Source organism: Cupressus sempervirens, chromosome 3 (genome assembly GCF_028749045.1).
Source record: "Cupressus sempervirens isolate cs-2001-9-10 chromosome 3, ASM2874904v1, whole genome shotgun sequence".
NCBI classification, from domain to species: Eukaryota; Viridiplantae; Streptophyta; class Pinopsida; order Cupressales; family Cupressaceae; genus Cupressus; species Cupressus sempervirens.
In genome coordinates, this window is record NC_143120.1 from 126605775 (window position 1) to 126677863 (window position 72089).

The following is a 72089-nucleotide window of genomic DNA, read 5'->3' on the forward strand; positions in this document are numbered from 1 at the left end:
GACATACCATCAAGCAAAAAGGCGGTATAGAGATCATGAACAAGAAGCCACATAAATTATTCAATCATCATATATCATTGATAGAATGCCTCTTTGGAAAAATGAAAAGAATGTAGATATGACAATAGGTTATATGAAGGATGATATCAAATATTCTAGTGCTCCTTAGCAAAATCATGGGATTACTAGTAGTGGGACACCTAAACATATAGATGGTACACTTCATTGAAACAATCAGAACAACAAACATTGCAATTGACCAAGCCACAATTCTTAGTGAGAATTTAGATGAATGGCTGGTGGTGATAAAAAATGATCTATGGTTTTATATGACATCTTACTTGGTTTATCTATTAGTAGAAAGAACTACAGATTACCCATGATTTTTTAAGAGAGGCAACTTGTAAGATGTTGATGCATGGCGTTATGTGATATACCCCTAGATGGTGAAGAAAAATCTCTCAGATCACAACAAATAATATAGAATAGTGAATGATGCTTTCATTTTTGCAATTATCTAGTTCAATTGAGGGAGACTATGCAAAAAGGACATGAAAAGAGGCAGTAGAAAAAATTATAGAAATAGGTGCCTACTACATCCAATTCAAGACTTTCATCTACTTAAGGGTAGTGGGTACAACTATAAACCCTAAGAAGATCCCTAGGTATCCATGTGATACACTAATTTTTCTAGAGATCGCATGACAACTCTCATTTGCATATGACAGAGCAAGGAAGCAACATAAGAAGACCTAGGTAGAGCCCATTGCCATAGGTCCATTTGGTTTCAAGAATTAGGATATTACAACTTTTGAGTTAGAATAGGATCAGTATCCTTTGGGGGATTATAACTCCCCTCGTCCATATTTTGACAACATTGGTAGAGTTTAGTACTTGGCAGGAAAATAGTTCAAACACAAAAATTCCATAGAGGATCATTGGATGAATGTAGTAGATGACTACGATATCCAAATAAGGCATTATTTTAGGATGACTCTTTATTTGGTGAGTAGTGCCTTGAAAATAAAGGTCCCATTAAAGATTGTGCAACAAGACACTGAAGAGGTCTTAGATCCCTTCTATAACTAAGATAAGATATATGATCGACCTATCATGAATGCAGAATTTGATAGAGAAGAAAATGATGATATCAATCATAGGGTCTGACACATCATCCAATTGACATGACAATGGATTAAGAAGCCATTCAAATTGGACATTGTTCCTGAAGTAGTCATCCCACAGGCTACACCTCACCCAATAAAGGGAAGGGGGGAAAAAGTGATAGTGCCAACATTCATAGCTCAACCTCCAATTAGGATAGAGAAAGTGTATCAACACGATAGGGAAGTTGGGTACTTCAAGGCATAGAAGGGTAAGAATAAAAAGAAAAGAGCTTCCCCTCAGTAAGCTGAGCTTAAAGAGGAGGCAACTCAAGCACCTAAGAACCAAGGGGCATAAAATGTAGAAGTCATTTCAACTCAGGATAATATGCTAGTCCCACCACTAGAACAAGAGCAAGAAGCTAAGGAAGAAGCATAGGAAGTGTCTTTGCCTACCCAAGAGGAAGAAGCCTCTCCATCAAATCCCAAGAAGAAAATGATGAAAACTCCAATTAAAAGGAAAATGAGATAAAATATGGTAAGAATGGTTATTCCTTTTCCATCAATCCCGGAAGTTATTCTAGAAGAAGAAGAATAGGATGACAAAGAAGAAGAGGATAATCTTCCCTTAAGTCAAAGGACTCATTTGGCAAAGGCTACTAAAGTAGAACAAAGAAGGAGTTCCATGATAACTCTACCTTCCATTCCTACACAACCTATTTAGGTTACAACTTTGGAGGATGAGTTCCAAAAGTGGATTGATGAGCAAGAGGACCAAGGGGCTAATGTATTTAAAATGTTAGATTTTGATTTCATGCCTATAGACACTAAACTTGTTGGCAATAAGATAAGGGATACACCAAAAAATCAGCCTTTGGAAGGATATTGGAGTCAATTTCCATCTTCTCCACAAGGACATCTAGGTGCCCTAACATCACTAGCTCAAGATGTATCTTTAGTGGATAAAGGTTCAACCACTCCTCTTCCTCTACTCAACGAAGAATAGGTGCAACTAGTACAAGAAGAGGAGCCACAACAAATACCCACTGATGAAGTATCAAAGGATTGGAAAACATATGAAGAACCCCAATAAACTTCTCAAGATACAAGGATGCCTGATATATATACCTCATAGAAAGAAAGGACTCCAAAAAAAAGTGATAAGAGAAATGGTCTAGCAGAACAAACTCCCTCTTCATCTAAGTCTCAAATGGAAAATACTACAAGATGGTTAAGAAAAGAGGTGATGGTTAGGCATAAAAGGAAACTATATTGTACTAAGGAAGAGGGAATGAGAGAATTAGTTGAAGCTCTCAAGAAGCTAGAGTTACCTAAGGGTGATGTGCATACATTGGCCTTCATTATGAAGAATCAAAATTAGGACTTATTCGCTCACATTGCTATCCATCCTCCACAAGTAGATATTGAAGATTTGAGCACAAATGATTATCAAATCAAAGAAGTCTTACTTGGAAAGGCAACTGTGGACACAGCTAAATTGATGGTCACCACAGGAATTAAGGAAGTGTTTAACAACTTAGAGAAAGATGAGGCTAAATTGGTCAAGTTGAGAAAGTAGAATGAAATCATGAGGGGATTTCTGCATGAGTTAGTCAATCCTATTAACCCAGATAATCTAGAGGCCACCCTTGAAGTAGCTTTAGAAAATAGAGATAAAGAGAGGGCAGTTATATAGGGAGATCCATTTATGAAGGCCTGTCAGTTATGGCACAAAATTTTTGAGGAAAAGGGTGTGCAAATAATACGTGGGAACCTTAAGTTATTGCACCATATGTAGAATAGTGTGGAGAACCTAGTTGCTATTTTTAACCAAGATTTTGGATTGATGGATGAGATACATACCTAGGGTAAAGACCTATAAGCGTTATAGTCAATAAAGGGTCAAAAGTATTGGATGCTTGTAGATGTCTATATAGGGGATGAGTTAGATAAAATAGATGATTGGATTAAGAAGATTGTAGATGGTAATAAAGTAATGGGGACATTACATGAGAATATTCATAAGCTCAAGGATCAAGCCCAAGAATAGATTTTGGAGGCAAAGAGACATTACAACAATGCTTGCCTTGACATTTTTAAAGATGAGTCAAGGGATAGACTCATGACTATGCAAGAAGTTGTTGAACAATTTCAAAAGACTTTTGAAGAAGCTTCCACTAATGAGGATATTAGACAAGCATTTAAGATTGAAGAGGCATGGCTGGAATTGAATGTAAAATTGGGAGATTTTGCAGAGACTCACATAGAGGTGGACAACTATTGACAAAAAGTAAAGGATAAATATGATGCTTTATATTTTCTGGATGCAAACCAACTAATGAAGATCATAGGGAAATTCAAGAGTAGATACCCAGACATTGCTCTCGTATAAAGGAGAAGAAAACCCAAAATCTAGAATTTTGGTTTTGACACTTGGTTAAATTTTGCATTTTTTGAACCTACCACTAAGGTACGCTTCTCCAAAAGTGCACTTTTTCAAAGATACACAATATGCACTTCTCTCAAGGTGCACTTCTTCAAAGGTGCTTTGATAGTTAACTACTAGTTCTAAATTTAGAACTTTCCATGAATTAGAAACACACTCTAATGGTAGTTTAACTCCTACAAACATCTAGAGAAGGTTGAGTTTCTATTTTTGGCATCTTTAGAGACTCCTACAACATCTAGTGGCTTTCTTCTTATTTTCTCATGCTTTCTTTGTTTTAAGACAAATAAAGGATCATGCACCCATTAAATGATACAAACAAGAGTGGAGTCCTACTTAGCACCAATTAGAGAGTCAATTTTTACATAAATAGATTTGATTTATTAGTTAAGAAGCATATAAATTTGCATGAAGAGATCTCTCACTCTCAACACAAATTGAGGAGAAAATTTCCTATAAATTGAGGAATTAAACATGTATTCTAGTTCATTATATTGATGCAATAATATATGTTGTTGGTGCTTTCATTTAGAGTTTAGTTATTCTTTCCTGAGTGTGTTATATTTTGTGAATGTATTGTTGAAGTTACAATAGGAAAGGTAAACTTCTGAGACGGGGGGGGGGAGGGGGTGAATCAACAGTTAAAACTTGAACCCATAAAATTTTCACCAGACATCCATATCATGCACTCAATAAGTAAACTGAAATAACATGTAAAGCATATACATCTAAATCATGTAAACATGTAAGAAATCACACACATAACACTAGATATGATGACCCAGAAAACCTCCAAATGAGAAGGTAAAATTGAGGTGGGGATGACACCGATAAATCTTCACTACTGTAGTTGTAAAATGTATCCAATTAAGGTTACAATGTTTTGACCATGAATCATGATCTACCTTGCGAAAGGTCTCCCCTGTTAAAGGCTTATAAAGACTATTAGGTCTCACCTTGTTAGAGGATTTCAACACCCTATTGGAAGTGTGCCTTGCTAGAGTACTTCAACTTACAACTAAGTAAGCACCCTGTTAAAGGATTTCATATAGCCAATTAGGACTACTCTCTTTAAGAGATTTAACTCAAATCGCCTGCAAAAATGTCTCAGCATAGATCCTGTGGTTGGCACTTGCTTTCTTGATAATAGATCACCTCTAAACAATAACTAATTGATCATTCACAATAAGATGTCTCAATGTTGTATCCTTTCCTTTTTCCTCTATTCTTCTCTAACTGATTCTCTAATTCACTCTCACTTCTAAGTCACCATGAATGCTTTGTATGCAAACTATATTATTCTCTCCTTCAACTAATTGAACATTCATAATCTCTCTATTGTCCATAAAGAGTTTACGGCTTCGTCCTCCTTAAGAAGACTTAGGTGGCTTAGGATTAGTATGAATCTATGGCTGAGATTCATCCATTTTGCTACTTAATCCTTCCCATTTTCTAATTGGCTGCATGTAATTGCATAGGGAATCCAAATAGAGATTCTTCCTTATCTCCAAAATATCAAAATCTATCTTTAAGTTGGCCCAAAAATGGTTTACATAGTTATTTGTACTATTACAAACAAATATGTCAAACCTATGTCACTTGGCATATGAAGTCCTTAATGCTCGGCATGCACTATATTTCTATTGTGACTCGACACCTGCACTGCTCAACATCCACTATTTACTTAGCTTCTAAATCGCTCAGTGTGCTCTATTTGCTTAGCACTTGAGTGACTCGACACATATGTAACTCAACACTCATTGCAACTTGGCATGGTCTAATATTTACATATTGTGCTCAACATGTATTACTAGTTCAATATGAACTAAGTAAATGGTTTAGGTGTGTTGACACTCACTTGTTAAAACCAATTTGAGATTAACAATCTCCCCCTTTGACATGAGTGTCAAAACCACTTGAATATTCATGATCAACCTTAATCCCTTGAGGATAACATATCCATGACTCAGCATATATACAAAACTTCAAATTTTCAAAATTTTGTAATAACTTAGACACCTCAAAATTTGATAAGTCCCCTTGAGTTAATAGATCTATCCAATATCCAAAATCAGTGCTCCTCTTTGAGTAAATGTGTCTCTGTTGATACACTTTGACTTCAATGCATTGATACTCTTCCATGCTCTCCCTTAGCTGATATCTTTTCATATTATTTCTCCCCCTTTCATATATCTCCTCTTTTCTTTATGCCCCTCATATTCTCTATCATATTTTCTATCTTCCCCATATTTATATTCTCTATCTCCCCCTTTTTGATACTTATGTCAAATGGGCTATACATTTATAGTGTGTTTGTCCAAAAAAGATTTATGGAAATCCATTATGATCTTGATTGTTGCATCCCAGTAATCAAAAGCAACATCCAATGATTTAATTTGGATTGCAAGCTTGGCAACAAGGTGCACTAGACCATCTAAAGTAGAATTATTGGGGTCTTTCTTTAGTAAAGTCTCAACATAGCCTAGCTCCTTGTGTAGTATCTCCATTTGTGGCCTAAGAGATGCTTGTATGCATGTCAATTTGGCTCTTATGCTAGCCTCATCTACTATCAATATAGCTAATTGACTTTGTGTCTGAAGTAGTGTCCTAAAGTGCTTCTCACTTTGAGATGGATTTGTAGGTAGGCTGGCACATGATGTAGTAATTCTATGTTCCAGACTCAGAATGTGACTTCTAGTCTCTTGAGTGAAGAGTGTAGGATCACATAGTTTTGTGTACAAAGAGAATATATTCTCAAGTACCTTCTTCACCTCTTCAACCTTAGTTGCCAATGCAACTTGAGTTAGTGCTATCTCACTAGATATTTTCCCATTCACCTTATTTTGAAACTTCTTTTCTGAAAAATTCTAAATGTTTTGCAATTGTAACAAGGTCTTCATTGCCGACCTTCTCCACTATATCTATCAATTGTTCTATTAGTGACTTGGTCTCTTTAGGAGTTTGCAAACTAAATGCATCTAGAAAGATGTCCTTCATATCCTAAAGTGCTTACTTCTACCTATGTTCTCTCCTAAGTATTTCTTGATGCTTTTTCCTTTCTAAGGCCTACTATAATATGCCTATTCATTCCAATGTCATAGTATCATAGTCATACTTTGGAATTAAAATTTCTTCATCAAGAGTTATATCTCCATAATGTATTACCTTTTATACCTTTGATGAGCTTGGGATTGGCACTAAGATTTGTAACGGAATGGCTTCTGTGCCTGGCTTCTGAAGAGCTTGTGTAGAAGGAGTGTCAGATGCTAGTAAGACTACTAGTGCTTGGATGGCCACTTGTACCTTCACCTTGGTGATATCTCACTCTCTTCAGGTTTTCCCTAGTCTATCACTATGACTTGGCGAGCACCTTGTTCCTATGTTGTAAGTACAAATGAATCTATATGTCCCATTTCCTGTTGTCCTATAGTGGTGTCTTTCTCTTCTGATTTCTTCTTAATGGAATCAATTTTAACACTTGTATCAACCTTGGTGGATGTGTCTACTATTGTTTGAAGCAAAGGTTCTACATGAGTAATTGAAGGGATGATTGAAGGTGGTTCTTGTGGATTCACCTTTTCCCTTGTGACATCAGTCACTACCTTCTACAATTCCTCTACACTAACCAAAACTGGATTACCACATAGTTTGGCTTGTAATGTAGATTGATCTAAGATCTTCTTTAAATATTCTTTAGTAAGTGGATTGATGTTCTGAGCTAATGGATCAGAGATATCCTTTATAATTATGGTTTTTGGTGTCTTGGTTGTGCCATGAGGAGGACTGACACTTGGCACTTGTGTGTCCTACACACTCTATTCTTTTTGCTATTGCTTAGTTATTGCCTTGTCATCATCTTAATTTTTTAAATCTCTCCTTCAATTGTGTTTTCTTTGTCATCATCTTTCTTATCATCATCTTTACTCTATAAAGGGTCAACTTCTGCTTCCTTGACAGTGGTTAACCCATAAATAAGTTTCCATATTTGAGTTGATTTCTTGACAACATCTTCAATATTATTTTGGAGAATGCTAAAGGCTCTGTATTTAGGTGTGAACCTAACTACATATTTCTTAACAGCCTTAGCAATATGTCCCTTAGTTCATTCTGGCATTACTTGGGCTAGTATTGTTTCCCTAGTTTGTCTTTCCAAATTCATACAATAATGCCATTTTTGCTCAACTATGTCATATAGAATTTTAGGTACTAAATTGGAAAATTCTAGTGGAGTTGTTTTAATCTTTGAAATCATGGCATACAATGCTTCATCCACTTGGTTTTTCTCTATATTACCCAATTTATCAAAATCAATATGTGAGAACCCTAATAAATCTACACTATTCTTTACATTTTCACATAAGCTCTCAATATCTGAGAGAGGATTGTGAGTCACCACCTTGAATTGGTTATTTTCATCTAACTCTATCTTCTCTTCCTCAGAATCTAGTTGTACCGCATATTTTTTTCTTGGTGTCTTTTGTTCTTGGCCTCCTTGTTCTATTTTCTTTGTCTTTTCCTTGACCTTCTAAGTATTTACACATGTGTTGTCTCTAGTGGTAGGTGTAGTGGGCTTGGCTTGGCTAGATTTGACATTCCTCTTTGCCTTTGCCATAGGTTGGGCCTTAGCCTTCCTTTTCTTTGTCTTAGTAGGAGTAGGTGCTTCCTTAGCTTCTTCTCCCTCGACACCTTTAGTCTCCTCTTCTTCCTTGTCTTCTTCCATGCCCCTGTGTCAATGCTAGAGGTGCTTGAGTTTGAGGTTCATCTTCCTCTTCATCCTCTTCTTCTTCTTCTTACTCCTTGGCACCCTCTCCAAATTTGGCTTTCAATTTCTTCACCAACTTATCCTTCTTCTTAATGGCTGATGCAGTTTTCAACTCCATGGTAATATTAGACTTTACCATCTCATAGTTTCCAAAGACTTTTATAGCATTATCTACTTCTTCTACAAGTAGAATTGTGATGCTTGTAGAGGGTTCATCAACATTTATCTCATACCCTAAGGTTCTTAACCATCTTACCCTTGGTGTGGCAACTTGTACAATTGTATAGTCAGCATCAACAAGAAAACATACATCATTATAATGTTTCTCTACTAAGGAAACTACTATCCTCATCCTTTCCTTCATTGACTTCTTGAAATCTTAAAAAATAACTTTTCATCAATGACTCAAAGTTTTCTCCTAGCTACTCAATGTACTCATTAACGTGTACTCCAATTGATCTATTTGCCTTCCATCCTACAATACTAAATGAAGGGAATCTATTTTGTACATAAAAGAATATACAAGCTAGCATGGAACCAAATTTGCATTGTGCACACTTGGTTTTCCTGATTACTCTAAGGTTCTCCAACAATTGTTGCAATTGCAAATCTGCCAGATCATTTGTATGATCTTTCTTTACAATTTTGTAACCAACATCCAGATCTCTACAAATTACACTATTCAATCTATTAGATTGATAAAATTTAAATGAGATTACCCTTACAACAAAGTTTAACAATGGAACAACAATTGTATCTATTGTCATGCCTCTTTTATTCCATTTTTCTCTAGTGTTCTTTTCAATGACTTCCTTGGAATCACTCCTAAGTATCTTGGGTTGATCTAGAGTTGGATATCTAGTAACCCTATGGATTATTCTCTTGGATATTTTTATAGGTCCTCCTTCTAGCCACAAAGAACAATCATGAATTTGGCTTAGTACAATACGTAGCCACTTAGTTTTGAATACATTTGGAAAATCTAAGGCTCATGTTAAACCCTTTTTCTCAACTATTTTGTATTCTTCCTTCAGAAAACTGTTTTCACACAACCTGTTATATGCATCCCTAATTTCCATGTCTCCAATGCTACCAATTTTGTAGTTATAGAATCTCCTCACATCTTGCACCATTATTACATTTGGTGGGATCATTGACAATGTGATAGAAGGGTCTTGTTTATAAGTGATATTATGAATGGCCTTAAACATGGGTTGTTTAGGTTCATTACTAACAAGATGAACATTTAAAACCTCTTTCCCTTCAACATTTTTCAAACTAGATGCCATCTTGTCAAACTAGGGTTTATGAAAATTGACATTGCATAGCTCGGCTCTGGATAAATAGCTTAGAATATCTGATGAATTGGCATGAAATCATAGCTAAAATCTTTACAAATTCTTTGAACAAGTTTTTGAATCACCTTCTACTCTGCTCACTCTTTCTCAAATTTGAAATGATGAAGAATGAGCAAAAATTGAACATATACCCTTCGAAAACCTTGCATTTAATGTTAAGTGCTTACACAGTTGTAAGCTCAACATTAACCAATTTTAGGTTCACTCAGCATCCATTCATATTTCCATTACTTAGTAGCTCCTATGTGCTCAACATCAACTAGCCAGACTACTAGGTCGACATCTTCTTACATTGCACTCGACATACATAAGAAATGTTTCATACTCGGCAACAACATGAAAAACTTAAATATTTGTCTTGGATTTCTAACAACATCTTGCATCTTTATTCATGCTAATTTAGTCTTTTTAGTGCTATATCCTTATGGAACTGATGAGTGATATAACCTTTAAATATTAATTCCACATACCTCTTGATTGCCTAGTTTGATGAGTTGTGATCACCTAACCCATTGGGTGAAGTGATCCCTTCTCCATTTGATGTGTTGCAATCATATTTCCTTTTCCATGTCTTTTTCATCTCATCTCTAGTGTGTTCAATATTTGTCTTGCCTTTGTCTTTATCAAATTAATAGCTTTTTTCCTTTGACCTTATTGGACAATATTTACTGATGTGACTAGTCTTCAAATAGCTAAAGTGTGTGGTTTGACTCAACCACCTTTTTTAGTTAACATTGAATTTTTTCCTAATATAATTCTCAGGATCATGTCCATATTCTTGACAATAGTGACAAATATATCTTGTATTATAATCTCATTATAAGAGTTTCCATTGTTCCTTACCTTTGTTTGCCTATTTGATGACCACATGGATTTGGATCTGTATTCAAAATCTCTATGTCAATAATTTTGATAGTTGTAGTAATAACCTTCAAATATTTGTGTGTTCATGGTCCTAATTCTGCATTCATGTTCCTAATGACATTGCTTGTTGCACTTATAGCAATGAACTTTGTTCTTAGGCTTAGCATTTTGATTTGTACTTTTTCTCTCCCACACATTAGCAATATATCCCTTCTTACCACAATTATGACAAGTAGGTTTGGATTTCTTACCTTTTTTGTTCCTTTCTTTTACACTTTTGGATATGACTCCTACTTCAGTGCTTGTGTATCCCAGTCCAGATGTATCATTGCTGGATCTAGGGGATCTCAATAATTGCTCAAAGTATTTGATGGCTTCATTTGGTTTTTCAAAACTTTCAGAAAATTCATTTTCTTTCTTTAGGTAATTTTGCAGTTGTTCATTCTACAACTTCAATGTAGTTATCTCAATATCTTTGACATTCAGTTCATAGTTGGAATTGATCATTTGACTTAGTGTATCCAAGTGCATGTTGGAGATATTGGTGAGTTCTATTGATTTCTCTTCTAGTCTATTGGCCAAAACTCTTTTTTCTTCTTCATTCATGGATTTTTCTTCCATGGCTTTCTTCTTTTGTTCAATCACCTCACATACTAGTATGGCTTGTGATTCTTGTTCTGACTTGAGATTTCTGATTTCCTCAGCTTGGATTCTATTCTTTTCCATTAGATCTACAACTGCTGCATCAAATTCATTTGAGTCTCCATCTACAAATAGCATTGTAGTGTCTATCTCTTTGTATTGAGTGTCATTCTCCACAATAGAAATTTATTTCCTTCTCTTCAAGGTACTCTTTAAAGCTTCCCTTTCTTCATTTATTTAATGTAGTGTAAGATGTATTTCTATCTCCTAGTTCTAAATAATTTTTTTGAACTTGTAGACTTCCATTTCAAGATATTTTCTCAAAGTTGCAAAGCTTCTCTTTTAGAGAATGAGGATCTGATACCAATTGTTCAAGTTACAATAGGAAAGGTAAACTTTTGAATTGGGGGCAGGGGGGGGGGGTGTGGGTGTGAATCAGTAGTTAAAACTTGAACCCATAAAAATTTCACCACACATCCATCTCATGAATTCAATAAGTAAATTGAAATAACATGTAAAGCAAATACATCTAAATCATGTAAACATGTAAGCAATCACACTTATAACACCATATATGATTACCCAAAAACCCTCCAAGTGAGAAGGTAAAATTGGGGTTGGGATGACACCTACAAATCTTCACTACTGTAGTTGTAAAGTGTATCCAATTAAGATTACAATGTTTTGACCATGAATCATGATCTACCCTATAAAAGGTCTACCCTGTTAAAGGCTTACAAAGATTATTAGGTCTCACCTTGTTAGAGGATTTCAACACCCTATTAAAAGTGTGCCTTGCTAGAGGACTTCAACTTACAACTAAGTAAGAATGATGTTAAAGGATTTCATACAACTTGTTAGGAATACTCTCCTTAAGAGATTTAACTGAAATCACCTACAAAAATGTGTCACCATAGATCCTATAGTTGGCACTTGCTTTCCTAATAACAGATCACCTCTAAAAAATCTCTAATTGATCCTTCATGAATAGATGTCTCAATGCTATATCCTTTTCTTTTTCCTCTGTTCTTCTCTAGTTGATTCTGCAATTCACTCTCACTTCTAAGTCACCATGAATGCTATACATGCAAACTATCTTGTTTTCTCCTTCAACTCGTTAAAAATTTATAATCTCTCTATTGTCCATAAAGTGTTTAGGGATTCATCCTACTTAAAAAGACTTAGGTGGCTTAGGATTAGGTATGAATCTACAGCTGAGATTCATCCATTTTGCTACTTAATCCTTCCCATTTTATGATTGGTTGCATGTAATTGCATAGGAAATTCAAATAGAGATTCGTCCTTATCTTCAAAATATCAAAATCTATCTTTAGGTTAGCTAAAAAATGGTTTACATGGTTGTTTGTCCCATTACAAACAAATATGTCAAAACTGTGTCACTTGGCATATGAAGTCCCTGATGCTTGGTATGCACTATATTTTTTATATGACTCGGCATTTGAACTCCTCAACATCCACTGTTTACTCAGCTCTTGAATCACTCGACATGGTCTATCTACTAGGCACTCGAGTGACTTGGCACATGAGTGATCCGACACTCATTGAAACTCGACATGATCTAATATTTACATGTTGTGCTCAGCAATGTATTAGTAGTTCGGTATGAACTAAGTAAATGGTTTAGGTGTGTTGACACTCACTTGTCAAAACCAATCTGAGATTAACATGTATGTTTATGAACAATAATGGAGCCAATTTTTTTATTTTGTTATTTTGATTAAGCGATCTTTTAATTTTAGTTTTTCCATGTGTTTACAAATTTTGCTAATGTACTTAGTTGGAGAAGAGATTACCTATTGTTCCTATATAGCTTTTTGTCTTGCATGAGTGCATTTTTGGTGGCCTTGCGATCTAATAAAAGGTGAAACATCTCACGATTACAAAATTCCCATCAATGATTGCATCAATGGAATTAAGGAAGTACTGCTCCAATTTTTATTGTTACCTATCGATCTTTTCGAAGGCTTAACTCATAGACATGTTGTTTCTGTGGCTTATGTACATTAAGGATTTACTTTTCAATTCATTTTCTTAAATTTCTTGTTACCTTATCTTCGATATTTTCTTTTACAAACACTTGGTTAATTTAGGAAATCATATAGTTTCATAGTTAACACTAAATTCATTATAAACAGAAAAATACATAAAAAATATTTCTTTTTGTGTGGTTTTTCTTTTCAGATAGCAAGCATACTCAACATCTTATCAAAAATTGGTCAAACCAGTAAAGGCCTCCTCATGAACATGCATATTTATCTTCTACTATGTGGATTCTAGTAGGTCACAAGATTGTCTGGAACCTTGGAGTTGATCCCAGGTTAACTTTTCAAGAGAGTAGTTTGAAAGGATTCCTACCGTTAGGAATCGTGCAAAACTACAACTCAACAAGCAACATCTATGTAAGAAATTTCCTTTATCTTTGCATTCACTCTCACATTTTTGTGTCTATGATCAACCTTCTTTTGTATGCGCCTCTCTCTCTCTCTCTCTCTCTCTCTCTCTCTCTCTCTCTCTCACACACACACACACACACACACACACACACACACACATACATACAAGCATTCATTTATCTATATCCCTCTTTTAATAGGTAATTCTTTCTTCTTTTCCACAATCACCATAGATCTTAGGGTTTACGATCAAATTCAACACAATTCATTATATCTGTCCATCTTTTTTATTATCCTCAAGAAAATCCTCTAGAATCTATCTATTAGGTCTTTACCTAATCTTCACCTTGAATTTAATGATCCAACTCATCAATCTTACCTTGATCACGGTTTATGTCTCCTAAAAAATCAAGTGAGTCAGCTACACTAATACATTTGGCATCAATTTGTGATGGCTATGTGTCACAATTATGATAGCAATGTGTCGCCACTACGACAATAATAGACATTGTTGTTTTTTAGTCACAGATTACAATGTGTATCCTCTGTCGTCGCAATTACAACGCATATCCATTGCTATACAACCACTCTATTATGACATCAACCCCGTCACAATTCTTGTGGCTAACTTCGCAACTACGATGGACACCTTGGCAATTGTCCTAGTAGTTGGGCATCGCCACTATAGCAAGCCTGTTGCAATGCTTGTGGCTGACATTGCAATTGCGACAAACACCCTAGCAATTACGACAGTAGTTGGGTGTCAGTGCTACAGCAAGCCCATCACAATTGTGATGAATAGCCTAGTAATTGCGATGGTCATTTGGTGTGGCGGCTACATCAAGCCTGTCACAATGCTTGTGGCTGACATTGCAATTGCGACAGATACAAAGTAAAACAAAAAAAAAAAAAATTGTTGGCTTTCAGCTACGTCGAACCAAATCAAACCTCCTAAACCCTATGTAACTTCATTTGGTCACATCTTATATTTGAGCAGGATGGTGTCTTATTGGTGGTCCTTCTATTATTTCATGATATATTATTATCAGGCCATCCAATCGGCTATAGGACAAAGATGATTCCTGAACAATCAAATTAGCAATACGGTCGATCTGCATTATATTTGGACACTTGGTTTGAGGTTCATCTCATCGATTCCCATTCATTATAGGATCTTTATCTGATTAGACCTCAATAGAAAACATTGAGATTTTTTGATCCCCAAGCCCAAATTGTGTAGGCTTCAATCTCAACATATCATAAAGCTTGTATATAGAGTTGAGCATCCCGTAGCTAGAAGCTTCACCTACATTAGCTCTCGAATGGTGTGAAAATTCTCAACTCTATATACAGGCTTTATGACATGTAGAGATTGAAGCCTACATGATTTGGGCTTGGGGCTTGGGAAATCTCAATGTTTTCTATCGAGGTCTAATCAGATAAAGATCTTGTGATGAATGGGAATCGATGAGATGAACCTCAAACCAAGTGTCCAAATGCAATGCAGATCGACCGTATTGCTAATTCGATTGTTCAGGAATCATCTTTGTCCTATAGCCGATTGGATGGCTTGATAATAATATATCATGAAATAATGGAAGGAGCGCCAATAAGACACCATCCTACTCAAATATAAGATGTGATCAAATGAAGTTACGTAGGGTTTAAGACTCTTGATTTGGTTTGATGTTGGAGGTAGTTGAGAATGGTGTAGCTGGAAGCTTCACCTCCCTTGTCTCCTCCCTTTGCCTCACTCCTTCTCAGGCCTTAATATGTCATACTTATGATATAATGAACAACTTACCAATGGATGATAGTCATGCCCCCCTTCAATGTGATCATTCTCCCTACAATGTCTCTTAATTGTTTTGATTAGTAGTCTTCTACTGTTTAAGCCCTTACAAACTTTGCAAGGACAATAACATTTTCTATCACCTTTTATTTTCAAGTTAGACCACAATCTAGCGATTGTCTCCCTATTTTTTTCTTCACTTATATTATCTGACATGGTCGTTCTTCGCATGAAGCAAAAATTGGGCTATGAAAACTTCGGTCTACAACTTTCACAAACTAAGAAAAACTATCAAAAGTACACAAATCTTCTTAGACCTAGCTAAATGCTTTAATATTTTAAAAATACTTTCTTTGACTTTATTCCTAAGACATTTAACCCAATCACCTTTTATAACATTCAGTCAATTGCTCTAGGAAAATTTGTGGATAAGATTATTTGTAAAACTTTGACCAACCAACTGAAGGTATTATTTCAAGAGACCTTACAACATTAAGCCACTAAAAGAAATTTCAAAACATATAAGCTAAAAGTCTAGTTAAAATATACATTAGATTAAAAAATATACAATTTTTATACCTGAGCGTGCGGCTATAACTCATGCAACAGCCTTCTTGCTTAGCTGTAGAAGCTCTCCAACAATCAAATTATACAAGCTACAAGGCCTAACAGCAATTTCAAAACATATAAGCTACAAGGAAAGACATATTACATGACATGGCAAAAGGAACAAAATTTACAAGCTTTAGCAAGACATATTAAACGACATCATAGTGCTAGAGAGATCACAATTATATGAGTCAAAAATAGTCATGAAAAACACATAAATTAGTTATTATATGCAATTAAAAGATATATAGTTAGATAGGGACATCCATAGGGCATATTGAAGAAATGAAATAGTTAGATAGGGATAGCTAGAATTTTTCTTGCCCTCTAAAGAAATGATAGAAAATTTAAATCAAACGTCTACAAACTTGGATCAAAATTCTCAACAGGCATTTGTAGTTAATATTTCTAATGCACCAATGCCAGAAAAAAGTTCTTAGTAGGCTCGGGGAGTTAACATCACCAATGTTCAACTGGATAATGATTCACAGTAGACATTAACAACTACTGATTGAGATGTAATTGTTGAAGATAAAAACAAGGCTGATGTAGGAAGCACATCTAGTGAAGTGGTACAATGGTGCAGGGGCACCCAAGGGACACATGAACCTACAGGGTACACCAAGAGTCATGAAGGAGACCATGAAGGTACCAAGGGAAATCAATTCCTAATGAAGACATTTTAAGTCATTTGATGATGGATTATGGCTATTGAAGCCATCAAAATGTAAGGAATTTCATAAAGTTGTCAAATTGTAATGTATTGCCAAGAATAGGCAATGTGATGTAAGAGGTCATTGTGAAGTCATTTGAAGTCCTAGAGTGTCCTAGGAAGACTTATAGGTTGATGGAAATGAATAATATTGTTTACATAATGTAATAAGGCTCTAACTAGTGTAAAATGCACTAAAAGTGCAAGATCTTGTAAATTACCAATGTTGGCAACATAAGCCAAATAAGGCTTGAATGGGTTAGTTGAGATTATAGGGGTATGAAGGTTGTTTTAAAAGTCTTTTAGAAGTCCCTAGGAATGAAAAAAAAGGTTTTATAAGTCCTTTCCATGAAGGATAACAAAACAAATAATGAGTTCTATTAAAAAAGTGTTTGTTATTGTCATGTGACAGTTGGCGACCAAGGGGTCTTTGGTTTAGTTTTATGAGTCAATTAGATGGGGAAAAGTCTACAAAAGAAAGGTCTTTATAAGACACAAGAGTAGTAGTTGAGGGAGTAGCAAATGTATCAAGAAAAGAAATAAATAAAGGAATTCTGCTATTCACTGTCACAGTGACAATTTTTCTAGTTTTTTAAGATTCAGTTTGGTATCAAATAAGCTTCTTTCTTATGTTTCTTATATTCTAATGTTTTGGAATTATTTAGAAACATCTAAGAATTTTCTTAGAACCCTTTGCAATCATTTCTTAACAGCTTTTGCTTTCTTTAAGGTGACTGTCCTGAAAGAGTGCACTGTTTTGTATTGAAAAAAACATGTAATTGGTTGGATCCATCCACTTTCTGTGGTTACTGTGGTTGTGGGATGGATCCAACCCCTGTATAATATGTAATTGGTTCTAATAATGTAGGGTTTTGAAGAATAAGTAACGTGGCTAACTAAATTTGCAAGTTGACATGTTGAAGGGTGCATGGAACATGGGTCATGGGTATAGTAGTGAGTGTTTGGGTTGGAGTACAAGATGTAGGATCAAAGTTTGCATCCCAAAAGTGAGTGTAGGATTATTTGTGAGAAAGCCCTAGTTAAAATCTTGAATTAGAGAAGAATGGTGTGCTGGGTTGTAACCAAGGGTTCCATGGCCCAAAGGATGACATCCTTTGTTTTGCTTCATAACTAAGGAATTTTGAAAGTTATAGGGTCAGAGTATATACCCTTGATAGGGTTGCTTTGTAAATGGAGAGCTAATTAGGCCTAGAAGCATGTAGGGTTAGCCATAGAAATGTACACCAGTTAAGGGTTGAAGGATTGAGATTCATAGGGTTTCAAGAAATTAGTAAAGGGTATTTGAAAAGGTGAAGAGGTTACTAGGTTGTTTGGGAAGTTTGAGAGTAAAGCACAGATTACTTGTAGGATAGGGCTAATTGGGCAGGCCTATTGAAGGCAGTTTTGAAGATTGAGATAGAACCGATGCTTGGTAGGGGTTGGAACTCCTTACTTATGTTGTTTGAAGGTTATTGAGGAATTATAAGGATTAGGGGAATCCTTGAATATAGAAATCAAGAGTTGGTTGGATGAAGGGTGAACTAGGAGTGTTCCCAAAGAGAGGGAAGCTGAACAAAGGCAAGGTGAATTGGCAAGTTAGAATTTTAAATAAAGGCAAGGTGAATTGGCAAGTTTAAATAAACCTTAATTCCTAGATCTGATTAGTTAGAATTTTCATTTCATGAAAGACTCTTATACCATTGTAATCACTTCAACTTTTTTCTTTATTTCAACCAAGTATTTTTATTTTAAAGTTCTAATTTCTCTAATGTTTATATATGAGATTTTTAATTTTGAAATCATTAAAATTATTTTAAGCTTATTTCATTGGCAAATATAACCATTAAATTTTTATCTTTACTACTTTATCAAATTGAACTGTTATAACTTTAAGGAAAATATAGGTCACTACTTTGATTTAACTATATTTAGTTGAATATTGATCCAACTATTTTGATAAATTTCAATATTTAAATTTTTGAATCCTCCATATATAAATTGATTTAAAAAATAAAAAAATAAAGAATCCAACTTTCATCTAAATAAGACGGAAGTGGAGGGAATGAATTGGCAATTGGCTGTGGTGATTAATCAAAATTTGAGATGTGTAGCTTTTCGGTCTGGCTCAAGGGAATGGAGGAATGGAACAATGTGGCCAAATATCTAGCTAAACGAGTCTCTTACGAGATGGGGCTATGCAATATTGGGGATTGAAATGACATATCTTTGGAGTACTCTAGGATTTTAAAAGATCTAGTGAGAGTCTTTATTGGGACTATGGCTTGATTGGTTGGATGTTTCTTTTACTATTTTCTTCAAATTTCAAGTCAAAATTGGTCAATAATATATTTTTTACCCTTTTCTTTTAAATAAACCATAATTCTCAGATCTAATTATTTAGCATTTCCATTTCATTAAAGCTTCTTATTACAATTGTCTTTCTTACCCTTACTTAAAAATACCACTTGTTATAAGTCCTTGAATTACCCATCTTTGTTGTTAGGTTTGGAACCAAAATTGTAGTCTCTTTTGAATAGACCTTAACACAGCACAAAAATATATATAGTCACTCTACACACAACTATAGTCCAGGTGCATGGAGTCCCCAGCTCCTGGGGTTTCATTATACATAGACCATGTCTCCTACTCTACAGAATTTAGACAACAGTATATAATATATGTATACCCAAGAAGAGTATAGGCTATCATCAACGTAGGCACCATAGCAATACATCCATAACTTCATTACTAGCAAGCATTCAATTTTTTTCAAGCAAATTCGGCAACTTTGGCTTCATGAGAATGGTGATCAAGAAGGACAATGATTTGTTAGATGATCAGTGGATTTTAACAATGGTGGAAATGTTTATCTTTAAAGGTAAGAAATGGATGCAATATGAGGAATATTTTTTAAATTTTCCACTAAGTAATCTAATGAATGTTTGCATCAACTCTTTCATCTCTTCGACTAGATTAAGATACTTGAAGAAAAACTATCTTTAAATTGTTAAATAACTAAGATAGAAACCTCAAGAATGATGTAATTCTTGAGTAAATTTGGTTCTTTTGACTTGATAGTGTTGATCAAGATACGAATTTGATGAAATTCAAAGCTAACAGGAATGTTTATCTTTAAAGCTAGAAATGGATGCAAATTTAGGGCCTGGAATTTACAAATTACAAACACGAGGAAGCACTCCTTCAAAAAACTGAATATTGGTGGGACAAAGCTAGATATTTTTGCTCCAAAGAATTCACTAAATGAGAGCCAAAGAAATAATCAAACACATAGGTGCATCAATTTCATATTTTCTCAGAGGCTAACATGTGTTCTTTAATCTATGCAAATCTACAACCTCCAAACTTAAGTCTTAACAACACAATCAACTTCGAAAGAGATTTAAGACATTTTAGCCGCAAACCTGAATTGAAAGAAAAAAACTACAAAAAATGCCAATCAAATCCTCTAAAACCAGAGAAACAAATGAAAAAAGATTCCATTACAGCACTTGGAGTCGACGCAGGCAAGGATCGGTCAGCCTTCATGGTGATTTTGAAGATTAAACACATTTCTTTCCTTCGAATAAAGTCACAACCTACATAGGTTACAAGACGGTCACTTTCTCCATAAAAACTTTGCATGCATGGTATGATTTCGCGGCCCCCTACTCAGACAAATGAAAATATATTTTTGGGCAGTCTAAATACTAGCGATTGTACCTAAGGTTGCAATAAGGATGCCAAAGATAAATATGTTATGTTATAATTTTGGTAAGAAGTGACATTAAAAAAAAATTGATTCCATATATTTGAATAAAGATAAGTAAAAAATTTTATGTAGTGTACTGATAGCTTTCAATGGAACCATTGAATTCATGTTGGGTATTGCTTAGTTATTGATAAAGAGACTAATAACACATGCAAGAATCAAAACACATGTCTGAATCATTTGAAGGAAACTAAGTGTGATGTGTAAAGAAACATTTATATATTATCTTCCATATATTTTAAACTGAAAAGTTTGATAATGTATTGCTCATTTTTTACTAAACTAAAATAAAATAAAATTTAGAAAGTTTGACCCACAGACCATGAAAATTGTGAGTCACATTGGTATAATGACTCCAAAGATGACCTTGATATAAGAAATTTTTGAAATTTTGACTACTATGAAGACCATGGTAATAAAATATTGAATTTAAAAAATAGAGTAAAATTTACAAATATTGGTTATGTATTTTATATCAACATGGGGAAAATTGTTGAATGAAATGAAGTTGGAAGCTCCATATTTTCTTTGATTGAGAAAAAAATCTAGTAGTCATGTGGATACAAGTCCTTGTACAATGAATCCCAAGGAATGGACTTGGAAATCAGATTCACCAACACGAGCAGAACAATGCATTTCTTCCCAAAAGAGCATTAGAAATGAATCATGATATTACACCAAAATTTAGAGCTCATATGGAATTCAATGTTGAATTAAATATTCTTTCCCATCTATTTCAAGGATCCAATTCCTCTAGCTGAATACTACTCTTGAGAGACACATATTTGTCAAATAATCTTAAAGATGAAGAGAAATTGTAGATTTATCAATGCTTTGATAATGCATGATATAAAATTGTCTGCACAAGTAACATTAAATGAACAGCTACCATAGACACCACCAAATTTATTCATCAAATCCTCTTGAGACATCCCACTCCAAGAACAACCTTCTTTTCAAAATTGCAATTAACAACTTGCTTGTCAAAATCGCTATTAATATTTGCAAACATCACAAAATATTGGAACACCATGAAAAAAGCAATGAACCTCTTCCCCTAATCAAATCCCGCTCTTCTAAATAGAAGCCACCCCATGCTTATCTCTAACATAGAAATCATGTTAACTAGGTGCCACAAAGTATTGATATAAACAGTAACATTAAATGTACATTAAAAAAACAAAAAAATGCTCTAGAAGGCACTTTAATCCATGAATATCCTTGTTGCTAGAGGCACCATTAATCTTTGTGAACACCACAAAACATAGGAGCACTATGAGAAATGCAATGAGCCTCTTCCCACTCTTCAAATCCCTAATCTTCTGAGTAGAAGACATCACATGCTATCTCTAGTATAGAAATCACAACTACTTAGATGCCACAAAGCATTGATACAATAGTCACGAAAATACCTCTAGCAGAATGTCCAAAAAAAATTGCCAATCTAGCATACAAGCAAGGAGCAAGTGGCATTGTGTCTAGGCTTTGGATGGACCTGTGGTGTATTATATCTTGAATAGGAATACAAATAGAATATTTGAGAGGGATTTTGATTTTGTGTTAGGTGTAAAATGTGCGAGTTCCAAAGATGAGTCGGTACAAGGCATGCATGGAAGTGTTGGTGTATTTGGAAAGCATTGCAGGTGTTATAACTTCAATGGTCACTCATTGAAAAATCCTCAGATATCAACATCTAGATATTATGGTTTCTATTATCCCACAGTTGCTTCCAAAAATAACATGTTTGCCTCTGCAAAAATCAGCTTAATCAATACACTGTGGGTGGCTTCAAAATGGCATTGTTTGAAATACTTTGAATCTTGTCAAAAATATGATGTAGTTGTAGAAAAGTAAACATTTTACCGAATTGCAAATAAAAATAAAATCCATGACGAAGATTGATCAATTTTAGCTAAAACAGGGTAGGAGAAATCCAAATGTAGGGATGGTATATCATAATCCAAAATCAAGGAAAAATTGCAAATATTCAACCAAAATTGAGCTACTTTCAAAGAAATGCATCATATCATCCACCACTAATCTTTGTTCGAAGCATTCATTCTTAGACATAAACAATCACAAAAATAGAAATAATCTATTCACTAAGAAATAAAATGGATTGAGAAATGATAATAACCTTTGTTCCACGAATATGGGTTTAAACGTAGGGAAGGTAAATTCTTTTGCACTTTAAATGGCCCTAATTCCAATGCCACACCATAGCCAATAGATGAGCAGCCGGGCCTTGCAAGGGTTACAAAAGTCCCAAATTAATTGTCAGTATTAGAACCCTACTTTTTAAAAAATAAATAAATTGAAGATGTTCTAATGAATAAAAACAAAAGACATTAATTAATAAGATTGAATATACCTCCATTCCACCAAAGAACAAGAGGCCTTTCCAATGGATCCCTCACAGCTTCGAAGAACTAGTAAAATAGGGCCTTCCTTTCATTAATGCTCACATAACTAGCATACTGAGAAAAACCTACAAGGGGTTGGCCTGGGAGGCTTTCCACTTTGTCTGCTTCTTTAGCGGCTCCATTGCTCCCTTTCACCAGCAAAACCAAAGCCAACTCAACTCAAAATGTGAATAGGAGTCTGAAGATGGCCTTGCCTCAAACTTGCCCTAAATCATCCATCCATCTAACATTGCATTTGGTAGTGGAGAATAAGACAATGGTGAGCCCCACCTTTGTAGCTGCAGAATCAATCTACGAACACTTGACTTGCAGGGTGGATGGGATAGGAATCATGAAAGAAAGTTCCTCTACATGTAGATTCATGACCAACCCTACAATCGAATCGATCTCAGTGGCAAGGCAAATGAGTTGTTATGTATAAAGATAGATCGATATCTGACACGCCCTCCTATATTATAGTCCAAGATAAATCATTTTAGTGTCAATGCAAATGAGCAACATTTCCTTCTTCTTTTTTCTTATATCCCGTTAGCATCGCAATTGCGATGTCGTCAGGCTATAATTGGAAAAAAAAGCCAAAAACACATTACATTTTTCTGCTGTCGCAAATTGACCCCTAATGTATTAGTGCTAGGAATCAAAATTTCCTCAAATTCATTCTCAACACTATTACTCAGTAATCACTAAGTTTTGACACTCAATCATCACTTAATCACTTGGTCACTGAAAAACTTCTAGTTCAGCATTAACTATCTTGCCTAGTTGATACTAATGCTTGGTCAACACTATATTTTCTTGGCACTTACTATGGATCAGTTGACACTAGCATCACTTGAAATTCTTTAACCATTTTACTCTATTCCTTGGCTTAGCTTAGATTTCGTGATATAAATAATCACTTTGTCTTATCAAAGTCTATCTATTCAAATGTTCATTGGAGCTTCCTTTTTATAACTCAACCTTTCCTCTAGGTGTTATTGTTATGAGAAATTTCTCAAATCATCTTCATCAATTAAATAGATCTAACATTTAGATTAGGTAGAAATGTATCTTATCAATAGTTTTGACATCAGTGACAAAACAACAATTGTTTAAATTGTACATTTCCATCAATTGCCCTCATTGGCATTGATGACAACATCTCTACATCTTAATATATCTAACTTGGTTACCATATAATCCAAAATATTTTACTATCATTCAAATTCTCTTTACTAATTTTCTCCCTCATGCATACATCTCTAAATGAGAAGAATCAAAAATGAATTTTTTCCTCTCTATAAATTCCCCAAACATGTATTATGTCTTCTTTTTTAGTAGATGTATCCATGTTTTTGGTTTTGAAACATTGCCAATGGCTATGGCTTTTAATTTAAATAAAAACCTCAATTTTTTTTTTGCGTTAGTGTGAAATTAAAAATTTATTTATTGTCACTTTATTCTTTATAGTTACTCCATACACCAATAGGGATTGGTAGCACAACATTCTTTTTGTTTTTTTTTTTAATAGTTACTCTCATATGGAAAATCTACTAGGTTGGAGTTAAATTTTGTTACATAGTCTAGTTGGGATATATCAGCTCATATTCTTAATTAATTTCCTTTACTACATTGAGGAGAGAAATGATGAATGATTGTCCACTAAACTTATTGGGAAGATAGAGTGGCTATGTTTCATGCCTATTCTTCCTTCTTTATCTTTGGCATTAACAAACTACTAAGTCTTAGATGTGCATTAAGCATATTTGATTTCCTTGGAGCAACTTTTTATGTCCCTTGAAAGTTGTGAACACTTGTATAAACATATGTAATTGGATTTCGACAACATAATGATATTACTTTCCTATTATGAATGAACAATCAGATGGAAAAATATGAATTGTTTCCTGATTTCATTTATATATTACATTATTATATGTTTTCATAGGGTAATAGGTAATAATAAGTTTGGTGGGTTTAGAGAAAATAGATTGTGGGATAAATGGATAGACGTAGGGAACTTTTAGGCAGTACAAAATTAAGAGAATATATTGCTCATTCTAAGCATTGTTGGATAGGTAGTAGTAGACAAACTATCTTATTACTATTCCAAAATTCGTGTATCCTTACAAAAAAAAATTGTAAATCAATCCTCTTCTAAATTTGCAACACATCAATGCATATCTACAACTAGCAAGCCATTGTTGTGGTTGGGAAAGGTTTGAATGGTAGACAAAGCTACCATTTATTAAAATATTTATAGAGCCCCCATTTAACCTTAAAAGAATTGCCAAATAGAAAATATGGAAATTAAGACATAGAGGATTTATTATTAAGTGGTAACTGTAACTGTTTCATTTTCATGCTTGTCTATATCCAATTCCAATGGTCTATTTCAAAAATAGTTGGCAGTGTTGTTTATTATACTCTTATTGTGTTGGATCTTTGTGATACATTTGTTGAGAATCTGTCAAGATCTATTCTCCCTATCTCAAAATGACTACCATATGCATGTGTTTCTACTTCATATAATATGTGATCAAAACTCTATTGAAAATGATTTTCTAGTATATATATAACTTTTTGGGATTAAAGATAGAGTAATTGAGAGGAGGGGGGGGGGGGTGAATCAGTTACTAACAAAAATTAATCCACAGATCCCTTAGATGTCTTAAAGATCTAGTTACTACTGATACTTGGTAAACAAATTCTATAACTTGATAAATTAAACTATTACTTATCTTCAAGAATTCATGTATATAACTAAAAAAAAATGAACACAAGAGACACCAGATTTAACGTGGAAACCCAATATGGGAAAAACCACCAAGTAACTAGTTGCCAAATTTTCACTCTTCTAAAGTGAGGCTTGTTAGGAGCCAACCCTGTCAAAGGTTACACTACACACTGTTAGGTGTGACCCTGTTAGAGGATTTAATCACCCTATTAGGAGTGTTCTTGCTAGAGGTCTTTAGAACAATTCAACTAAACTGTCACCTTGTTAGAGGATTTGCAAAATGGTTGTTAAACCAACTCTATTAAGAGATTTGAAATCACTGCTACAATGGTTATAAAGCAACAATGAATTGACCTGAACAAGATGCAACTGAATTTGCTGACTATAGGTCTCTGTTCAGCATCATTAGATCCTCTTTGATCAAATATAGCTTTGTTTCTCCTCAATGATCTCTGATCATTCTTCAAATTCACTTCCACAATAATCAATCCTCATATCACATTAAGTCCACTTCCACTTCACTCACACTTAGAATTCGCAACTTGACCTCTTAATTATACCATTCAAATTGTCAAGTCAGCCCATTTAAAGGTTACATTTACCAATAAACCATACATTAGTCAGCTACAAATATTACTTTAAACAAATAAATGTTATTTCATAAACAATGAAATCCTTTAGTGGTCGACCCTGCTCACTAAATATTGCTTCCAAAAATTTCCTAAGTTAACCTTCTTAACTCGGTTAACATTGCAATATCTATAAAATCCTTTGGATGCCGAGTTTACTCAGTAAGAACTAAATTCCTTCATGAGAGTTCGGTAAGAACTGTTTCTGCCACATTTCCTTTAACGACCGAGTGGGCTCGGTAAGAATTATTTTTGCCATATTTCTTTTGATGACTAAGTGAGCTCGGTAATAATTAAATTTCCTTTATTAACCTTGAAAGCTCAGTAACAACTGTCTACTCAATAGACACTGTAAATCTTCTTTACTGACCTTCTGAGCTCGGTAGACTCAGTCCTTTGCCTTTTTGACCAACTGAGCTCGGTAGACTCTATTCTTTGCCTTGCTGACCATCTGAGCTTGGTAGACTCTGTCTGATGATTGATATGACATTTGTGTGACATCAAAGAAAACACAATTTAACAATTGTATCTAACATAACCTTGTTAAGGATGTCATCATTTTTCCTATAACAAGCACTAGTAGGATTTTACCAAATAAATGACTATGTGACCAAAAATTTCAGTCACAAGACTAAAATATTTAGTCATGTGACTAAAAGTGATCAAATTATAGAAATATTTTGTAATTTATAAGTATGAGTGACTAAATAAATGACTAATTTGGTCATAAGGTAAAATTACAATGTTTGAAAAAATAAGTGACTAAATAAATTATCAAATAAATGACTAAACAATAGGTCAATAATAATTGGTCACCCAAAAAATGACTACATGAATGATAGATGGTTTTTTTTTATCATATGAATACATTATAATGAATTGTACTTTTTTTTAAATTTATAGGTATGCATGACTATTACACATATATTATTTTTTTCTTTCAAATTTGATCATAATTCATAGAGCTTAAGTCCTCTTATGAGAAGCCTACCTATGAAGTCCATTTGGCCACCTAGGTTGCTTGATACACAAAAAGTACCTATTGCACTCAATAATAAACTCTAAAAGACACCAACTAATGATAAAATAAAAAAGACACCAATTGATCATAAACTAAAAAATACACTAATTGTTAATGAACTCAAAAATATACTAGTGATGACAAATTATCACAAAAACATTGTGAGTCCCCTCAACTATTTAAAAAGAACAAAAATCCTCTCCCTTAAATGAGGACATTAAAAAAATAATCAACTCCTCATTTCCATTAATCTCATCCATGGTGTCTCAAAAATAAAATCACATGTCAAATGCCCTTCAAAACACAAACATACTTTTCTATTTCATATTTAACAAGTTAATTTTGCCTATTAATTTGCAACACATCAATTGGTAAATAGTACTTATAGCATGGTAATCAAAAATATATTTTTCTATGTTTTATATTTTATAAAAATTAATGAATAAATATAAGTATAATTGGTTTACATTTACTAAGAAATAAAGTGATATTGCTTAGTAAATGGTGAAGGAGGGAAATGAAAAAATATATGAATCCAAAGCCTCCCTAGAAAAACCCCTTTCCTTGAACTTGAACAAATTCCCCTTCCTATCACTTTTGGATGAACCATTGAATAAAAATTTGTGAACATCCATGGCTTTGAGAAATGAAGAAGGAATATTAATTATTATCATAGATTTTAAAATGGTTAATTATTAAATTTTAAAATTTAGCTCCTTCTTTAGGTCACCTTTTTTTCTCTTTTTCTTTCATTCTCTTTTTATCTCTTATATAGTTACAATTTTACTCTTTTGCACATTACTAGAATTCTCTTGAATAACCAAGAACAAAGCCATCACTTATACTCACTTTTGATTTATCATTATATCTCTTATTTCTTTTTTATAATTTATTTAAATAACATCAAGGTTCTCCATATTCATCACATGTTTTAAAGGTTTCCACATTAAATAATCTTTGTGTATAAATCAAGTTACCATATTGTCACCTTTGTTATGATATAATTTCATGTATCAATGATTACCATTATTTGAATGAGTACTTATCTAAAGATCCTATTTAAAGATAAATGATGCTTTTGAAGGGTAATTTTTCATTCATCACTTGAAAACTGAGCAAGAAGAAATTAGAATTCAATTATTGAAGGTCTAGAAGTTCTCCATGTGAAACCAAAATTTGTCCCTCAAGATAAATGTTTGAAAGGTACCTATAACTTGAATTATTCTTCTCATTGGTCCTAATCCATGAAAAAATCTAACATTTCTTATTGTTAATGGTTGAACTACTATTTTCTTCATTTCATAATCGAGTCATAAATTTCTTAATTTATTTCTAGTTTATGCTTTATTTCTTACAATTAAATCTAACAATTGTCATCCATGATAATAATCTTCTTTTTGGAGAGTGGTCCATTTCCTAGAACTTTGCATATCTGATAAGCTCCTAGCCCTTTCTCAAGGTTTCTCAGCTAGAGCTTGGGCTAGTTTGGGAATTTCCCAACTTATAAACATATTTGAACATGATAGGCTTATAATTTTGGACTGTCTTAATTCTTCTTAGAACATTTTGATTTCTCAAAAGAAGACCTATAATTTAATTTCCAAAGCCTACAAGGACCTTCCTACTACTTGCTAAGTTAACTCTCAAAGATTCCTTGATATGAAGTGGCTTGATGAGATTGTGATTACTAGTATTAAGGCTAAAAATATTTACAATATTTTGTCTTATAATAACAACATTATTAATCATATCAATACACTTTGGTATATGGATTTAGATGTCACTATTTGGAAGAATTCTTTTGAAAATCTTTGGAAAAACCAAGTTGAGCCAAAAATCAACTACTTGAAATGGCCCATGCTTCTTCATATCTACCGCCTCTTAGAAAAGACCACAGTATCATGGAATTTTTTAATATCTATAGACTAGGTCTTATACTTGTAGGGATATTCTATTTGATTGTACTATTGCTAGAGAAATTTGGTTAGTTTTTAGCATATCATATCTACATAATGTCTCTATATTTGAAATTATCACTGACTATATTCATGGTTTAAACAAGGACTCTAATCTTTTTTGGAATATTCTTTCGTCTAAAATTTTATGGAAGATTTGGAAAATAAAAAATGAAGACAGGCATCAAAACAATGCTAGAATTCTTATTGAGTCTTTTCAAAGACTCACTCTCTTTAAAATTGCTTCACAGGTCATGGTTTCTATGATGATTGATCATAAAAAACTGAAAAGAATCCTCAAAGTTGGGCATACCACAATGTTAAAGATGAAGAATGGCTATGACTAGAGGAGAACCATGGACAACCTCTCCACCTTTGATGATGCGATGGTAGATCAAGAAGAACAAAAATGCTTTGGAAAAGAAGATTCTTATGCTAGATCAGATCTAGGATAGAATGAATAGCATTTGGATGGAAGGCCTTAAAGGGTAGACTAGTTGGGCTCAACCTTATGGCCATCGGATCTACTACTTTTACTTTTCTTTCCTCCTCTTTGTATATTCCTTAGCTATTTATGATGGAAAATCATTTTTTTTGATACTTGATGTATTTAAATACTTGATGGTCATTTGATATGCCTAGTATGAGGCCTCACCTCCTTGAGCATTTTTAATCTTTGTACTTATCTCTTTTTGAACTCTCTATTTTTAATAAGAATAAAAACAATTTCAATACAATATTTTCCATAAATTAACTAGAATTAAATCTAGTTGTAGTATAGAGCGAAAGTATAATTAAGTTTATATTATTAATAATAGCATTATAAATATAAATATAAATAAAATATAAAACATATTACACTATATTAATAAAAAAAAATACAAAATAAATTGATAAATTTTTATATTGGATACTAAATAAAATAAAAAATAATATAAATGATACAAAATGTTTTTAATTGAATAAGTACAAATATTATCTATAAATTTATTTTATTGTCCTATATATTATAAGATTAGGTTATAGGATGATGCTTGGATTTTGGATCATCCTCTGATAGAGGATTTTGAGGATAGAACTTAGATTGATAGATGTAAAAAAATGTTTGGCACTCTTGTGAAACATTATTGGATTAATAATAAATCGGTAAACCTTGCTGAAAATAATCAGTTTTTTCATAATACTCAGTTAATTTTGAATACTTTAGTCTTTACCCTCATTTAGAAGACAAAATGGTTTGGGGTGATGATGCTAGTGGTTGTTTTAAAGTTTCCTCTATGTTCAAAACTGAGCAAAAAGAACCTTGCCCCTTGTGGACTAAAGCTTGGATAAAAGGTCTTACTCCAAAAATTAATATCATTTTGTGGATTTTGCTTCACACTGGTTTTTTTTTGGAAAATTACCCTACCCCATCTCTAGTGGGGAATCTAGACAGAAAGAAATAATAGAATTTTTAGAAACAAAGAAATGCTTGAGAGGGCTCTTGGCCATAACATAGTTAGAGCTATAAAGGAAAACTTCAATTCTTAGAGAAAATGTAATGATGAATTACAAATTAACAATCCTACATGGACTAAAGGATCAAAAGTTAAGAAAGATGATCAAAGAAAACATGTTAAATGGAATTCTCCTCCTATGGGATGGATCAAACAGAATTTTTATGGTGATGCAAAAGGTAATCCTGGCAAAGCGGGTTATGGAGGGGTGTTGAGGGATCACGCTTTTAGAATTATTGATGCTATTGCTATTCCTATTGGTATCTCTACAAGCCATAAAGCTGAGGCAATGACAACACTTTATACTATGAGGCTTGCAGTGGAAACTGTTTATTAGAATCTTTGGATGGAAGGAGATTTTCTTAACATCATAAATATGCTTATTAAGAAAAAGCCTGACTACTTGTTCTATTGAAGCTAGTTTAATGGAAATTAAAAATTTAATGAAAAAATTTGACAATGTTCTATTTTCTCATTTTTTCATGAAGGAAATTATGTGGCTGACTAGATTGCCAATCAAGCTATACTACAGGTATGCAAGTTGATGTGGCAGACTGATCTAAGCAAGAGTGTGGAGCTGACAGAACACATGTGAAAGAAGGAAAGATTTCCTAATATTGGAAATTTGGTGAGAAATAGTGGTGGGATTACGGAGGACAAATTGAGAGTCCCAAGGAAGTAGCTAAGAGCTAATATGATTTGCACTTGGCACATAAGTATAGTTATGAGCTCCTTGGCATTATTCAATACATTATTTCTTTTTCTTGGTGATGCTACTCTGGTTTTCTACAGATATATTTAAGTTCTTGAGATGGGAAAGAAACCTAGGAAGCAGGAACCAAGCAATTGTAGGGCTTGGAAGGCTAAGGTTTTTGTATGGTAGATTTTGGAAAAAGGAAATGTGACAACCTATTTGGAGTGCCTCCATGGATACAAACCTCACATTATGGAAGCTTTCTTCAAAAATTGGTTTGAAGAGAGGATAACTTTGCATGGGTTCATGGTTAATTTGATAGAATATTTTATTACAGAGGTTATTGGGCTTCCAAAAGAGGGGTTAAAATTCAACAAGGAGACCAACATCTCCAATGTGGCCTTCAAGAAATTCCCAAAGACTGAAGCCAAAGAGAAGAAACTGGAGAAAAAATGGGGATTTCTATGAGCTGAAACAAATTAAAGTTATCTAGAGGGATGTGCTATCTTGTATCCGTGAGTACATTATCCTTGATGGTAAGGCTAAAAGGGTCCATAAATTTCACTTTGTCATCCTAAACCATTTTAGGCACAAAGATAGGATTTCATTCCCATTTTTTCTAAAATACTCTTTGCTTCTTAGCCTTTATGCTCATAGGAAAAAAAGTCTCATCCTATTTTGCATGAAGGGATAATTTTATTAATTGAAAATTATTGTAAAAGTAAGGCTATAAAGCCCTCCCTGGTCACTGAGAAAAGGAAAGGGTCTAGTCATAAGACCTACCCTAAAAAAATTAAGGGTGAAGAAGGGGATAGTGTTAAGAAGAAGGTTCTAAAATAGGAAAAATCTCATAAAAATGTTGAGGAAATCTTGGAGTTTGAGAATTCGAACAACAATGAGAAGATGGATACAAAAAATGATGAGAAAATAGAAATGGGGCACTTAAGTTCTAATTTGGATGGGTACTCTGGTAGTAAAGGGGCATCTAATAAAGATGAGGTGGAGGCGAGCCATGACCGAAACACAGAGTCAAACTGAGTGATCTCCCCTCTCTAAATGCCAGTGAGGAGAAAATGGTGGAGGAAACAGGAAAGGAGATTGAAGATATTGACCCTGTTGGTAAGGTTAACAGTGAGAATAAAGGGGTGAATAGGGAAGGTATGGTGATGGACATAAATACTAATTCCTAGATTGATACCCAATTTAAGATTGTTACCTCTTTTGAGCCTAGAAATGTGGATGAAGGGAGGGATGATGCTAAGCTTTCCTTTCTTCATACTACAAAGCTCAAGGCCAATAGTTCTCTTTAGGGTGACTCATGGATATATAATGAATTAATGGCTCTTAGAAAAAAAATGGGGAAAATGCAGAGAGACCAAGATGTGTTCATACTCTTTTAGCTTCATACTTTAGTTGGAAGTGCAAATTGGTAACATTCCACATAAGCTAAAAGAGTATGAACACGGACTTCACCATATGATCAAGGAAAGTGGAATTAAAATGGAACAAGTCACTTCCAGTCTTTGCATAGCGACAACCAACTTGGGAAAGAAAAGTAATGAAGAAATTATGTCACCTGGTAATTCTATTGCGGGGAATCCTGCTGGGCCAAGTAAGAGAACAAGGCAAAGCACTAGGAAGAAGGTTGTTGAGGCTCTCAGGGTTCCTGTTCCTTCACCTACAAATATCATCCAAAGTACTATAGAAGCAGGTAAAGAGGTGGCAAGTGTTATCAAGGAACTGCTATACTCACAAGCTATGGTTCGAGTGTGCTGGTTTCTAGTTTGGGTGTTTTTGCTAGTTTTTCTTTTCTCGTTTGTTTTAAACTATAGGTTCTAGGTCCTTGTAAAAATTGGTTGTTTTATTTGGTTTAAACTTGTGGTTTTAGGTCCCTGTAAAACCTAATTTTGATATTTTTTAAAACTTTAGGTTTCAAGTCCGTCTAAAACCTAGTTGTGCTTCAAAGTTTTATCTTTTGAATTTTGTAAAGGGTTTCAAGCCCCTTCAAAACTTGCTTTTATTGTAATCTAAAAAAAATTATTTGCATCTTACATACATATATAATGAATTTTAGTTTTGATATCACATTTTATTTTCACTATACCCAATATCTATTACCATTTCAATTTTGCAATATATCGGTGGACTCATCATGGGTTTCTTGGTGAGGCAGTCCCACTCTTTCATAATGCAACAAAGAGGGTTAAAATTTGACAATTCACATTTTCCAATGTACTCACAGCCTGTGCCAAAATGAATTGTCATGCTTTTCGCTAAAATGATGTGCAATTCTAGTTTCATTTGTTCATACAGGTATGTACTCATGCCAATCTTATGTTTAATTTTGATTTTGACATCTCGCTGGCAAGATTATAATATGGTAAACAAATTCAAATTCTGTCATTGGTATGGAACCCCTCACCGTCAAGAATGAACACAGGTACAAAACCCCTCACTAATGGATGAATTTTTCAGTTCTGCCATAAAAATAGCAGCTGACCAAGACAAAAAAAAATTTATTTATTAATTTGAAGTGTCATATTCTAATTTCAGGAATGCATAGTAGTGTTATGGCACTAAAGTATATACATCTATCAAAGCATGATAATTTAAGAGGATTTCTCTTGGATTTTATTATTTCAAGTGCCTTGGTAGAGATGTATGTTATTGTTTCAAATTGGAGCTTTGGAATAGAGCATAAAAATCCATTAATACTTAATAGAGAGCATATTTTTGTTAGATTTCATTGTTGTGAGTGCCTTGATAGACATGTATGCAAAACTTGGAAGCATAGATAGGGCATGAAAACTATTTTGTAGAGATGTGATCTCATGGATTGTCATGATTGTTGGATAAGTACAAAATAGACTTTTGGAAATATGGCCAACAAATATAAAGCCAGACACTACAACCTTCGCTAGCATCCTTCGAACCTGTGCCAAAACTAGAGCTTTGGAACAAGGTACAGACATCCATGAGAACATAATTGAAAATGGGAAGTTATTACATGCCAATATCTACACATTAAAAGTAGGGTTTAATTTAGAGAGACCAACAAATTCTTAGGTTCTAACAAGTATATTATCTACAGACCTATACATAGGATTTTGTTAGGTTTTTAGATCAATTGATTATAATACAAGATGTGTTATACAAATTATCAAGTTACATTTAGTTCTCAAACTCAACAAAGGGCAAAGAATAAAAATTGAAGTGTCTTTCCATGGTAAACAATTAGATCTCCAGGCTGTATTGTTACTGCTATAGGGGCTTGGTGAGTTCAAGTAACTTGATCCTTGAGTTTATTAAATGAACTTAATTAATAGATATTATAGAATTAATTTTGTGGGGGAACTCAAAATAAGAGTGACTATTGGATAATGGCATAAAATTAATCGTAAGGTTTGTGTTATGTTATTATAAGGATCCTCGACACACAACTAATTATGTGAATGATCATCCTTGAGACCTTGCATATATAAAATATCTTGCTCCACATATTCTCCAAAGGGATTTTTCACCAAGAATATCAAGTTTATTCTTGAAGGGATTCATCCCCAAAAGTGCCAAGTCCATGCCTGAAGGGTTTGTCCTCAAGTGCCAAGCAATATGTTGTAGTAGCATTATGGTCCTGTAGTTAAAGCAGAGTTTTTGGGTTCATAGTTAAATTAAAATTAGGTAGTGGGTTGCTAGCCTATTTTGATCCCTCTTGGGCTGGAGATAAATAATTTTACATTTGTCAACTAGGATTTTAATGAAACTCTCTAGAGGTAGGTTCTAGGGAGTCTCAATTATCTCACATAGGAACAAACATTTTCACAAAATGTTTAATTGGGAGGCAACTTGCAAGCTATTCAGATATGTTCATCATACCCTGAACCTTTTAACTGGAATGCATAGATAACAATAAGCTTTATTGAACATGTAATACAAATTAAGATTAGAAAGTCTTCTTGATGAGAAAAGCTGACATCTAGGTTTGTGTTTCCCACGAGCTCTGTTATAGTTTCTAGGTTGAGTAAGAAGAAGTTGATACATGTTATTTATTCCAAGAAGGCAAAGTGCCATAGAGTACAACAAGTTACATGCAAAATGATTTGATCTTAAGCCATCACTTTCACCAACAATGAAATAAATTCAACTTTCTACTCATACTTTGCTTGTCTGAAGGCATATATCATTAATTTCCAAATCTAATATTTTTTCCAAAATGATATCACATATGGTTTTGAAAAAAACTGAAAACCATTACAAACCTATACCTATTCAAATCAAATCTTCAATTCAAAACCTTTTTGTGACTCATTCAAGCCAAATTGGATTAAAAACTTGGGAATCTTGAATCTCAATCAAAGTCTTGTATCTGTCAAAACTCCATAATAAGTTTAGAATGTAGAACCATTAATTACTATCATAATTGATGCCTAATTGAGCATTGAAAATGGGTTTAAACAAATATTACTCAGTTTATTCAAATAAACCATGAATCATTTAAGACAATCAAGCCCAATGTAAATGAAATCCAATCGAATACTTTATCTAACCAAGAAAACTGATGCCATTAAAAGCTAACTTAAATAAAAACTTGTCTGCATAACCAAATACACTCATTCATTCTAGTTTGTAAATCATTTCATTGGAACCCAAAACGATAGTAGAGAGAATTAAATAATAAACTTAGATTTCAATCTGCTTAACCGATCAGAGTCTAAACAAAATTGTATTATTCCATTTCATATATTACAATCAAACTGACTCTACAATCCTTTTTTAATTCCTATTCAATGTGTTCCTTTTGGATGGCTTTAGCTGTCAACAGTAAGAGAGCCTGTTATGCATTCACATTTTTCTTTCCCCTCTCTCTATGTTTTGTGTATTTTCACAAGATTCTCTAACCTTTTAATATTTAGTTTCTTGGATAGTTACAAACTACCAATGACCATTTAACTTCTTGGGTTTATTTTGGGATTTTACATTGTTTAATAAACCATCATCCTGGACTCATTTATATTTGTCATTTTATCTTATAAATACGTACATTATAATTTTAATACAAATTAATGACTTTAATTCATCAATAACACATAATTTATTTTATATATGGAGATTGTTTCTCAACTTTTTTTCTAGTGCCCCTTTGCCAAACAGATTTAGCACTTATGGTGGAGTATGTGGGGATGCACATGTTGGCATGTTTCCTCTCTGTCTGAATTCTGGGACCGTTTGGGCCATCCCCTTCCAAGACTTCTTTTCTTCAGGTTGCTTGGACTATTGGCCCTTCCTTTATATTATGACATGTTTGGCTTGAGAGGAATATGAGGATATTTCATGACATGCAGCTTGAGATCAGGCACCTATGGGGGAAAATTATTAATTTTCTTCATGAAACACTCCTAGCTAAATGTGACATTAGTGGAGGTTTGGATCCTAGAGATGCTAGTATTTACTCATGCCTGTCCTTTCCTCTTTAGGGAAGCACTCCCTCGGTCCCCCACATCTGCTTTGGGAATAGAGTTAGGCAACACTCTCAGCATGTTAATCATGAGGGGAATTGGTCTCCTCCTAAGGAAGGCATTCTTAAAATAAAAAATGATGGCTCTTCTCAGGGAAATCTTGGTCCAGCTGGTATTGGGGGAGTTGGGTGTGATAGTTCTAGTGATATTCAGTTTTAGTTTTCTATATACAAGGGTCACCATACTAATAACCTCATGGAAGCCCTAGCTATCCTAGTTGCAATGGAATAGTGATGTCAACATGGCTGGAAAAGAATTATTTGTTAGACTAATTCACAAGTGGTTGTGAATTTATTGAATAGTCGAAACCTTGTGCATGTGGATTAGTGTTTGGTGTTGGTTATTCAGTAGATCATTCATTTATGCAATTCTCTAAATTCTATGTCTTTTATGCATATCCCTCGGGAGTGGAACGGTGTGACTGATTGTTTGGCTAAATGGGCCTCTGAGCATGAACCAGATTGGAACATTATTGATCATATGATGCTTTCCCTTGATTTATCTCAAATGCTGGTTCAACTTGTGGACTAGGATAAAGCTTTGTAGTTCTCTTTGTTTCTTGTGTTGTTCTACTATCTTTGGTATTCAATAAATAGTTTACCCCTCTTTTAGTTCTAAACATTACCTATTGTCTTCCTCTCCTCTGGAAAAGTATTTTAAAATAGTAATGTTCCTTTTCTTGGTTATGGTTCATGTGACCTATTAACTTGGAGAATGAGGCCAAGTTTCTTGGTCCTAGGTCTAGCACCCAAGGTGTAAGTATATCCATATTTGAGGCATACTATTATGCCACCTACTCTTGATGATGAGGACAATCTTTGCGATGATAGTATGACATTGATAGCTAATTTTATTAGTTTAATATTAATTGTTGATAAGATCTTAATAGTAAGAAAACACCATCACCTTTAGGTTTTTGCATGTCATTTCACATAAATTTAGACTAGATAAATAAATGATAGACTAGTCACCATATTAGCTTGTTCAGTATAGCTTGATTAGATTATGCATCTAATGAGACAATATACTTCAATTTGAGAGCTGGATACAAGAAATTCTATCAAGTATATTCTCAACTATACCATTAGCCAATAACCTTTTTTTTTTATGTATCTATTGACTTAACAATAATCCCCATTGAGTTTTACCTCTAATCAAACTCTTGAGTAGCTATTATGTGTGTTATTTCACTCTATCACTTCGAATAGTATAACTTTATTTTTGTAGAGTCTAGATAACTTCTAGTATTTGTAGTATGTGGATGCCTCTCTATCACATAATTGATATTAAGCATATGCAATACCTGCACTATTACATAAATCATCAATTCTTGCGATTGATTGGAAATTATCTATAGTCTCACATTCAAGACAACCCTGGATTCTTCCATAATAAGGATCATAAGTTGTACCATCAACTATATAATCTTGAAGAGAGTCTGAATCTTCAATTCGTGTGATTGATTGGAAATTATCTATAACCTCACATTTAGGACAACCTTGGATTCTTCCATCATAAGGATCATAAGTTGTACCATCAACTATATAATCTTGAAGAGAGTTTGGATTTAACCAAATGACTACCAATTTTTCAACACATATCTAGTTATTTGTCAGTGTTCCTATCTTATTAGAATATATCATATTAGTGTAGCCTCAAGTATCCACACTAGGTAAATTCCTCATAATTATATTTTTCTATGCCATTTTTCTAGTGCCAAGTGTCAAACATGTTGTAATAACAATAGCCAAGTGTTTTGGACTATAAGAATAGACAAAGCTACTGTAATCATACAGTAATATATATATTTTTAAAATAAAATTGGAAATTCCATGTCCAACCATTCATGATCTCCAATAATAGAAAACACTTAAGATTTATAAGGCAAACTAGCACACAAAAAAATTCAATAATGGAAGTGAGTGTCTCCATAAGCTCACTCATTTTTTTCTTCAATGGTGTATCTTCATCATGCTAAGATGCTTTATGGATCTGAGGAAAAACCTTTACTATCTCAGTATTCATGGTAGTCTTTGTTACAAAGCAGAAGCAAGAAGAATAAATTTGTAGAGCATTGTCCCATTTTTTTGTATGTCCTAGCTACATAGTGTCAAAGGCCTCCATCCTGTGGGAAAGAGAATGTGAATTGCATGATTCAAGGCTTCCAATAAGTGAATCTACAAATGCATAAATATTTGAAGCTTCTAGCATTTGAAAAAGAGAATGATGCATGTGAGACTTCCATGAAGGTGGGATTTCTTTTCTATTTTGAATTTTTTTATTATAATCAAGTTAACCAGAAATGCCAAACTCGACAGGTCCCAGATGGTGAAAATAGTCATTTGAATTTCTATGAAAACCATGAAAAAAACATTAAATTTCATGATGCTTGAATTTGTAAACTGTTGTTTGACAAGCTTGGAACTTTGGAAGACTTTAAGAGGAAAGTTAAATAGGATAAAATTATTAGAAATGGCATATTGTTGAAGTTATGTATAGTTAAATTGGATAAAATTATAAGAAATTGTGTTGACATTACGTAGCTACAAGAGTGATGAATTACTTGTTATATCCTGCTATGAGGTTCTTGGAAATATATTTCTTCATATAATATGAAAGCTTGTCTATTATTCTTGATCTCTATATTGTTAATAAGGTGCTTCTTCTATGATCATGCTTTTATCTTCTCCACTTGTTTTATTCAAAAGACTTTGTGTTCAAGAGTTGTTTCTATTACTCAATTTATTATCATGAGTTGTCTAGGCAATGTGTTGGTCCATGCTGACTTCATGAGTCATCCTCTGATCCTCTCATTCATTCTACCTTACTATTTTGTAACTACTACATTTATTATGCCATGTCATCCTAGACTTCTTGGATTCCTTTTCTCATTCCATATGATGGAGGTTTAGACTGGTTGAATATCTTGTTTAACATTAATGGTTGGCAATCATAACGTTAGAAAAATGAGCTTCTACAAGCATCTCTCCTATTGTTTTGTGAGAAGAAGAAATTATGATTTCTCTTGGTGGTGGTAATATAGTGGATGATTATTGTTCACAAGTGTCTATTGAGTGCTTTCTGTGAGTTGATGTGTCTATTTTTAGAGATTTGCCTATGTGGTTGGGTATTGAGAGCTAACTATATGATTAGTTGCCAAGTTTTTATTTGGATGGGATTTTAGTGATGCAGAGTTAGTGAGCCCTATATCTAAAAAATATATCTTATTTTCTATAATTGTTTGTGCTAGAGAACATATAGAGCTATCCAATAAATGATTTGAGGATGAACAATTTTATGGTGCAAAAATCATTTCATCGTGAGTAGTATATGGGAGTTATTGAAATCAATATATGTGTTGTATATAGAAATGTTAGTGTATTTGAGCTATGAAGAAGCTATTTATTGGTTTATTGATAAGAGTTATCAATCTATGCTTGAGATCATTGTATTTGTTTTGATCATTCAATGAAGTTTGCAAAGGTGTTGATCTTGGACATGGACTAAAGTTTCCCCCACTTTAACAGCTAATAATGAAACGTCTTCTTTCTTGTTTTTTTTTACTTTTTTGATCAAATATTTGATTTAATCCACATATAAGATACTATATTAAAGGAAAGTGTAAGGTTCATCACTTATATGATCTGATGTCAATCAAATTGTTGATCTGCCTCCAACATCATTCATTGCTACAATGGAAGAGTATGTTAGAGATGCCTCAAGAGCTTCATCAACCCATAGGGAGCTAGTATGTAGTGATCATGTGTGAAAGAAAATACATAGTTTATTGTAGACATAGTTAAGTCATACTTTAATTTGGTATTTACTTTCAAAATGATAAATTTAATACATGATTAAATTTCTATCAAGCATTATTGCAAATTTACAACTACTCTCATAAACAAAAATTGTTTCTATGTTATGTTTCATTTAGCAGAAGATTGAATCAATACTAAATTTATCAGCTCTAGAGTACAAGAAAAAGCCAAAACTTGAGGATGTCATATCATCATCACCATCACCACCCCCCACCCTCCATCTGAACCTGTTAAGGAGGATGTTGCATCTGTAGACCATGCAACACCTAACATTTTGATAAATCTTGGGAGCTATAGTATTGGGCACTAGAATATTTTGTCCTTGTAATAAATTTCATTACAATGAATAACTTATATAGGAAGATGGTATATACCATAACACAACTTGGATTATATATTTTAACCTAGTGAGAGTGCATATAATGGTTTTATGTTATCTATGGGTTTGACCAATGTTTAAGTGACTATTAAATAACCCTTTTTAATGTCTAGCATATAGGACTTGGATGACATTGGCCCTGATCCTTCAGCACTTGAGGAAAGGAATACACTAGCCATTTCTATTGTTCCTACTACAGGTAAGTTATTCATATGGTTCATATTAAACATACCAATGTATTTTTGTTAAGGGTATTTTGACATTGGAGCTCCTTCAAATTGTAGACATTGCTTCAAATGGAAATTTAAATAGTGCTTTAGATTTATCAAATGGGGCCACTAGTTGGGAATTAGCTCTAGTTTCCACTTCAATTTCTAGTCCGAGTTTCCAAGTAGAAAGTAAATTTGTAATGTTAGATTTCATTATTACTAGTTTTTTTAGTTTCTTGGATGGAGATAGGACTTAACCTTTGATCTGATTTCATTTTGTTATGCTTTTGCAAATTCTCAGATAGAGAGTTCAATGAAAATGTCTATCTATCTAGCTATAATTCTTAGCAAATTGATACAGTGGATAAGAAGAGATGACTTGATGAAAGCTAATATTTATTGTTTAAAACAAAGCTTCATTTATAGCATTTAAAAATTTCAATATAGATTAGTTATAAACCTTTGAATTACACTACTCTCAAGGATTACAATTCAGATCTTGTACTAATTGTCCATGACTTCTAACTGAAGAAAACTTATGGAATAATTCCTCTATCTCCAACTTGATCCTATAATTGGATTTATCAAGAGGTGAACCATAACTATTGCCTACCAAATCTTACTAGTCCATTATTTCCTTTTGTTATAGGTTTTTTTAAGCAATTTATCATAAACATATTATTGAATTCTTTGTTACATTTATGAATTGGCACCACAGTCCCTATTACTTGGAATAACTTAATTATAGATCATTGATAAAAACATTCTTTTCATGTGCCTTATTTTTTTATCAAATTCCTATTTTTATGTTATTTTTAGACTAAGGTTCAATAAATGTCAACATCAAGTGTAATGAACACTTTTAGCACCCACTTGAGCATAAGGAAGAGGAAATATTTAATCCTTTGGAACCTCCATATGTTAAAAAATGAGTATTTTAATTGATTGTATTTCATAGTTTTTAATAGATGTGATTTTTTAATGGGGTTTGATGTTTTTATTTAATGCAAAGGTCTATTTTCTTGATATAAATTGCATAATCATTTGTATCTTTTTTTGAGAAGTTAGCACAAGAAACAATACTTGTGCGTGGCTAAAGTGCTCCAAATTATATTTAATAAGAGTCTATCACTACAATAATATAAAGAATTGTAATTGACATGAAATACAATTTTAAAATGCTTGAATAAAAGAATTTAAAATTGTTGCATTATTATTGATAAAGATTTAGATTATTGTTTTTCATAATAAGTAAAATTTGTGTTCTTTGAGAAGAGTATGTCATGTTACAGTGACCATGATCATGGTAGATCTAATGTTGGGAAGACAAGTTTTTCAATATTTTGCATTCCTCTTTAAAGAGTACTAGCTCAATGCAAGAGCACCTGCTTTATAAGTAGGAGGATGGTGGGTCAATTCTATTTTGCCTAATATGACTTAATTAATGATTAAACAAACTGCCAAATATACTACCATATATATACTACCCAAAAAACTACCAAATAAACTACCATATAAACTACCAAGTAACAATAATAAATGACTAAATCAATGACCTAATCAATGATTAAAACAGTTTAGTCATAAATTTGGTTGGGAGATAAATGTTTGGCAATAAACTACCATTGGTCACGTGATCAAAATTAGTGACATATCTACAATTTTTGGTAGTTTATTTCATAATATATTGTTGTTTTTGTGCTAGTGAAGGAAATGAGTATCGTTGTCATTTTGTGTGTGTATTTTGTCTAGAAATTCGTCTATCCTTCTTACTAATTATGGATAGACATAACTACTTCCCCCCTTCCTTGTCAAAATTGAAATTAGTTGTTGAAACTTTGTAAGAATGTAAGCAATAGCTTGACTTAATGTTGACAAAAACTTTAATCTTTAGAACTTTGGTTTACCTCATGCCTTGTTGTGTATGGAAGCCACCATCATATTCTTCCTCTTTAAAAAAATGTGTAGATGTAGATATAGATGTGGTTCAAAATTTCTTTAGAGTTTAACCCACTTTGGGTATGGTCTTGCTGACTTTATAATTGGGACAAATCATGATATTTAGAGGTAGACATCCTAATATACTTTTCACTTAAACTGGAATGAGTGATATGTACATTTTTAGATGCCTTGTTTACTATGACATAGAATATAGATACTAATGTTTATGTAGAGACAATCAAGATTACCCAAACGCATCATAAAAAATGAAATAGATATAGCTAATTTCAGACAAGCATGAAACAATATATCATTATCAAAGGCTACTTGGGATCCATACAATCAAATTTATAACTTCATGCCCATCACATCATAGTTTCAACATTTGGATGTATAGATGTCTTGTCAACATGTCACTCTTATGAGACTAGCCAACTAAAACAAATAGAATAATAGGAATTAGAAGCTATGCTACCCATAAATATCTTTTTGGAAAGTATTGTAGAGTCAAATCTTGTAAAAGACCCTCCAGGTTCAAGTATTTGGTATGTTTGATCCTAGATGAAATAGTAGCAAATAGTACATCTCACTCATGGGAGAAATGAATACCATGCATCCTTTAAGAATATTCCTCTCTCCATATTATTTATTTTGGTTTTAAATCATGTCAACACTAGGTTTAGTTAATGTTAATGTAATGATAATGCATATGATTTTCATGCCAATAAGTGTCTTGAATATTGTTAATCTAAGACACCAAACCTATGGTCCTGAAAATCATAGGTTTATCCATTTCCATGGCATTAACCCAAGTTCAAATGATGTCAAGCATACTATCTATGTTATAAACTTATCAGCAGCCATGATAATGCTAGCCAAAATGAGTTGAGGCCAAGCACAAAATCCAACTAAATTTTAATAGAACATATACTTGTTGGTTGTGGTTTCTTAGCCAAAAGTTCATTTTCTATGTTTCTAGTTCTAAAGTAGTTGGGATAAAAGAGCATCTTCTCGTCCATCTTTGTATTTGTACTTGATGATAATAAAAGCTAGTTAATGAAAGTCTAACAACATTTTCATTATAGAAATGGGAAATTGTTTTAAAGAAGTGAACTTGGATGGTAATCCCTTGTGATGAATATAAATAACTCAAGAACCTTTAATATTATTTATCATTTTTCTCCTTTGGACTCCATTTTTTGTAGAACCGAAGAAAAATTGAAATATAATCCTCTCTTTCAAAGATTCTTTTCTTACTTAAACTTGTTAACACAACCTTCCCATTGTCCCATTCCATCAAAAATTACTAATAGGAATCGACATTGAAACAAATCCATCTATTCTTTAGAACCCTAACCCTTAAAACACATTGGAACTTTTCCACAATCTCAAGCCCCAAAGAATATTTTTAACATGTCACTTATTGGTTTTTATATAGACTTGTAATCAGTCAAATGTAACTTCTGGATCCAATGATATTTCATCAATCCCTCCTCTGATAATATACAACACTTGATTCCCACAAATATATTCAAAGATGGCATAAATCCAACAGTTCATTCGTAAACTACAACCTCGTTATTGGGACTTTTTTTTGAGAAAATTAAGGCATTCACTATTTTTAATCTACCCTCTCTCTCCATACAAAACACATGACAACTACTTGTATGCCTTCCTAAAACTTCAAGGAAATGAAACACATAATATTCCCCATCTTACCAACCATGGGGCTTTGGTAAAAGTAGAATACAAAGTTTCTACATTATAAAATGTTCTTAGGTTTCCTTAAAAAAGGGTTTGGGGAAGTTATGAATAAACAAATATATATCTACAAATACCTAACCAAATAACACACTAAGTTAATGCAATGATCTAATACATGCTAACAATGAATCTTCAGAAAAACATCATCCTAGACCACTAAAAAGTGGACTATAACTATAAAAGTAAGGGAAATGTGTTGAAGCTTATCTTAGTTGATTGTAAACTTTATATAGTAGCTGTATTATCTACCATCTAGCTTTGCAAGCCTTTATAAAGAAGAATAAAACTCCCCAACAAAATACCAACCCAAGAACCAACCATCAACTACTTGTTTATTTGGGTTATCACATTGTTTTTATGTTACCAAGTTGACAACAAAGTTGCCAAATATATACTTAGAAATTGTAGAACTTAATAACAACTATATAACTCAATAGTAACTATATATTTACTTCATTAGCTTGATAGTAGCTTAACCAATTGAATAAGTGTGAGCTTCACTAATAAACAAACTTGACCTTCATGTCATCAATCTCCCCCTTTCGTATTAGTGACAAAAACACTTATCAATCCAAAATTGAATACTCAAAATTTTTAGGGTAAAACATTCTTTTTATCTCCATCCTATGTCTTCAACTTGGTAACATACTCTATTTTTGAGATTTTTCAAAATTTCTTTTGTAAACGATGTTTTTTGATTATCTGTACTTGTATTTGTATAATACTATATTTCTCCCCAATATATCACATCTATACACATATATCTCATATTATACTTCTCCCCAATATTTGTCATAGAGACATTCATCTTATATTATACTTCTCCCCCTTTTGACATACTTTCCAAAGGTGTATACTACATATTTATACCAAAATGTGACAAGAAATCATAATTTACCTTCAAAATCAATGTCATTGTCTCGTCCCAATTTTCTTGTAACACCTTGCTTGCATGTAATGCAATCTATACTTATGTTGATAACTCCATCATGTGCTCAGCTATAGAGAAGTTTTTTTCATGGATGAGTGTCTTGGCATGTGCAATGTGTTTCTACAATGCATCCATATTTGGAAGAATCATGCCTTGGATGTCTATAAGTGTGGTCTTGATCCTGGCTTCTTCCCTTAATATTTTTTCTTACAAATTTGTTAGATATCTAATCTTTGAGTAGTAAGCAGAGCTATAGCTTGGGTTAATTGACAACTAGTTTGCACTTGCCTTCAAGTCTTCATCTATCTTATATAATTTTTCTTTGATTCCCTAGGTGAAGATAAATGTATCACAAAACTTACTAAATAAAGAAGTTGCATTATTTTCATATGTCTCCAATGAACTAAGAATATTAGATAATTCAACTTCATTTATTGCAATTTTACGTGCCACTTGTTCCAAAACTTTGTTGTAAAATTTTCTCTCTATTCTTTATAGAAACTTATCTTGTCCATTCAAATCTTTATTGAATTTCTAGACAACTTTAGCTAACTAAGTCAAAATAGGTTGTGAGCTATCAACCTCAATACTTAGTGCATCCACAAATATGTTCTTTACATCTTCAAGAACTTGGTTTTCCCTACTCTTCCTTCTCTAACCTTTTGTTGCTTAGCTCTCTTTTACAATAATTCTCCCATGATGTTTATTTGATCAAGATTCAAAGTAGAGATATCCCAATTTGGGATAACTATATCCTCGTCTAGATCAATATCTTCTTCTTTACCTTTAACATTATTTGAAACTTTAGTACTCGGTTGAAACTTGTTCTCAAATATCCTTGTATTTCCTATATAAACACTTGGAATTGTAACAATCGTAGAAATAGAGGGGCTAGCAATAAAAGTAGATATTGCACTAACAGTAGAAATACCTTGTTGTTGTATAGCACAATCTAATGATGGAGGCACTTACTACTTAGTAGATGAAATGTTGATCACTTCAATCAATATGGTACTTAGCTAAATAGGTGCAAAGATTGGTTGGGTGCTTGGTGTTGCAGTGGTTGCCACAACCAACTTAGTAGAAGCTTTCTCAAAGCTTGATGGAATTAAAGCTTTTCTTGAAGAATGAGGAAATGTGGCCATCACTGCTACTATATTATTTTTGGGGTCAATTTCCTGAATACTCTAAATCTTAGGGAGAATCTTCTCTATAGCTTCCTGTTCTTCCTCATCATCATCCAATTTACATCTTCTATTTCTATATCTTCTTCATCATCATTGTCATCATCTTCCTTGATATCTTCAACATCTTTTTGATTTGAATAGACTACTCCAACCATAATTTCCCATTGTGTACACGACTGATGATAAACCTTATCCATTTAATTTGAAAGTCTTAGGGCATATGCAGAATGTGTGTTAAACCATTAGTCTCCAAATGTTGATGCTTGTGTTTCAACACACCATTCACTCATAATTTTTCCAGATCTCGTCCATCTCTAGGGTTCCAAGTTCTTGTATCGAATAGTGAAAATGTGATTGAATATTGTTAATGAGTAATACCTTGGGTAGAATCTATTATTGAGCTCTAGTTGGTTCAAGCCCTTCTACAATCATTAGACTCAACTTGAAGTGTGGTGCCTTCTAATCAATTCCTCAGACCAACATCTTAGATCCTTTCTGTTAGAAATATTATAAAAGGCTAAGTTGCTCAGAGGGGAGGGGTGAATCAGTAACCAATAAAACTTAATCCTTAATTAGAAATTAATCCTTCATGTGTATTCTAATCTAATTGCTTTCATGAGAAAATGAAAATATTAAAGCATTCATAATACATTTGACACACAATTTGGTGACCCAAAAACATTCCAAATAGAAAACTATGGTGGGGATGATACCCACAAGGTTTAGTACTGCAGAATAAAGTTGGCCTATTAGGGCTTACAATGATCACTTCTAATGATTTGTCCTATTAGGAGCAATAAGGATTGCTAGGTCCAACTTGTAAAAGTATTTACAAACATACAATGAAGTATGCACTCAGTAAAGGAATTTACACAAGACTTTTAGGTCTACCTTATGAAAGGATTTGATTGATCCACCTATTAGGATGAAGTAGTAGGTGATCTTTGATATGCAACTTGGTTTGCTAAATGAGATTCCTCTGAGTGAAAAAATCACCTTGCTATGATAGATAAATATTTTTTGCTCCTAATACAATTGTAGCCTTAGTAATTCATTCTTCTACTCTTCTCTGATTATTACATTACTTCCATTCATTTTTTTGGGATGTGATACAATACATTACATATATACCAATCCAATTAAAAATTACAAATTTGGCCACAATACAAGTTTACACAAATATTACAAAGTTGGGAAAATTGTAGAAACTCAAGTTTTGAAGACTAACTAGGTGAGGTTCTGATAGTCAACATCCACTAGCAATACTTGACATCATCATGCACTTAGTAGATGTAGAAGCTCAGTCCATACTGATCACTTCCAAGTAGTCTTGAACTCGGTCTGCACTATTGACTTGATGTATATTGTGAAACTTGGCATATAAATTGAATCACTCAATTTACACTGCATAGCTCAGTCAATGCTATCACTATGAGCTCAATATAAACTGAGTCACTTGGTTAACATTGAGTAGCTCCGTTAACAATAGACTTGCATCACATCAACTATGAACTTGGTAACTATTGTACAACTTGGTTTGCACTGGTAAACTCGACATAAACTAAGATACTTGGTTTACAATTTTGATCATCACCATAGTAGTAATTGCTTAGTGCAAATTGAAATCTATCCAAAGGACTCGATAGCAACTATAGAACTTGGTAGCAATTGAAATGCTTGGTTAACACAGTTAACTGTACAATATGCTCAATCTATACTTACAATCTGAATAAGTATATGTCACTAGTAGCAAAAATGACTAGAATGTCAACAATCTCCCTCTTTAGCATTAGTGATGAAAACACTTATTAGTCAAAATTGAATTCAAGAATGTTCAAGAACATCTTAATCCATCACCTTATGTCTCCAACTCAATAGAACATACTATTTTTTGAGATTTTTCTAAATTGGTTTTGTAAGAGATATATTTGTGTACATGGTAATGCTCCCTCATACATAATATACAGTATACTATATATCTTTTCACATTACACCTAAATACATCTTATACAATCTACAATTTCCTCCAATCTTTCCTCAAACTTTTCCAATCTTAATCTTCTCCCCTTTCATCTTCACATCTTCTCCCCTTTTTGACACTAATGCCAAAGATTTATGTAATATATTTATACAGTAATGCCAAAATGTGACAAGAAATCTGAATGTACATTCAGGATAAGCACCAAAGTCTTGTACCAATTCTCCTACAACACCATATATGTGTGTAATGCAACCTACACTTCTGCTACCAATTCTATCATGTGATTTTCAATGGAGAAGTTGTTGTCATGGATGAGCATTTTTGAGTGTGTAAGGTGCTTCTACAGTGCATCCATGTTTGGGAGAATCATGTTTTGAATATCTATTAATGCAGATCTTATTCTTTCCTCTTCTTTCAACAATTCTACATACATATCATTCAAAAATTTGATCTTATTGAAGTGGGCAGAGATGGAACTCGAGTCAAGTTGCAATTGTTGTGCACTTGCTTTTAGAACCTCATCAATTTTCAACAATTTATCTCTTATTTCTTTTGTGAAAATTGATGTATCACATAATTTACCAATAAGTAAAGATACATCAATGCAAAAGGTCTCTAGAGAGCCTAAAATAGTAAATAGTTCTACTTGATGAATGAAAATTTGTTGAGAAATAAATTCTAAAACTTTATTCTCAAACATTTTCTCATCTTTCTGCAACAATTTATCCTATCCATAAAAATCTTCATTGTATTTATGGATTGCCTTTGCCAACTGATACAAAATTGGTTGCAAAGTATCAACCTATATGAATAGAGCCTCTATTAGAATATTCTTAGCATCCTCAGTGATTTTGAATTCCTTGTTTCTCTCCTCTCTAAGCCTTTGCTGCTTGGATTTATTTTGAAGAAGTTCTCCAAAAGTTTACATCTAGTCTGGATTTAGATTTGAGATGTCCCATTTAGAAATGACAATCTCCTCATCAAGATATATTTCCTATTCTATCTCTTTCCCTTTTCCCAAAAAAATTGTGCTTGGTTAAGGCTTGGTCTCAACTATCCTTGCACTTATTACTTGCATAGTAGGAATGGAAAAAATTGTAGATATGGTAGAACTTACTAAAAATGAGGAAACTCCACTCATTGAAATACTAGTCGAAATACATGATGTACAAAAAATTGATGTAGAGGGAAGAGCTTGCTACTTAGTAGATGAAATACTTGGAACTCCTACCAATGAAGTACTAAGCTGGACCAGTGCAAAGATTGATTAAGTGCTTGTGCTTTTAGTGCAAGTCATAATCAATCTTGTTGGAGTTATCTTGGGGCTTGTTTTTTTCAATGATTTGCTAGGAGAGTAAGGAAGTGAGGCTATGACTACTGCAGCAATCTTTATTGGGTTAGTTTCCTCAATATCTTGTGCATCATCCTCAATAGCTTCTTGCCTCTATTCCTCTTCATCATCTTCATTATCAAAATGAGTCACCTTTTCTTCATCCTTCTCTTCATATTTATCCTAATCATCATCATCATCATCCTTATTACTTATACTAACTGCAAAAACACTAGATTTGTAAAGAAGATACACATTCTTCCATGTGTTTGTAGCATTCTTCACAACATGCTCAATATCCTTTAATAGTATAAGACAAGTATTGAATCTTAAAGTTAAATTTTCTTCATTTTTCTTCAAAGATTCATTCACCTCCTTGTCATCAAAATTTGGCAATACTTTCCTCAAAGTCTACTCATATATATATATTTTAGTTTGCATGGCATGCTCCCATCTTGGCTTAATCTTGTACATCAAAGCACTAGGAATCTGCTGAGTAAGATGATTAGGTGAGTACTTCTACTTACCCATCTTGGCTATCAACACATCTTTTATTTTCTTTTTCTCCTCTAAAGTCCTAATCTCATATTTTAGTGCCTTGAAATTTGTGATGCCAGATCTTGATTCTAATTCTTTCATTCTTTCCTCAAAGGTGAGTGGAGACCTCTTGAAGATTATGTCTCCTCCTTTGTCTACTTTCTTCCTTGATGATCTCCTTGTGAACATAGCTACAAGTTTGTGATTACCTTACCTTTCTTTTTCAGTGGCTCTTCTTCCTTTGACTTTTTCTCATCTTCTACTTCTTCATCCTCACCTTTTCCTTTAGCTAACAGAATAGTGGAACTAGTTTTCAATTTAGGGGTAAAAGTAAAAAGTTGTGTCACCTTTTAGGCTAACTTATCAAAATGACTAAATTTGATTATTTCTAACTAAAAATCAATTTTGTTCAAACATGTGATCTAGAAAAATTCATTCTAGCTAATTTATATATGGTCTCATGCTTTCTTAATTGGAAATGTCTATTCAATGGATGTTTTATACTAGTTTGTACCCAATTACTAAATAAATTTAAAAGAAATTAAAAAAGTAGCATTTCAATAACTCTTACTATTTTTTATGATTTTTTTTAATAACATATAAACACCATTTTAGAGAGCTCAGAGTCAAGAATATTCTCATATAGATTTTATAGTGGTTTAATTAAATATAGTATGTTGTAATTAAAAAAATTCTAGAAGCATGTATTTTAACACTCGAAAAGATGTTGGTTTTGAGAAAGAAAAAATATTAAATCATATCCAAAAAAATAAAATTATATAAGGTCCTAGAGGAGAGAGTCCTCTTCTAGAATATATAATTTTTTTCCTTGTTAGAATAGATTTGTTTTAAAAAATGTGGTGGGAGATGAAAACTATCAATTTCAAGTGAGTTGAAATTTGAATCATTATAAAAGAGAAAGTATAGGTATAAAGCTGATTTTTATTTTTGATTGTTCCAGCTATAGATGTTATCTATAACATAGTTTGAGATCAAAGGGAAATAAGTTTATTTCCATATAGTTTTATGGTAGGAACTAAAGCCCTAATTTTCAGCATTTTTTAGAAGCTAAAAATTTGTCTATTAAAATTAGGAAAATATATAAGTTCTTATTCCAAATAATTATTAAAAATTATAATCCTAAACTTCATCCCTTTCTACAAATTTCATTAGTTTACTTCATTTTTAAATTCAAAATAATAATACCAATTTTATGTCATTGAAGGTGAACAATTATACTTTTTTTAGCCTTTTCTTTTACAAAGGGTGACACAAGTTTGTGCTTTTACCCTTAGCAGTCCTCTTCTTACTCATGTTAATTGCCTGAGGGAGTTTGATTTCTAGTTCAATCCTAGCCTTTGCCTTAGTATAGGTACCAAAGTAAGTAGCCTTAGGATCAACAAGCTCATTTATCAATGCCTCGATTATGTCTTTGGTTTCATCAATGTTTACCTCATATCCTAGAGGTTTTACCAATACAATTCTTGGCCTAACTGCTTGAATGTACACCTTGTCACTATAAACCATAAAACAAACATCATCTTTCTAATCTTCAACTAACTTCTTTGGAATCCAAAATCTGTTATTCATTTTCTCCTTAAATGAATCAAATTAGTTGTCCATAATGCTTGCATAATTCTCTCCCATTTCAGCAATATATTCATTAGCCTAATATAGAACTAGTACATATTTTCTCTAAACCATAATACCTTTTGATGGGAAGAATTTCTATACAAAGAAAAATAAATAGGTCAAGAGTGAACTAAACTTACATGGATTGTTTTTGGAAGTTCTGATGCTCTCCATGTTCTTGTTGAACTGGTTCAATAGTAAATCAGCAAGGTCTAGAGAAAGGTTATTTTTGACCACCTTATATGCCAAGTCAACTGCTTTGCAAGACACACTGTTCAATCTTATCAAACTATAGATTTTTTGGGTGATGACATAAATGACAAACTTCAATTCCATGTCAATGACACAACTTATCTTCATTCCCCTTCCATCCCACTCGGTAAGAGTTTTCTTCTCCAATTCAACCAGACTTATGGTTTTAGTCATTTTTTCCTTTGCCAATATTGGAAGACCAATGATCCTATGGATCATCTTCTTGGTTATCAAAACTAGTTGATCCAACCATAGCTGACTATTATGCACATGACTAAGGATAAACCTTATCCATTTTACTTGGAAATCTAGTGGCATATGAGGAATGTGAGTTAAACCTTTTGTCTCAAGATATTGATGCTCAGGTTTCAATAGACCATCAATGTATAACTCTTTCAAACATTCATCCATCTCTAGTGTACTGATATCTTGAATAGCACACTTGAAATGAGAATGGATATAATTAAGTAATAGTACCTTTGGAGCAATTTGAGATTGTTCTCCACTTAGATCTAGGATTCTGCAACTACAGGAGTCAACTTGAAATCCAATGCATTCCATCCCACACCATGAACCAACATGTCTGAACATTTCTTCAATTTACTACTGGTAGATGCCATCTTTGCTCAGTAGAGTTTGAGGGAATATGAAAACTTTCAGTAACAATTCATTGAAATTTCTTGAATGCTCTGATGATCACTCTGCAAAAATAGCTCTCAAAAATTCACAGTGAGAAATGACTTCAATTTCACCCTTTTTATCAATTTTTTCCATAAATTCCTAGTCTGATTGTTCACTCAAATGAAAGACTATCATCTGCTTCACTTGGATTGTATACTCAATAGTCTTTCATGACTTGATAACCACATAAAACTTAGTTACACTTGAGTTTTCTTGGTAGAGTCTGCAACCTGACCTCACTCAATATAGATAGTAACTTGGTAATGACTATCATCTCTTACTCGGTGATCCCTTTGCATCTTAAAAACTATTATGGATCTTTCCATTCTATTAATTAGAATGGATGTTATATGTCTTCTCAATATCCAAGTTCCAGTTCTCCTATGAGAAATCAAGTGGAAATGGTGGAGTCACCCAATTCTTGAGTGACTTGATCATCATTGCTTGGACTTGCATTCTTAGAAGATTTTGGAACCCATTGTTGTCTCATCTGCTTTATGATGTTATCAGTTTTTGCCTTTTTCTTCACCTTCAATTTTTCTAGTATTCATATCATTCTTGGAAAAATGACCAAGTTCTATACAAAAGAAATATCTTTTGGTAGTATCTCTTTTCCTCATGTGATGCTTCTCACAATTCATGCCAATGTGTCCAAATTCTCCACAGTAATGACATTTGTACCAAGTTTTGTAGTCCCAATCAAATATAGCTTTTACAATCTATTATGTTGGATTCAATATCTTTGTTTTGCATTTTGATGACTTGTGCCCATTCTTCTTACATTTGTGACATTTTCCTTCAAATTTTGGTTTCTCTTTGCATTCATTTTCTCTATGACCATGTTGATTACAATTGTAAAATTTTCAATTGAATTTTGCTTTCCCATTACTTCAACATTTTTTTGATGTACGACCTCTCTTACCACAATGATTGCAAGTAGGTTTTTTATTCTTTTGAGCTCCTTTCTTGAATGATTCACCTTCTTCTATATATCCAATTCCTAATTTCACTTTTTGTCTGTAATGACTTTGCTCATTCAACTTATTCATGTCTACTTGAAATTTCATCATTCTTTCATTGGTTTTCTTTTTATTGTTTAGATCATTTTGCAATCTTTCATTTTTTAATCTTAGATTCATGATTTCTTCATTTTAATTGGTGTGCTAATCAATGAAGTTTGTTTGTTGAAGGAATAGATGCTAAATTTCATTATTTTTTTCTTCTATCTCTTCTCCTATCTTGTTTTTCTCTTTAATGACCTCACACAATCTTACTAACTAAATTTCTTGCTCTCTTCTTAGTTTTCTTACTTCTTCTTGAAGAGTACTATTCTTTCCAATAGATCTTTTATTGCTTCATCAACTTCATCTGAATTACTATAATGAATGTCTTCAATTCTTTCTTCAATGTAGAGTGGATCATTCATCTGGATTGCAAGATCTTTTCTTCGTTTTAGGGATTGAGAGAGTTGCTCTTTTTCTTTCTTGAGTTGTCCAATAGCCAATTCTAAATCTAGCTTCTCACTGTCAATAGCCTTGTCAAGTCTGAATACTTTTATTGCCTTTGATCTTTGCTCAAGTTGTTAAAATTTTCTCTCAAAACCACAAAGCTCTGATACCAATTGTTGGAAATATTATGAAAGGCTAAGTTACTAAGAGGGGAGGGGTGAATCAGTAACCAATAAAACTTACTCTTTAATTAGAAATTAATCCTTCATGTATATTTTGATCTAATTGCATGATGAGAAAATTAAAATATTAAAGCATTCATAACACATTTGACACACAATTTGGTGACCCCAAAACCTTCCAAATAGAAAGTAAAATTGGGGTGGGGATGATACTAACAAGCTTTAGTACTATAGTATAAAGTTGGCCTATTAAGGCTTATAATGATCACTTCTGATGATCTTCCCTATTAGGAGCAATAAGGACTACTAGGTCCACCTTGCAAAAGAATTTACAAACATACAATGAAGTATGCACTCAATAAAGAGATTTACACAAGACTGTTAGGTCTATCTTATTAAAGGATTTGACTAATCCACTTTATTAGGATGAAGTAGTAGCTGTTCTTTGATCTACAATTTGGTTTTCTGAATGAGATTCCTTTGAGTGTATGAATCACCTTGTTGTGATAGATAAATCTTTGTTGCTCCTTATACTATTGTAGCCTTTGTAATTCACTCTTCTTCTCTTCTCTAATTATTACATTACTTCCATTCTTCTTCTTTTTTGGATGTGATACAATACATTACATATATACCAATCCAATTACAAATTACAAAGTTAGCCACAATACAAGTTTACAAAAATATTACAAAGTCAGTCAAAATGTACAAACTCGAGTTCTAAATACTAACTCAATGAGGTTTTGATACTCGATATCCGCTATCAATTCTCAGCATTGTCATGTACTTGGTAGATGTAGAATATTAGTCCATAGTGATCACTTCCAAGTAGTCTTGAACTCAATTTATACTGGTGACTTGGTGAATATTGTGAAACTCGACATATAAACTGAAGCACTCAATTCACATTGCATAGCTCGATCAATGCTATCACTACAAGCTCGATTTAAACTAACTTTCTTGGTTAACACTAAGTAGCTTGGTTAACACTAGACTCACATCCAATCAACTATGAACTCATTAAGCACTACATAACTCAGTTTTCACTAGTAAACTCAACATACACTGAGGTTCTTACTTTACACTGCTGATAATCATAATAGTAGTAACTGCTCGGTGCAAACTAAAATCTATCCAAAGGACTTAGTAGCAACTATAGAACTTGGTAGCTACCAAAATGCTTGGGTGACACTGTTAACTATACAATATGCTTGATCTATACTTACAATCTAAATAAGTGTATGTCACTAACAACAAACATGACTAGAATGTCAACACTTTCTTGGTTTTACTACTAGAAGACACCATGCTCAGTAGGGTTCATGAAAACATGAAAATCTTCAACAAAAAACACACAAATCACTTGGAAGCATAGAAATATCCCTTTGCAAATAGCTCTCAAATATTTAGGGTGAAAAATGAACCCAATTGCCTTCCTTTTAAAAAAAATTCAGCTCTCAATTGCCATAAATGTTTGGTACATTCACTCATTCGGTGATAGACTGTCTTCCACTTAATTCAACATTAATGCTTAGTAGAGTCATTCATAGCTCAATAGTCTTATCATTACTCAGTGTCCACACATTATTTTAGTGTATCCTGACCTTGTTCAGTAGGGTCTTGCAACCTGACCTAGCTCAGTAAGGTCTTGAATTTCCATAATCACTCGGTGATCCCTTTGCATCTTGAATGTTGATATAGATCTCTTCTTCTTGCTGGCTAGAACTGATGTGAGATGTCTACTTTAGAATCATAGTTCCAATTATCCTCATAGGGAATTCAAGTTGAGATGCTTCAGTCACCCAACTCTTAAGTGACATCTACTTTATGACTCGAACTTGCATTCTCAAAAGATTTTGGCACCCATTGTTGCTTCATTTATTTTTTGATATTGTCACCTCTAGCTTTATTTTCATCTTCAACTCTTCCAATGTTCATATAGTTCTTGGCATGGTGTCCAAGTTCTATACAAATGAAACATCTTCTAGTGGTGTCTGTCTTCCTCATGTGATGGTTCACACAATTTGCTCCAATGTGTCCAAATTCTCCACAACAGTGGCATCTACACTGTGTGTTGTAATCCCATCCAAATATATCTTTCATAATTTTTTTGTTGGTTTCAATATCTTAGTTTTGCATTCAGAGGATTTTGTTCTTGTTTCTTGCAATTATGACATTTACCTTCAAACTTAGGTTTCACCTTGCATTCACTTGCTCTATGGAAATGCTTATTGTAGTAATAGCACTTTCCATTGAATTTTTCTTTACCAATACTCTAACATTTGTTCTATGTATGACCTAACTTACCACAATGATCACAAGTAGGCCTTTGATGATTTTCGTCTCCTTTCTTGCATGATTCACCTTCTTCTATGTATCCTATTCCTGCTTTTCCTTTGTGTCGGTACTTACTTTTCTCATTCAACTAATTCATGCTTTCTTGAGATTTGAACATTCTTTCATTGGTCTTCTTTTTAGTCTTTAGATCATTCTACAACCTTTCATTCTTAGATCTTAGATTCATGATTTCTTCATTTGCATTAGTAAGCTAGTCAATGAAGTTTTCTTGTTGAAGAGATAGATCTTGAATTTCATTGTTCTTTTCATTTATCTCTTCCTTGGCTTTGTCTTTTTCTTCCATGACTTCACATAATCTTACTAACTAGATTTCTTGTTCTCTTTTTATCTTTCTAATTTCTTCTTGAAGATGGGAATTCTTTTCTAATAGGTCTTTGATTGCTTCATTAGCTTCATCTAAATTTCTTTCAAGACAAATATCTTCAATTCTTTCTCTAGTGTAGAGGTTTTCATTTATTTGTATTGCAAGATCTTTTGTTCTTTTTGATGATTAATAGAGTTTCTCCTTTACTTTCTATAGTTTCCCAATAGCCAATTCAAGATCCAAATTTTCATTGTCAATAGCCTTATCTAGTCTATATATCTCCGTTACCTCTAATCTGTGCTCAAGCTACTAAACTTGTTTTCTAAGAACCACAATACTCTGATAGAAATTATTGGAAATATGAGGTAGGCAAGGTTACTAAGAGGGGAGGGGTGAATCAAGAACCAATAAAAATTCAACTTATTTCATCAATTAATCCTTCATATAATATTTTGATCTAATTGCATGCATGAAAGAACGAAAGTAGTAAAATATTCATAACACTTTGAAACAAGATATGGTGACCCAGAAACCTTCCAAATAGAAAGTAAAACTAGGGTGTGGATGATACCCACAAGATTTAGTACTATAGTATAAATTTGGCTAGTTAAGGCTTATAATTGATCATTTCTAATGATCTACCCTATTAGGGGCAATAAGGACGGTTAGGTCCACCTTGTTAAAGGATTTACAAAATATACAATGAAGTATGCACTCAATAAAGAGATTTGACAAAGACTATTAAGTCTACCCAATTAAAGGATTTAGTTGATACACCTATTAGGATGAACTTGTCTCTAATCTCTAATTGGCAACTCTATTTTTCTGGTTGAGATTCCTTTGAATTGTAAAGATCACCTTACTATGATAGATAAATCTTTGTTGTCCCTTGTACTTCTTGTAACCTTCTTAATTTACACTTCTACTCTTAATATTCACTTCATACTTACTTTCTTACTTCTTTGGATATGATACAATTCATTACATATATACCAATCCAAGTAACAATTGATCAAAGTTAGCTACAACATATATTTACATCAAAGATCACAAAGTTAGCTCAATTGCTGGCACTCTATTTGTAAAGAAAAATTTGGTGAGGTTATGATGCTTGACAACCATTGTCAACACTTGAAATCATCATGCACTTGGTAGACATAGAAGCTAGGTTTATACTAATCACTTCTAAGTAGCTTCAACTCAGTCAACACTTGTGTGACTTAGTGAACACTGTGAAACTTGGCATATAAAATGAATCACTTGGTTGATGCTCCATGGCTCGATCAATACTAACACTATGAGCTTGATATAAACTAAATTATTTGGTTGACCCTCTTTGGCTTAGTCAACACTAGATTCAAATCATTGACACTGCAAGCTTGGTACAAGCTCAGTAGATACTGGAGAACATGGTTGATGATTTGAAACTTCGTTAATAGTATGTAGCTTGGTTAGCACTATCATTGATCAACTTGGTAGATATTGCTCGGTGTGAACTGAATGTAGATTCTAAAACTTAGTAGCAACTATGGAACTCGGTAATAACTATAGAACTCAATAGTAACTATATATATATACTTATTTTTCCTTAGTAGTAGCTTAACCAATTGACTAAGTGTGTCACTAATAAACAAACTTGACCTTACTGTCAACAATCCTCATCCATACTTGACCTTGTAAATAATACATAGTTTGTATGACCTTGGTCTTTGTCTTCTACTCTACCAATATTTACAAAAATAATACTTTGATGACATCATTGACAAAAAAAGTCATGAATGCAACATGTCAATCATGCCAATAGTTTCTTTGATGCTTACAATACTCCTCAAAAGGAATACTATCAAAATTTACACTAACATGATGTTATATATAATTATGCTAACCAACCTAAGGTAGATGATAAGTCAACCACTATATTTGATGTTGAAGTAGGAGCATCCCAGTTTGGCATGTTATCCTACTCTTTTTTATCCATTCTACTAGTTGTTGCCAAGTTATATCATTGTCGAGTGCTAGTAATTTTATAGTTTAAGCCGAGTTGAGGTTATCCCATGTCATGATAATACTCTGGTTAGCATTTTATCCCATGTCCCTCCATAGTGTGTGTCACGTTCCATAGTGTGTGGCAAGCTATTGTTCATGTGTCAAGCTATCCTTCATGTGTCGAGTTTTCCTGTTTATGTTGAGCATCAGTATTTTAGACATGTTTTCTATATTTCTGGTGCAAGCCAACTTGTGGGATTTATTTCAATCGTGACATTTATAATAAGATCTTTTCTTGGGATGTGTATAGACCATTTTTGGTTGGACTTCCTATTATGTAATGATCTAGAATATTCTATAATTAAGTTTAGCAAGTATAAATAGAGTGTTTGCACTTAGAGTTAGAGTAGATTTTGGTAGATTTTTGGAGGAGAACTAAAAAAGTGTAAATTTGAAGTTGGATCTTAGATCTTGAATGTATTTCATATCTACACATAACCTAGAAGGCCTTACAAATGGGCATGTATGCTGATTATTTCATGAATCAAAAAAAGTGCCTTGTTTTCTCTTTGTGGTGTTGTTCTATTTATGTGGTTGCTTCCATTGTGTTTACTCTACAAGGTTGGTTTGGATTGTTGGGTGTGCGTTTGGACCTAGTTTTCTTTTCCCTTCTTGTGTTAGGTGGTATCACAACATAGTTATTCTTGAGTGTGCAAGCAGATTGCTAAAGTGTGAAGTAGTTTGTACCATGACCTTGGATCATGTAGAACATTATTTCAGATTTGGTTGTAAGGTTTTTGATCTCTGGATTTGACCTATTACTTGTAGAGGGTTACAATCTTACAGGAACCAAATTTGTAAAGATGTTTTGTGGAAAAGAAAATTTTTATAATGATATACTAGATACATTGAGACAAATTGCAGCCATATTAGATGTTGCAGAGATAGCCCAGAGGAGAGGAGTGCATCCAGAGGATGAGTGATGATGAAGCAGTAGCACCAAACCCTAATCTAGAACTGAAAGAAGATCAAGATGAGGAAAGATTACTAAGAGTATTGTCTAAGGTACATTCGAAGCCTATTGTAGAAGTTGTTCCTTATGATGGAAAGTTGGACACCAATGTTGTGTTGGATTGGATCTCTCATATGGAGAAGTTATTTGAGTATGAAAACACTCCTAATAATAGGAAGGTGAAGATTGTAGTTACTAGGTTGAAAGGACATGCTTCACTATGGTGGGAGCATTTGCAAACTGATAGACAAAGGAGAGGAGAGGAAAAGATCAAGACTTGGCTTAAGATGGTGAACAAGGTAAAGAAAAAATTCCTTCCCATTGATTACCAAGTTATCTTGTTGAGAAAGATGCAAAAGTGGAGACAAAAAGACATGACTTTGAAAGAGTATACTGAGGAATTCTATAGATTGGACATCAGATTTGGACATGTGGATGATGATGTTGAGAAAATTGCAAGATGTCTAAATAGATTGAGATCTAGAATTCAAGATGAGATAAGTTTTGTGAAATTGGAAAGTGAAGAAGAAGCGTATCAATATGCTTTAAAAGCTGAAGAGATCTTGAAAAAGAAGCATGAACAAAAATAGAGAGGTAGAGGTAGATCTTATGGTGAAGGTAGCAAATCTAATAGTTTTTTATAGGATAAAGGAAAATCTAAATGGAACAATGATGAAAAAGACAAGAATGGGTGGAAAGGTGGTAGTTCATACTAAGGAGGTACTGGTTCTTACCGAGGAAGAGTTAATTGTTATTCTAGAAGTGGTTTCTATGGTAATTGTTCTAGATGTGGTAAAGAAGGGCATAGATCTTTTAAATGTAGATCTTCTTAAAGTGATCAAAATAATAGAAATGTCATGATTCAAAAGGACATTGAGATTTTACCAAGTGGACTCAAGGCTAGAGAAAATATGATGGTGAGAAGAACCTTATGTAATAAGGGAAGTGATGAGGAACCTGTCCTTAGAAGAAGTCTTTTCAAGACTAGATGTAAGATGGTTGGAAAATGTTGCAAGGTGATTATTGATAGTGGAATTCTACAAATTTTGCATTAAAAGAGTTGGTTACAAAGTTGTATTTGTAGAGGCTAAAGCATCCTCAACCCTATCATGTTTCATGGATCAAAGATGGGCATAAGATATTGGTAAGTCAGCAATGCATTGTGAAGTTTAAGATTGGACATTACTTTGATGAAGTGTTGTGTAATATTATGTCTATGGATTGTTGTCATATTTTGTTGGGTAGACCTTGGAAATATGATAGATATGTTGTACATAATGGAAGATTGAATCAATAAACTCTTTGGGTAAATGGGAAGAATCAAATATTGCTATCTTTGATTGAAAGTCTAGATGAGGTTAAGTGTACTACTATGAGAATTTGCATGGTTAATGTAAATGATTTTGAAAGAAATGAAGAAGAATCAAGTCTATTTTTCCATTATTCCTAGAGGACCAAGTTTGGGTAGCAATGGTTGAGTGACAACAGAAGCTGGTAATGACCGAGTGACAACACATACTGGTAGCTGAGTACTAGAAGAAATTACAAATTTGTTGAATGGGTATAAGGATATTGTTGCTAAGGATATTCCTAATGGTTTACCACTAGTAAGAAGCACAAGTCATTGTATGGATCTGATTCGTGGAGCTAGTTTTCCAAACAAAGCACCATATAGATTGACACCTATAGAGAATAAAGAACTAAATAGACAAGTGCATGAATTGTTGTAGAAAGGTTTGATCAAAGAAAGTTTGTTCCATGTGTTGTACCTATTGTATTAGCACCTAGGAAGAATAGGGAATGGAGGATGTGTACTAATTCTAGAGCTATTAACAGGATCATAGAGAAATATAGATTTCCTATGCCAAGGATGGATGACATAATAGATTGTTTGAGTGGAGAAAAGTATTTTACCAAGTTTGAATTGATGAGTGGCTATCATTAGATTAGAATTAGAGAAGGTGATGAATGGAAGAGTGCTTTCAAGAAAAAACATGGTTTGTATGAATGGTTGGTTATACCTTTTTGTTTGACTAATGCACCTAATACTTTCATGAGGTTGATGAATGAAGTTCTCAAAAGATTTTTTGGTAAGTTTGTGATTGTTTATTTGGATGATATTCTGATATTTAGTAAGACCAAGGAAGAACATCTTGAGCATTTTAGACAAGTATTACAAAGGTTGAAAGAGGAGAAGTTGATGATTAATCTAAAAAAATGTTCTTTCATGCAAGAGGAGATTATGTATTTGGAATTTGTGATTCCAGCTGATGGTCTAAGAATAGATCTAGAGAAGGTTAAAGCAATTTTGGAATGGCCTACACTTGAGAATGTGGGTGAGGTAAGATCATTTAATGGTTTGGCTAGTTTCTATAGAAATTTTATAAATAATTTCAGTGTTTTTTGTAATGCTATGACTGAAACAATGAAAGGAGATAAAAAGGAATTCAACTGGAGTCATGGAAATGATAATAGTTTTGAGATTTTGAAACAAAAAGTTGTTGAGTTACCTATATTGGCTTTGTCTAATTTCTATAAGGTATTTCAAGTTGAATGTGATGCAAGTGGTAGTGTAATAGGAGCTATATTAAGTAAAGAAGCTAAACCTATTGCTTTCTTTAGTGAGAAGTTGTATGATGCTGATCATAATTTTTCTGAGGCATGGAGAGAGTGCAAAGCACCAAATTTGACATATCACATCAATAAGTATGGTGAATATTTTATTCAAGAAGGTATGTTTTTCAAAGGTATTTAGTTGAGTATTCCTAGAAGTCCTATGAGGTTGAATTTGATTAAGTAAAAGCATAGTGGTGGATTAGCTAGACATTTTGGAATTAATAAGACGTTGAGTTCGCTGAAGGAGAAGTATTATTGACCACAGATGTATAAGGATGTTTAGAAATTTGTGAAGAGTTGTGGAGTTTGTCAAGTTGCAAAAGGAGTAAGTCATAATAATGGATTGTATATGCCTATTTATATTCCTAAGAAACTTTGGAGTAGTATGGATTTTGTTCTTGGATTGTCTAAAATAGAAAAGGGGTATGATTCTATATTTTTTTGTTGTGGATAGATTTTCTAAAATGGCTTTTATAACATGTAAGAAGACATCAGATGCTACGCATGTTGCTGAACTTTTCTTCAAAGAGATTGTTAGATTGCATGGATTAACAAGAAGTATTATTTCTAATAGAGATAGTAAGTTTGTTGGTTATTTTTGGAAGATTTTGTGGAAGAAGATGGGTACTAAGTTGAAATTTAGCTCTATATTCCATCTAAAAAATGGTTACAAATAGAGTTTGTGAATAGAAGCTTGGGTAATTTGTTGAGATGCTTAGTTGGAGATGAAACACATAATTGGGAGATGGTATTGGCACAAGCTAAGTTTGTGTATAATAATTATGTTAATGGAAGTATAGGGAAGACACCTTTTCAGATTGTTACTAGAATGAAGTGTAGAGGAGTATCAAATTTAAGGGATGTTGCTGGTGAAGAAAAGAGAAGTGTTGCAAGAGAAGAATTTTTTGATTTTATGTAGTCTTTGCATAGGGAAGTGAAGCTAAAGTTGGAACAAAGTAATCAAAAGTACAAAGAGAATGGTGATTACCATGATGTCTTAAAGAAGTTTGGACCTTGTAAGATCTTAAAGAAGTTTGATAATAGAAATGCTTATGAAGTTGAGTTACCTAATGACATGGATATATCTCCTATATTCAATGTTGTTGATCTGTATAAGTATCATGAGGTAGATGATGAAGTTGTTGTACTTAATGATTATCCTAAGAAGAAGATTGAAGAGGTTGAAAATATATTGGATAAGAGAGTTGGTAAAAGCACAAGAGGAAAAGAGTACTATGAATATTTGGTGAAGTGGAAGAACAGACCAGTCGAAGATACTACATGGATTTCTCAATCTGAGTTGGATTCGGCTCATGTTGTGACATGTCAATGATTCACAAGAATCATTTCTTTCTACCTTGGTTGTTTGATGTAGGAGCATCCTAGGTTGACATGTTATCCTAATCTTTTTTAATCATTCTTCCATTTGTTGCCAAGTTATAGTCATTGTCGAGTTGTAGCAATTGCTAAGTGCCATTAATTTTGTAGTTTAAGTTGAGTTGAGGTTATCCCACGTCATGTTAACACTTAGGATAGCATCTTATCCCATCTCACTCTATAGTGTGTGCTGATCTATTCTTCATGTGTCGAGCTATCCTTTATGTGCCAATTTGTCATGTTTATGCCAAGTGTCAATATTTTGGACGTGTTTTTTGCATTTTTACTGTGAGCCAACTTGCAAGATTTATTTTTGTCATGAAATTTATGATAAGATCTTTTCTTAGGATGTGTTTAGATCATTGTTGGGTCAGCCTTCATATTATGTAATGATCTAGAATTTTTTGTAAGTCATTTTGGCAAGTATAAATAGAGTGTTTAGGCTTAGAGTTAGAGTAGATTTTGGTAGAGTTTTGGAGGAGAACTAAAAAGTGCAAATTTGAAGTTGGATCTTAGATCTTGAATGTATTTGGTATCTGGCTATAACCCAGAAGGCCTTATAGATGGGCATGTATATGTTGATTATTTCACGAATCAATAAAAGTATCTTGTTCTCTCTTTGTGTGTTTGCTTCTATTATGTTTACTCTACAAGGTTGGTCTGGATTGTTGGGTGTGCCTTTGGCCCTAGTTTTCTTTTCCCTCCTTGCATCAAATGTGTCAAATTTAAATATCACTTATGTACACAAAGTTTATCATGTTCATAGTCCTATTGATTTTGATGTCTTTAAATGGAAATTATAGGCTCTAAATTGTTTGTCACTAGAGATGAGTTGCATCACATAAATACCATGGAAAATTCTACTTCCTTATCACTCTTAAGCCTTGACCTCATAGAATTGTCTCAAAAAAATTAGAAATGGGAACTATCAACCTTTTGAAATGAATATTAGTCATGCAAGAACATCTCGGGTGTAGGGGAAATCTTGCATCACCCAAAACTATTTCGATTTCCAATTTTCTAGTTTTTGTGTTTTCAATAAGGGCTATTCCTATGCAGAGTTTCTACTTAGGGGAGCTTACTAGTTTTAGTAATTTGGTATTATGTTCTTAAATTATGTTCTTAAATTATTCTAATCTCACACAAGGAGTTTTATCTTTGACATATCAACTTTTTAGATGAGTTTCATTTTCATATCATACGTATTAGTTCATATATTGAATATTTTTGGTATGGATTTTGGCAATCCAAAATTCCAGTCCAATGATGAGGGCCTAAATGGCTCAAAAACAAGGTAAAACATCACCTAATGGATGCTTTCACAATCAACTACTATATAACTTTAGCCAAGGATTCTAGAATGGGATTATAAAAGCCCATTGGGTCAATGAATTGCTAGTGATGGTCTTTAGAAGTAGTCCCATCCAAAAATTTAACTTGTAGTTTATGTTGAGCCAATTGTGTATAAAAAAATAATATAATGAGGTTGGTACACCTCAAGGGTTAGGGGTTGGTGTCTAGAAGCTTATTGGCTAGTGAAAATGCCTATATAAGAAAGGCTTGTAAGTTGTCTTGGGCACTTATTGGTGATAGTCACAACTCTATCTTGCATATTGTCATTGGAATACCCCAAAATCGACACCTTAATATTCTAAACCAATTTTGGTGCATTAGTCTCAAATGATCAATCTCTTGATCAATAAAGTCCTAATTTAATAGGCATTTCTAACTACTTTTCTTTATTTAATATAAGTATCAATTGCATTAAACTATTAGTCTACAACTCTTATTTATTTCCTAATAATTGACTTAATTTGGCTAAACAACCTCTTTAATTGAATATATTTAATTATAAGTCCTAGCACTTCAAATTAAATTAATTCACCTTCTTTAGCTAAAGCAAATAACGAATTAAATGTATTTGATTTAATTAAATACCCTCATTCTAATTATTGAATTTAATTATTCATTTAATTTGGAAAATGCACTTATCAGGTCATATTTAATTTAAATAAGTAAAATTTTCTTTGCAAAATCCTCTCATTAGTTCAAAATTGGAAACAATAAGTCAACTAAAATTAGACAAGGAAACAAATCAGTTAACTACATCATTTACTCCAAAAGAAATCAATTAATTCCTTCAATCAAGGAAACTTTTCATTCTGAGTAAACTCTTATCAAATATGAACCGTTCATCTAGTTTAATCTTGAATGTTGATTGATTTTGAGTTTCCATAAAAAAGGAACTTTTGTCTCTCATATAGGGAGGATGCAATTTTGTGAGTAACAAAACTCTGTTAGTTTGAGTATTCATATTTGTACATTCAAAATTTTCTCATATTTATTTTCTTTATCATCTCATTCTAGATTAATATGCATACATTTAGTCTAGCTTATCATTTCTTTCAATATATTAAATCTACATTCCATATAGCTTAGATTCATATCTTTACATAGAAAATCTCAAATATCTTAATCTCATTTGAAATCTAGATTAGTCTTGCATTGCATACTATCAAATTATTTTTTCTAGTTGGCTAGGTAACTAAAGTCACAATTCTAAGAGAACAACTTCAAACCATGTCTAGATAGAAGTTAGTAGGTCATCCTACTCTTGCATTAATGATGAAGAAAATCATGTTCATTTTGGTGTGAATTTAATGAATAAGAATCATGTTGAAGTGTGTTTCTGATTCCTCAAGCCCACATTTAGTACACATATTTTGGCAATCACGATGGGGGGTGATACAAAAATGTGTGCTACTCAAGAACTATCCATGTCATTGTCTCAAAATGATACAAAAAGTGATACTAATGCATCAAATACAACATGATTTACATTAAAATGTGATAAAATATAGTGATCTAGCTACATCCTTCCACCTTAACACCATGAGGAGGAGGAGGAGCATCTTCTCTTAGTGGAGGGGCTACACCCTCAAACCATGAGCATATTTAGAAAATAGAGGCAAATTCTCTACCTTAGGAACCACTCTAGCATATACACCAAAGTAATAGGCCACCAAGGTTGTCTAATGATGTGTCTCCTCTCATTTTCTCTCTAGGTGCTCATTAAGTTCTCTAATCTCTCAATCACGCTAATCCATACAAGTATCTCAAATTTCTAAATAAATCTTTAGCTCTCCTAACTATCATTTTTTTGTTTGCAATCTCTCGGTAGCCCTGCGGAGGGTATCCTAGGTTTGAGATAGAAAATCACCCATAGTGGGGAACTTTGGTGGTTAGTTTTTCATATCATGATACTTGCCTCCACGCTCCTACTACTCTCCTAGCAATTCCTATTATGTTGGATACACTCTTAGCCTATGTGCCTCTCCTCCAACTACACATAAGGTGCCCATCTCCCCCAAGTCCTTTGCTACACTTATCCATTGCTACCAGCATGTGGATCTATCCTCATAACTTCAGGAGGAATATCTAGTCGTATCACCCTATTCCCGAGTACCTGCTTCACTGGTGGTTACACTACTAGGCCAAGCTATGGTGGCCCTATTGGTGAAACTCCCTATACCAGTGCCCCCATACCTACAAGATCTATAAACCTCAAAAATTTATGGCTAGAAAAATACTCTCTAAACTCATGTGTAACCCTGCCATCTGCAATGCTTGGTAAGTACTCTCATCTAGTGATGGTGAGACCTTGCACATCTATCTATGAAGAAGAAATATGCATATTACTCCTATGAAATGTCCTATGGATGCCCATACTCACATCAATATGAGCCTTTTGATCTATTGGACAAACCATTCAATCAATGGTTGTGGGACAAATATATACCCCAGTTGTGCCTAGGGATAATCCCATGCCTCTATCCTCCTCCATAGCCTCCATGTGACTATCATAAGGTCATCCAAATGCATCCTCTAGTGATTTGTCTTATCTAGTATGAGTTGGGTCATATCTCCTCTATATCAACATATATATGGTTCATGATGTTGGTAGAGATCCTCACAGATAGGTCTCATAATGGAAAAGTGCTCCCATGCCCACACTTGAAGAAAAAATACACCCACTTACATACTCTTCACCTCTTGATAGGTGATTGTGTGCATCTCATGAAACATGTGGGTCAAAGTATATTGGCCCCATACAAAGTGAGCTAGTTGATATATCATCCTCTCCAACATCATTCCCCATGCACACTCTAGACCATGTTATAGCCTATAAGGAATCAAGTAGCACCTAGTTAAATATACCAATACTACTATGATTCTATGTGTCTTCATGTATCTTCATATCAACTCATCTCACGAGATAGCCCTACTCAAGATGATATCATCCTAGAATATATGCCACATTTCCAACACTTTGGGTTTCAACTATGTATCATACTCAATGTGGATACCATGGAAGGGGACCCTCAATATCTAATAGATGCCCTTGAGTCTCACTATCATCTCACCTAGAGGAAGGTGTTCATTTCACTATGGAAATGCTCCACCAATGCAATCAATGGGCCATGATTCACACAAATGATAGACCCAAAGTATCAAGATGAACCATCTCGACACTATCCAACTATCTCACAAGGCATGCAATAGATGAATATGTCAACTAGAATGCTATCTTGAGAAAATCAACCTACAATAATGAACCCTCAATAAATCAAAGTACCATCCAAAAAAATTTAAAAATAATATAGCTCCCACCTATTATGGAACTACAAACACGTGCGATCCCAACTATAAAGAAAAAATACAAAAATCTAGTGTTAAAAACTTCAATTTTAGCCTCTATTTTTAGGTGAGTAAACAAAGTAGGAAAAATTGATGCCTAGTCTTACATGAGACTAGGATGGTCATGGCATGACAAATGAGTCTTGCACAAAACTCTATATAGGGAGATGTGAATACACACCTTGTTCTAGGGTTTACAAAGTAATATCTAGGAATCTAGGATGCAAGACATACCTAGTAGTGATGCAACATTTTTCCCTTTTAGGAAAGTGTCATGTGAAGTTTCCTATAGGCCCACATGAGAAAATGATGTCATTCCTGAGAAACTACTTGACCTACTTCTATAAATGACTAAAAACATGATTTTTCTCACAAAAATACTTAAAACTTAAACTTACAATTTTTTTTTATTAGTCCCTCGTGGTCCATAGTCTTTTGGTTAACAGTGATGTCTGGATCGCTTAAATTGGTGCATGTGAATGGGGACCACTATGGTGGTCAGAGCTCCTCTCACAAAAGTAAACTAATCAAATGACTCTAAAATGGTCATTTAGGGCCTTATATAGGTTTTTGACCTAATTTTTAAAAATTCTTTAATTAACATGAAAATCACCCCTTGACTAATTTGACCATATTGAATTTATTTCGAGATTAAAATTGAAATCTAAGACTCATAAACATGTAAAAATGCATTTCAAAATTTTAGGATCAGTGCGATTAGGTGTTGGTTGAGTCTACTTTTCTAATGAAATATTCATACCAGAATCTCATAACATCAATATTTTCTCAAAAAAAATTAACTTTTTCATCAAAAGTCAACTCTAGTCAACCAAGGTCAAACTTGGCCAAATAGACCTTAAAATTACTCTTAATTGACTCAAAATATTCTCTAATCTTTTCTAATCTATTCTACATTCTTATGTGTCCATATTTTGGTAGCTTTAGTAGGATAAACCTATGAGATCCAAGAGAAGTTAATTAAAATGATATATATATATATATATATATATATATATATATATGGCTCTGATACCATGTTAAGTTTCCAATCGTTGTTTATGTACTAACACTATCATATATATGGTTAATATAATTGAATATATATATATATATATATATATATATGATAGTGTTAGTACATTTGCATAGTGTTAGTACATTTGCAGCAATCTGGAAATTTAACATGGTATCAAAGCTAAGTTGAGTAAAATCTATTCAGATAGATCAATAAAAAACATTCTTTCCTCCTTGTTTTCAGCAAAAAGATTGTCATTTCTAGCTTAAACAAGAACCAATAGCTTGGAAGGAGCCTCTTGAATCTAAATTCAAAAAGGATAAGATATTAGCAAATTGGGCATTTGAAGCCTTTGTGGCTATTTGTACATCATTGTACATATCTAGTATAGTTGTATACGCTCCTAAGAAAGAAACATATGCCTAGTAATGCTTGGTTTTCTCAAATTTTTCTATCATTTTTAAATAGATCATAACTAAATAGGCCATAGTTTGAGAAAGTGTTTAGCTACAATAGTGAGAAGAAGTCATACATTTCAGTTGCATCAATCTAATTATTAGATACTCTCTAAGATAAAGATGAATATAATTATTGTATATAAATGGCATATATTATAAATGGTATATATTGTAAATGTTTGGACACTCTTAAACAAAGTCAGTGATTTCTTAATTTGTGGATCAGTTCATCAACTCTTAGCTCAAGGCACATAGTAATTATGAAAAACAAAATATTTCTCGAATGAAGTGAGTTTAAGGAATGTCTCTGATGCATGGCATCATTGAGACAATTCCAACATGGATAGGTTAGTGGAAACACATGGAAGATGATCATGGATAAATTTTTTGGTTACAATCTCCCTTAGCTAGCATACGGAGCCACTGCATTTTATAGTGTCTTTAAAAGTCATAGTTATCATTAGGCATCAAAATATGGGAAGGAAACAATACTCTCAGCCTTATTCTAAATTATCAATGTTTCCCAAATGACATTGAAAAACACCTTCAGAGTGAGAAGTGATCACAAATTATGATTACTCAAAATAAGATTTGATAACACATTTGATATCTAAAGTATTGACCTCCCAAAGTATCAATGATATTCATCAAGAACTCTTTGAGTAATGACCTCCTAGAGTGTTGAAATGCAAGACATTCACTAGATACTCAATTTTTTTGATCTCATAATATGAGTTATTGTAATATTGTCACCTTACAATAAACTCTACAAATACAAGTGACATCATTTGGATTTTGTCACTTCTTCATGATGTACACAGGGGGTAGGCCCATTAAAATCATATAGTCATGAAGTATATTCATGAATCACAATCCTCTTGACTGGTATAATTTATAGATCACACAAGATTTTGGTCACATCTTTATCTTAAAATCTACTTCTCTGCCTAAGTATTTTGATGTGTGATCTTTCAACTTCACTACCAAGGGGGCAAGATGGTTATACATCATTGAATCAATAAAATCTTACTTCAAATCACTTTGATGAGAAACCGAAGTCCTCATTTCTAGGGGC